Below are 72089 nucleotides of genomic sequence, written 5' to 3'. Positions count from 1 at the left end.
TGAGATGCGTTCATGGATGCTCAACAATGTGTCAGAAACATTGCAGAAAAACTACCAAAACCCATTGCTATCAAAACCTGAGAGATAAGTACACTACATATTCATATCTCTGGGGTTATGCAAATATCCCATGTATAATTATATAAAACAAATTTACAAATGTGCATGCACGTGTATGTGTGTGCGCGCGCGCAGAGACAGCTCTAAGGGTAAGGCACCACATGACAATAGCAGAACAGCAAGGGAAAAAACATATCACACTATAGTTGGAGTTATCACAGAAGGGAAAAATCCATCTGTGACAGTTGTAATATATGAATACAAGTCCCTGCATGGCTGCAGAAGGGCAGGTCATTCATAGCCTTTGATCTTCAAGAACTTTTCATTTTATAATTTGAGGAGACAAGACAAAACTGGAAAACTACAAATAACAATTTGGAACAGTACAACATTCAGAGTGCAATGAATGTTAAAACCTTTTAAATGTCATAGCAATTGATAGAAAAGGAGACCCCTGTCTGATTATAAAGACTTAAGACAGGAAATAAGACTTTATTTTGAGTTGAGTAAACTACAGCTGAGGATAATCAGGCCAATAGCTATGTATAGAATTATGAGGTCTCAGTTCCTGGCCATTGGGGCAAATGGCTTGTTTTTATTTACAATCCAATTGATTTCATATTATTAAAACCACAAATAGTACCACTGGCTTAACTATCTAATAGGAGGTATGTTCTAGGTATCAGCTAATGAATCCAAGATTTGTAATGGCAGGAGTCTTTTATAAATGATGCAAACTGCAGAGATGGCATGCCATGTGTATGTAATAAGCTTAATGTGTTTAGGAAAATATTATTGAATTAGAAACCAGACATTTTTAATTTAATAGCTACATTAGAAACACTCGTAAATGACTCACCCAATTGCCTCTTCATGGTACAATGTTCATTTAACACCAATACAAAAATAGTAAAATATCAAAGAAAGAGTTCAACCTAAGTGTTTTGCCAATGAGCATTAAGTTTTAAAGATGATATGGGGGCACACTCACTGAAAAGTTATGTGAGGCTTTGGAGAAATGTCAGAGTAAGACAAGAGAAGTGAATTAAAACTGAGATGCATGCGATTAAATAGCATGGTGCCCATTTGTGCCTATGAACTTCAATCAGCTGCAGGTCCCTCTCCATCTGGGTTTTAATAAGCTTTGAGTTATTGCCAATAAAATACCAACGGAGCCTCTTCCGGTGTTCATGGGCATCTGCCCACATGGTTCAAACTAGCAGCTGATGGGTTACAATTGCAGTTGAGGGCATGATAAGGAAGGAGGCTAATATTTCAAAGTGGACAGGGGCTCACAATCTCTGCCTAGCTACAGCTTTTGGATGCTTCTAGCAACTACTAAAACCAATTTCTTAGTTACCTTTTAAAATAATTTTAAAGAACTCTGAATCCACACTCATATATTGAAATTGGTATGTTGATGTTTAACTCATCATCCTGTTAAAATAGCACAGAAGAAATTCTACTGTGAAGAAAATGCTGATATTTGAAATATTAGATGCATCCTAACCTCCACATTTCATATCTATTTGCCTACCACAGTGATACACATGTGTAGTTCCAGACATTGGGAAGTGTGCACAGGGAGATCTCCAGTTTGAGGCTGTTGTGGGAATACATTGTTAGTTATTATGCGGCACTGTTTACTGCACCAGAAAAGCCACCAGGCACCACAAGACCCACAATAAGAGTTTATTAGGGGAAAGAGAACGGGAGTGGGGGAGAGGAGGGGGGAGTACTTAGGCCTATGAGAAACAGTCGTGCAGAGAGAGAGGGTGGGAGGGGTTGTGACCCACTTTTTATGGATTTCCCTACACATGCACATATGGGCTTACATAGCTATGCCACACATGCACATAGAGTAAGTGATCACGCAGCACATGGATTATGTAGGAAGTAAAGCCCTGGAATGACTAAACATCTTGCTTGGCTACTGGACAGCGCATGTGGGGTCATGTAGCTGGAGGAGTGGCCAGGAATTCCAACATACATGGCCAGGTCTTCTTTTTATCATATCTGTGTGTATTTGTTCTGTGTGTAATATAAATTTCAAAATTATTTGACAGGCACCATAATAGAAGTATTATATGAACTAACTTTCCTTGTTTTTCAAAATAAGCTTGTAACTTTTATCACCTGACAGTACTTAGGACTGAACTTGGTATCTTGTACATGGCTTCGTATGTGGATGTGGTGACCCAGACTCTAGTCCTTATTGTAAAGCAAACATTCTTAATTACTGCACCACCTCTCCAGCACCCATGAACCAGCTTTTCAATATCCCAAAGTAAAATACAAATTTTTCCTCCTTAAAATCATCTTTCCACTCAACTTCCCCAGAAGAATTTTATTCTAAAATTCAACCCCTTTCCTCCTTGTTTCACTTCAGCCTTTGTGGTGGCTACATCCGGTGAACTTGAGAGTTGGTGTTACATCTGGTGAACTTGTGTACTGATGTTTCGTAGCTTCCCTGAATTGGGTAGTTTTCATTATTTTTTTAATTTAGTAAATTGCTATTTTTTTATATTTTGTTTTCTATCTCTGTGATAAAAAATATTGACCTGAACCAACTTGAGGAAGAAAGGATTTATTGAGGAAGAAAAGGTTTATCACAGTTTAGAGCTTACAGTCCATCATGAAGGGAACTTGGCAGGAGCTTAAGGTGAGAACCTGGAGGCAGAACTGAAGCAGAAGCCATGAAGAAATGCTGTTTGCTGGCTTCAATTTAGGCTCATGTTCAGATACCGTGTGTGTGTGTGTGTGTGTGTGTGTGTGTGTGAGAGAGAGAGAGAGAGAGAGAGAGAGAGAGAGAGAGAGAGAGAGAGAGAGAGAGAAAGACGTAGTAAGTTCATCCAATGTACATGTGTTTTAGGGTTGATCATTTAGGATTGGATCACTTCTCAGGGTGCTTCAAAGCATACAGCATTCACTTGGATTCATCCTGTTGTCAGTACAACCGTGGTACTGATACAGCAGGCTTAAGTTTTGATTCTAGATTTGTCACTAATTAACTTGTTTGTGCTTCAAGTTTGTTCATCTGAAAAAAATGAAGCAGCAAGGGTTCCAGAATCATTCATGAGTAGCAAGCAGATACAAGAGCCCAATATAATGTGAACCAAGGCCCCTTTCCTCTAATAACATTTAATGATTTTGCAAATCATACAGTCTGGAATATTTGTTATACTAATATATTCTCTCACTAGCATCATGTGTAAAATTACTCCAGGTATTATTTTAATCATTGTTTCTCACTTAATGTGTAAAATTTGTGGGATCCACATTACATGAGTACACAAAAACACTTTTAAAGGACACTGATTGGGTCAGAAACTACCAGATAGAGAATTTAACATGTAGTGTTGGTTTAAAGAGAAGGGAAGCAGAAAAAGAAACAGATATCATCAAATGTGTGAGGGCTGTGCTTGTATTAACACACACAAGTAGATTAGACTTACTTTTCCTGATGAAGTTGTGCCTCTGAAGACCGAGGATCTATCTCAGTGCGTGGGGGATTGTGGAGGGATGCAGGGAGCCCTGGGTTCTATCCTCAGCACATAAAAGCAGGTATGATGCTGCCTACCTATAATCCCAGCACTCACGGGATAGAGACAGGAAGGACTGATGTTCATTGTCACTCTGAGCAACGTGGAAATTTGGAGCAGAGCCTGTGCTGCATGATGCCTCTCTCAAACAACAGTTGTCTCTATAAAGACAATAAAATTCATTTCTGTGGATTGGATTTTATGAAAATAAGTATTTTAACAAGTTTTTCCAACCATATACTTTCTTTCTTGGAAGATTTTAAAGAAAATGATAAGAGAGTAGAAAGTAAGTTGCTGTGTCTATGAAATCAGTTAAAGACGTTATTGGAATGTGAGTTATATTAAAGTCTAAAGACTGTTTCAGCATAAGTACTTCTAATTAAACTCACAAGTGTCTAAAAACATCACATTTCTCAAAAAAAAAAATCAGGCTAATTTCCTCTAACATAGTAGTCCCTAAAAAAACAGGTGGCATATTTATCTTATTGACTACTTCCCTTTATTGTATTAAGCATACATTAATGACATGGGCAGAATGATTGCATAATGGTCCCAACAGGTGGTCAACACAGAGGGTCCACTCACTCAAAAATAGAATTAAAAACCCATGGCATTTGACTTGACAGAGGCCAATGGGAAACAATGACATGCATAAACTTATGGAAAATCATCTCAATTCAGATATGAAATTTTAATATATTATCAGTTAATGAAGACATGCTTAGTTAATTTGGTACCTTAAAAAGAGTCCTGGGTAGGAATGTGTTGTGAGTTGGATTTTGTCTCCAACCAAATTCACATTTAAATCCTAACATCCTATAGTTCAATGTGCTTTTGCAGAGATAGTCAAGTTAACATGCAGACACTGAAGGGAGTACTAATCCCAAATGACTGGTGTCCTAGTAAAAGGAGAAAACATGGGCACAGAAATCTGCACAGGGGGAAGCCAATAGGAAGGGTTATAAATATGACTATCCAGCCAAGGAAGAAAATCAGGGATCCCGATAGCATTGGTTTCAGACTATGGTCTCCAAAGTGGAACTGGGAGGTGGAAATGTCTCTTTTGGCATCCTGTTTATGACATTTGGTTGTCCTAATCTTAGGAAACTAATCCAGAATGACATCAGGCTCTTAGGACTAGCTGCTAAGTTAGAATTATCTCAGAAATAAACCCATTGATATGTCCACTCACGGCATATGTCCACTCACTGAGTGTTCCTTGTCAAATTCTCACTGAATCATGACTTCAGTCAAAAAATACCAAGTTTGGTTGGTCACTTATCTTAAATCTGAACCAATAACACAGAAAAGTTAAGAATGGGGATAGCTGGTCAATGGCATGTGGAAATTTTAATTCTTAATGTTGTTTGAAAGTGCTACCACAAAGGGTTTACAGACTAGAGCCTGGAGCATTTTTAAGAGGTTAATTGGAGAGACCTTAACTCAATATTCTGTGCTGTTTTCTACTGGCTTATCTACATGGCCCATGGTATGTCCATGGTAATGAGACAACTTCCCTACCACTGTAAATCTGTGTTGTGGATAAGGGCACATTGAAAGTTCATTGGGGGATTCCTGCAAAACTAAGGTAAAATAATAGCCATGATTATTTGCCAAAGAAATCAATGATATAATAGCAGATGCTAATAACAATTAGCAGAGTGAAATAGCAAGGAAAACATAATCATCGGAATAAAAGACTAAAGGTAGTCTATTCTCAAGCAGACACTTTATTAGATTCATTTTATTTTTATTCATATTTATGCATATTTCTGCATGTGTCTGTGCATGTGTGAGTGAGTACCTGCACAGGCCAGAAGAAAGTGCCAAACAACTGGAGTTGGGGTTGCAGATAGTTGTGAGCTCTCTGATATGGGTACTGGAAACCAAATCCCAGTCCTCTGAATAAATGGCAAGTGCTCTTAACTACCAGTCCATCTCTATGGCCTCTCTAGTAGTCATATTCAAAGAGCAAATAAGAAAATCCGAGTATTTACCTTCCGTCAATGTGCTAGAGTATTGTCAAATGGTTAGATCACTTGCCTAGGAAGCCAAGCTCTGAGTTCAGTCTCCAGTACCACATAGAAGCCAGAAGTGGTGGTATTTGCCTTAATACAAGCACTTGTGAGGTAGAAGAAGAAAGATCAGAAACTCAAGGTCGTTCTCAATTACGTAGTTTGAGACTAGCTTGGGCTTTTATAAGATCTGATTTAAACTGGGAAAAATGGAATACAATCATTTAAGACACAGGAGAAAATCAAAGTAGATAGATAAGAGATGGATGGATAGATGCATGATTGGTAGATGATGGCTAGATGAATAAATAGTGTCTTAGGGTTTCTATTGCTGTCATAAAACACTACAACCAAAATCAACTTGAGGAGGAATTGGGTTTATTTCAACTTACACTGGCATTCGATCATTCAGTGAAATTGGGGCAAGAACTCAAGGCAGAACCCTGGAGGCAAGAACTGAAGAAGAAACCATGTAGCAACACTACCTACTGGCTTGCTCTCCATGACGTGCTCAACCCACCTTCTTATACAACCCAGTAGCATCTACCCAGGGATGGCACTGCCAGTAGTGGTCACATTAATCACTAACCAAAACAATTTCCCACAGACTTTCCCACATGCCATTCTTAAGGGGCATGTCTCACCTGGCAGGCCCTCTTCCCCAATGACTCTAGCTTGTGTCACGTTGAAAAAAACTAACCAGCACAGATAGATATTAGATGTTAGATAAATGAATAGATGAGTAGACAGGTATTAGAACTGTATAGAATATAATAGAGAGAAACAAATTTCAAAGATAATTGCTAGAAATTGCCAATAGCAAATTTTGAGGACTGCAACAATACCTAATAGATTCCAAGAGCTTTGAGCAGATTAAATCAGAAATGTTTACCAGATTTGGCAAGCGGGTTATTAGTTTTGAAACCTAGTGGAAATGGGACATTTAAAGTATTAAAATAGATGAGAAATTATACAAAAAGCACCCTACTGGTAGTAGTAGTAGTAGTAGTAGTAGTAGTAGTAGTAGTAGTAGTAGTTTTTAGAATAAAAATCAAACTTAAGTTGTTCTAAATGCTAGTGTCTTGGATTTGCATACTTAACTTGGCTAATGGTAGAGAGCCTTTACTTCACATGGTACCACATGGTGTGTTTTGAAAAAGTATGAAGCTGTTAAGTCCCACGGAGCCCAGCACATTATCAGCAAGAATGACCTATGTATACTGCACATACTCAGGTGTCTAGGACAATAGATTTGTCTGAAGAAAATGTTTACTGAAAACTTTTTCTCATCATTCCTTTTCTCTACTCTACCTCAATTATATAACAGAGGGAATTTAAACAGCTACTGGCCATGAACTCTGTGTAATAAAACAACCCTGAACTTTTGTTCCAAGCTGTCTTCATTCATGACTGTAATTTACGACTGGAGTCACCATCACCAGAAAGATTTTGAGATTTATATGTTGCAATTTACATCATATTCATTCTATTTTCCTTCATTTTTTTTTTCATAAAAAAGAAGCAAAACAAGAGAAAGAGTAGAATTTTAACAGGAAATCTGGGTCAACTCAAAATCCCTAACTGACCTTCCAAAACCAAAAGTATGGTTTTGGAGTTTACATGTGTGGGACTTCAATTTAACTTAAATCTTTGCATAGATTAGGAACCCGATTACTTTATTTCTATGTAAAATTGTGGTAGAGTCATCTATTTTCCATGTTTTTCTTTTTCTTTTAAAGGCTACTCACCTAGATATTCTGTAGTTATATGGGAAAGATAAAGGATCAAAGCTCTTGTTCAAGTTTAAATTACAAAACATAAAAAGAGCAGCTAAAACTGAAATGCTAGCAATTATAATTTTGAAAGAAAGCTTTACATAAATAAACTTATTTCTTTTTAATATGAAAGACTCCTATCTGAGAAAAATATAGTGTCCATTGAACTTTTGTAGCTTTATTTTTTTTCAATTAAAAATTAACTAAGTAAGGAAAGTAAAAGAAGGGGAAAATCAGTGCCTTAGAGGAAACTAAAGTAGACACTGTGAGATGCAGGACTTTATTTGTATCACTAAACATGTGAATTTTGAGCAGGTACTAAATCTGAAGAAAGCAATTTTAGTAACAGCCACAAGATGCTTTGAACAGATTAACCATATATTAACTGCTTTCAATTGCAGTCTCCTCAACTGGGGTGGCTAGTAACTACGTCTAGAAGAGAGGAGCGCTGGGCTCTGGGGTAGTACCCCATATAAACTGCTGTTTATGCATCCCCTACATCATTTTTAAAGGTTTATTTACTTAATTGTATGTGTGTGAGTGTTGGTCCTGCATGTGTGTATGTGCAGCATATGTGTTCCTGAGGGAAGAGGTCAGAAAAGGACATTAGATCCTCTGGGGTCGGAGTTGTATAAGGTTGTGAGCCATCATGCGGGTACTGAGAGTTGAACCCAGGTCTTCTGCAAGAGCAAGAAGTACTCTTAACTGTCCATCCATCTCTCCTATCTTATCACCTGAGCCCCTGAATCTTTATTCCTCTTTAGGAGCATTATTCTCTGAACCGGATGCTCAGCGGGCTGAAGATTGCATAACTGCCATCTTTTGAATATTGTAAGAAGTACCTGACAGGATTTACAGCAAGTATTAAGCAGTTCTGTCAGATAAATCTTTATTTATATGCTAATAAGGGGGGGTGAGCACCTCAGTTGGAGATATGGTGGGGTTATGAGTGAAGATGGATGTGTATAGAGACCTGTATTTGAATGCACATCTTTTCATCTTTTGAGAAATGACTTTTTATCTAAGTGAATCCGTACTTGAGCCTTGTACATGGGGGAAATTCAGCAGATTCCAAGCACATAATGAATGCAGTGGTGAATGTGTGGGAGCCTCACCCACATGCTGGCATTCTACAGACACAGCGCCCTCCACAGTCTTCAACACTTCTGCCAGAGAAGAGCACATTCCAGGTCCTTCCCTGAGATGCAATTTTGTGTCTCCTGAGTTCTGTACTGCGTCAAAGCTCTAGCAAATTGCACACACTGAACTGTCAACTTGGGCCACATCCAGTATTTTAGAGACACAATCATGTTTCAGAGAGAGGGGGAGACTTCAAGTGTTTCACAGAGATGCTTCATAAGAAGAACTGACATGTCAGTTACCTCATCAGCCTCCCTTTAGAGACTGTGAGAACAATGGGCGGTTGGTAAAAATGGTGTCCTCTATCAGGAGTACCAAGGTTACACTACTTTAATTGTGATTTCCCAATTCATTATTTGGTACATATTTCTAACAGTTACATAATTTTGAAAGTTATTGATACTTTGAATTTCTAAGTATCTAAATCTAGATAAAACAAGAAGAAAGTTTTTTTGTTTTTTAATTTTTATTTCCAGTGCTAGAGACTGAGCCCAGGACCATGTATATGTCAGAAAAATACTCTGTCACAGAACTATACCCCTAACACTTAGATTTTCATCATTTATACTTTCAAATAATTAGACAAGAAATGCTAAGTTCCTAATAGTTTATGAAATAAATTACTTTCTGACAGTTTTATAAAATAAATTTCATAAAATTTAAAATTTAAATATATATTAAAATTTTATCTTTGTTAAAACAATAGGTTTCAATTGTGATATCTACTATTTATACTTTGAAATTCACTGTGTGTGTATGTGTGCGTGTGTGCGTGTGTGTGTGTGTGTGTGTGTGTGTGTATGTATTACTGTGTGTGCGTGTGTGTTCCTCTGTGTATATGTACAATTTATGTGTATATTGTTGTATGTGTATGTGCATGCATGACCAAATAGAGGGCATCCTTGGGTGTCATTACAAAGGACAACTATCCATCTTATTTACAAGACAGTTCTCTCATCTGACTGTCTGTGTGTGGGGAAGAGGGGAATCTCTGAGACCACCAAAGCCAAAAGAGTGTTAATCCATGTAAGGCAAGAAGGAAGTCTTGTCCAACATGACTCAGTAGCTGATGTTGATTCAAACTTCAAGAGTCTAACACCAGGCAGTTTATATTAGGCACATTAAAGTACAGTACAATTTGGAAAAGTTTCCTGGTGATAATTAACTCAATCCTGTGTGCACATTAAAGCTTAAGGTATAACCACATTAAAACTCTTGTAAAGTACATGTGACCACTTCCATAAAGCTGGTTTATATAGATTGTGATATCTTAGGTGTCTGAGAGAGTATTTGGAGGACCAGTCACACAGTGCAAAGGTCACCAGGCTATATAGTCCATCCCTGTTCCTAAATGGTAAGAGAATGGGGAAGCCAGATGTGGTCTGGCCATACAAATAGTACAGAGGTCACTAGTGTATAAATCACATCCGGTCCTAGCATTCTGGGTGGAAAACATTATATACCCCTGTTTTTGAAGAGACAACACTACATTGTAGCTAGAGTTTTCCTGCCTGGCCCACAGTCAGGACAAATCTCTGTCACCCGCCAGTCCCACAGCCGCTCAGACCCAACCAAGTAAACACAATGCAGCTTAATGTGCCACTTGCAGAGGCCTCATTCCCGCCATACAGCAGGTCGAGCACGCACGCTAGGAACCCACAAGTAGCAGAAACCAGCAGCTGCCGCTCATTTGAGAGAGACAATTAGAAACTGTTTTTAGCTCCGTTTTAGAATCTTTTTTCTCAGTTTTTAGGTGGAAACTCTTGCCACCATGTTGGACGCTATTTGTAGCTAGAGTTTTCCTGCCTGGCCCACAGTCAGGACAAATCTCTGTCACCCCTTTTTTTTTTTTTTTTTTTTTTTTTTTGCTTACAAACTGTATGGCCTTTTTGAAAAAAAAAAAAGGGGGAAGTGCTGTGGGATGTTCTGTATGGCAAATGTGTTGCTAATTAGTCAATAAATAAAACACTGATTGGCCATTGGCTAGGCAGGAAGTGTAGGCAGGACAAGGAGGAGAATATAGCTGGGAAGTAGAAGGCTGAGTCAGAGAGACACTGCCAGCCACCACGATGAGAAACAGCATGTGAAGATGCTGGTAAGCCACCAGCCATGTGGCAAGGTATAGATTAATAGAAATGGATTAATTTAAGCTGTAAGAACAGTTAGCAAGAAGCCTGCCACTGCCATACAGTTTGCAACCAATATAAGTCTCTATGTTTACTTGGTTGAGTTTGAGCGGCTGTGGGACTGGCAGGTGAGAGAGATTTGCCCTGACTGTGGGCCAGGCAGGAAAACTCTAGCTACACTACATGTTTAATATTTCTGGTTTCCCAAGCACTTATTTGTGAGCACAAGGACTTCTTGTGCTCTACATCTCTGCTTCTTCAGTGCTGGGATTATAAATATATGCCACCATGCCTGGCTACTTTGTGTAAGTTCTGAGGTTCCAACTCAGGTCCTTGTGCTTGTAAGGCAAGTACTTTATGATCTGAACCAGCTCCCCAGCTCTTGCATTTTACCTTTGAATGTGAATAAGTACTGTCATAGTTTGAGTTTTTATGACCATGGCAACTCTTACGAAGAAAATATTTAATTGAAATGATGACTTATAGTTTCAGAGGTTCATGACATGGAGCAGGCAGATGTGGTGCTGGCTACATCTTGACCAGAAGGCAGCAGGAGGTTGACTGACTGTCACACTGAGGGAAGCTTGAGAGAGACTTCAAAGCACTCCCCCGCAGTGACACACTTCCTCCAACAAGGCCACACCTCTTAATAGTGCCAGTCCCTTTGGGGGCCATTTTCTTTCAGACAAGTACCTTTGAAGCTGGGAAATATGACTTATGTCAATAATCCCAGCACTAGGAAGGGTGAGGCAGGACTATCCCCAAGACCTCTTGTTTAGCTTGTGCATGTAGTGAGTTCTTAGACTAAAACCTAAGAACCTGTCTCAAAAATAATCATTGAATATTTTAAAAGAAAAAAAATTAACTTTGTAAGTAGAAAACAAATATCATTTTTATTCAGATTTATTTGGTATTATGCTAACAAAAAGTTACTGATTTGTTACTGAAAAAGTCTTTAAATGGTAAATAGATTAAATAAAATGACAGTTTCGTGTACTTTAGCTACATTTATATTCAATGCTAAAGCTTTAACTCATGTCTATCAATAGTGTATTATTTAGGTACACAAATTGGCTTAGTAGAAATAGTAAGAATAACTATTAGTAACATATACAGTTGTTTCTAAATTACATATAGTCTATTTCATTATTCATTTAGACTTACAACAATGAACAGAATGCTAGGCTCAGTGACAAGTGATTCACTCAAATTGGCTTCTTGCCAGTTTTCAGTCAGATAAAAGCCAAATCGTAGAACATATCTTTCAATTTTTTAATTATGAAAATATCTATATCAAGAATAGGAGACAGAACAGGTTTTATTTTAACAGTGTGTTAGCATGATAATGTAACATTTGTTTGACAAACAGTATGTGGGCCTCCTTTTCATCTCTGGCTCCAGGCTCTGTAAATAAGTCTGGCATTGAAGGTTTAAAGAATATGGTTAAGGAGAAATGCTCAGAAATGTACAAGCTCTTTCTGTAACTATCTTGGGTGACCAAGAAATGGTACGGCAAGTTCATTTTTCCACAGACTCATGAAATAATATGTTCTGAAGTTTTTGCCAACTTAATGCTTGCCAAATTACAAAAGGTCTTCAAATACATTTGAAAATATAGGAAAACGCAGAATTTCCAAAGAAAATAAAAATGCAAATTTCCAGGATTCTCTTTGAGACACACTGTTTACCCTTAGGGGTTTATCACTGTCATTTCTCCCACTCTCTTTTTCAGGAGAGAGCAGACACATAGAGATTGCTTCAATGGATGGTCTTGCTCTCTGCCTTTTCATAGAACTTGATCTTTGGCGGGAAAATCATCAGTAGCTGACAGCACTGGACAACTGAGTTCCAAGCACTCATTTCCCTTAGTCTGCACTGGTGCGTTTCTGCCATTTGGCTGCGTACCTTCAGAGAAGACTGCATTATCCTCATCGTTCCTATGGCCCCCCATTTCTCTCTCTGACTGCTTAGCTATGTTTATAAATGCTAATTGCCAGGGAATGCTGTCTATCCCTTGATACACTTTTCTGAAATCTCTGTGAGTCTCTCTCCATTTTTTCTAAAATCTTTATAACTTGATCATCATGGGCCAACTCTGTCCACCAGCTCTGTGATTAATACACTTTCTACTAAGAAGAACATGATCTTCCTCATCATCCTTTAGTGCCTATGCTGAAATCAATCTTTTTGAAACAGAAGCCTTCTACAGATGCTTAATTGAAGAAATGGATAGTAGGTTCTTGGTAGTGTGTGGAGCTTTTGTACTCGGTAAGGTTGTTTTCTTTGGGGATTACCTCCAGTCCTGAGAACATTATATGTTCATTAAGGGTAATTAAGTAATTATTGAACACATGTTGAATCAATAGTCAAGAAAAGATGAGGCCTCTGAGGTCCAAGGGTACAAGCTGCTTCCTTCCCTAAATAGGTTCCCTTTTTTATTAATTGTCTCCATGGCACTTCTGCCCATGTATAGTGCTTAAGAAGAAAAGAAACTAGTGGAAGGGAAATACAGTTAGCTGAAGGGGGATATTCCAAACATGTGAGCTTAAGCATTTAAGAAAGCATGTCTTCAAGAGATGAGAATATGAATATTGACTGACTCACATACAATGGGGGCATAGAAAGGGAGCACATTAATCTTTATTGGTATTCATACAACTTCAGTTAAAATTAACACAGGACTGATTTCCTTAGAGAAAAAAATGAATCTGGTACCTGACTCTTTTTTTTTAATCTATTGATTTACTGTCACTTTTTCATTTCTCAAACTTAACACCGTTGAATGTTTTTAATGAGACAATTACACAATTTATATTTTTCTATAAAATGATTCTGCACAGTCATGATTTCAAATTAAATTATATAAATACCCTTGTATGCTTTAAAACAAATTTTACCAGAATCATAATCATCACTCATGTTCCTAAAATTTTATATTTTTGCCTAAATAATAAAGGTATAGTAACATTGAAAATAAATGAGTTTCCTTTAGATCATTTTCTATGTCACCTCTTCTATCATTTTCTGGTTTGTTATTTATGAATTTGTTCTCCAATATTTCCCTTCTTGTTTTATTTCTAGTTACTTTGGGCACATTCTTTTGTCTTGTTTTCATATGTTCTAACAACTGAAGTTAATGCTGAATTTTATTGTTCACTCTAACTCAAAGTATCATAATTGCTGCTAATTATTAAGTAGTCTGCAACCACAGATTTAATTTTCTCAAAGATCCAGGAATTATTTTCAAGTAATTTTTAATTCCAAAGAGCTTAAGGAATACACTGTAAACTGTGATAACTTTATAAATGCAGTACATGTTCATCAGAAAACACTGATTACATGTCTGTAATAGAGAACATATTGACATTTCCCTGTTGTTGTTGTTTTTTTTTTTTTTTACTGTGTTCAATTGATAAAATTCCTTAGATTTGGTCAAAGCTAGTATATTGAGTTTAAACTTATTGAGTTTAAAAATATTCATTTATTATTTACTCTTTGCAGGACTAGAGAATGAACCTAGAGCCCTGTGTATGCCAGGTCTGTGCTGTATAACTATGGCACATCCTCACATCTATTTTACTTCTAATTTTGGGACAAGGCCTTCCTCAAATGTCCAGGGTGGCCTTGAATTCACTCTGTAACCCAGGCTGACTTTGAACTTCTAATCCTCTTACCTGATTGTTCTGAGTGGCTGGAATTCAGACCTGGCTTCAAGAGCATATGTCATTTAGATTGACTCTTTCTATCCAAGGCTGCACGTGTTCATATAATTATTGAATCATTTCTGTTTTTGTGCATTGTATCTCTTCACCTGTGACTAAAGCCTTTCCAGTGAGACATGCTTTGATGCTCACTGCCACAACTTCGGGCACATCCAATCGTATTTTACATTGCTTGATTTCCTCCTTAGCATTTCTCTCAAATAACAGTAGAAACTCTCATATTGATATTTATTTTCTATGTTCTGTTACAAGAAAAACAGAACTTTGTTTTTGTGACTAATTCTGTGCAGTTGGTAGAGTACAGTGAGTGCTCATATGTATTCATATTCCTTTCTGTTCTTTGTTTATTGCAAGCCAACTCATTATTCAGCCTATAAAGTCAAGTAACTATATTTAAGACTTCAGCTGGTAGTATTCTGAATACAGCAGGAACTACTCACCTAATCTCTCATTACAAACTCTCTTTACATTGTAAAATGCCTACTAGTAACCTTTTTTTACACAGCACTCATATTCAATCAAGTATAGAGAGTTATTTGCCCTTATTTTTTCATTATATATCTTCCAAATATCTTCAACCTTTTAAGTTGCCAGATCTATAAAAATTTAAAACTTTTTGACCCCTGTCTCTTGTCTTGTACATATACTATGTCAATATTTCACTATTGAGGGAAGATAGTTGTTTGCTTGCTTTATAACCTGGCAAAAGTCATTTCTCCATTCTTTTGATACTATCTCTATTGGTGAAATTATTAAGGCCACACTACGTAGTTAAAAGGGAGGTTTATTTTGTGGGGTAACTTACAAGTGAAGGGATAGGTTGCAGGGTCTTGGAAAGGTGTAGCGCAGTCCGGCAGTGTTCTCTGGAGAACTCTGCTCGGTCTACCTTCAGCATCCTAGGTCCAGGAACCAAGAGAGCCTGCGCATCAGGATCTCTGGTCTTCAGCATCCTCTCTCAGCCCTACCTTGTAGGTGTGAACGTTAAGGAAGCCTCAATGGGGGTTGGAACTTCCAGGTCAAAGCTGGAATGGCTACCCACTACATCTCTCCATTTTACAGTTTTCAATACATGCAGCTAGATGGGAACAGGCTTTGCTTCCTAGAGCCCTGAATTTATAGTAGGACACAATTTAATCAGACTTTGTTAATTAGGATATTACAAATCATTATCTTAACGAATTGGCCAAACAATAGACATGTGACCCCAGGTTGAAATTAGGCACAATGAAAATTAGGCACAATGAAAATTAGGCACAAATAACTGGAAACTATTAGGGATGTGATAGTGTTTTTCTTCTATGGTTGCGAAAGACACAGTAATTCTGATATAGATGAGATGTACTTTCTACTGTCTTGTGAAGAATGAAGACAATGTGAAACAAACCAAAGTTTGAAAAAGGACATCTACAGTTCTTTATCTAGGATGGAGACCCATGAGATTGCCCCTTCCATGTAAACATGGCTAATGGTGTCGTCTTCCTTTCATCTTATTTAGGCAGCCTTACTGAGATTTTGTGGGTATTGCATCCCTAACATTCCTAAGAGGCACAATCTCACAACAGACTTCCTGTTCCTCTGACACTTACATTTTTCCACTTCTTCCAAAATAACTATAGGTAACTAAGGACAGTTGGGAGTGGGAGAAAGAGTCTGCCTCAGGGGAGAACAACCCAATTTGTCAGTCAATACTAAATGGTCAATCCTGAAAATCACGTACTCATATACATACAAGTAACATGACATGACTAAGCAGGTTATATTTATATGTTTAAGTGTGTGTGTGTGTGTGTGTGTGTGTGTGTGTGAACAATTAAAGATATGTGTTACGAAAGTTTAAGAAATAAAGGCCATAAATATGAGAAAGATCATTGGGGGATGAGTATGGGAGGGGGTGGAGGGAAGAAAGGGATAGGGGAAGTGATTTAATTATGTTTTAATTTCAAAAAAATATTTTAAAATAATAAGATTACCCTTTGATGAACCAAATAGAGCTATCCATAACCTAAGCTAGATTATTACTGAGAGACTGAACTGACATTTCCTTTTTACTTAAGCCATAAGCAATAGCAATGACAATAGTGAGACTACACTTTGGAGTTTGCCATGACTTTAACCCCTCTGGAGATCTTGAGATTTACTCATTTCCTCCCCTTGCTAGCAAATACAATCAGCCCCAGCCCCAGCCCCAGTTCTGAATTATCAAATCAAGGCTTTCAAGTGCTAGGCAAACACTCCACCACTGAATTGCCTCTCTTTTTGTCTCTGTAGCCACCATACTTACTAGCAAGTAACTTTCACTTAGGGAAGCTCTCCCAATTCGTTACAATTTCTGTGGAGACGGACTATAGAGAACTCCAATTGTCCTTTACATTTGTTCAGTCTGCAAATGTGGGAGTCAGTTCTCTATAGGAAAAAAAATACAATGCAAGCCCTACACTTAGGACTCCAGGAACATCACAAAAGAGAGAGCGGAATGATTATGAGAGCCAGAGGACCAGGACATCTATTACGAGATAGTGTTTTCAAAATAAAAGTACAGGAAGTGCAGTAAATTGAGAGGTTTAGGAGTGAATCTGGGAGAAGAGTTGGGGCAGAATGGGGCCTGAAAATATCAAATACATCATATTCCCAAATTCCCAAAGATTAATAAAATACATTATTATTTAAATAATAATTACTTAAATAACAATCCCATAATGCATCTTGTAGGCTGTCTCAAAATATTTCCTTGGGATCAAGTATCAGATATCCATAGGAATGGTTAATTAATTTCTCAATTCAAAGTTATTTTAAGAATTTTTCTTTTGAGCTGGAAATATGGCTCTGTGGTTAAGTGTGCTTGCTTCTCTCACAGAGGACTGAGTTTAGTTCCCATCACTCATATGGCAGATTACAAATTTCTGTACCTCAAGTTCCAGGGGATCTGATGTTTCTTTCTGGTCTCCATGGGCACTGCACACACACATGGCATACCCACAGAAAGCCACACCAGTATATACATTAAGAAATGTAAAAATAAATCTTTAAAAATGAAAGAAGTCTTCTTTTACTCTTTCTGGTCTCCTTATTCCTGAATGACCAAACAGATTGCATCTCAAAAGCCCTTAGGTTGAGTTTAGCTTTGGAGATAATTAAAGATTTCTGGACATTGGCAGCAGTGGTCTCAGAAAGGAGACTTTCATGATTAGATTCTGGAATTGTGCCACTTACTTCTCAGAAGACACTAAACACCCAACTGCTGGTCTTGAACAGAAGAGAACATTCTAGCTGGCATTCCATCATAACATACACCTAAAGTTTGATGCTGTCCTATTTCTGGCATAATAAATTACCATAATTTAGCTTAAACTAAAACATAAAAGCAATAAGGAAACAACCTTCTAAGGTTCTGCAGATCAGAAGTCCACCAGAGAGCTAGTTAAGTTAAAACCAAAGAATCAGAAAGACTGTGGTTCTTTCTAGAGTAAAGATGACTTCTCTTATTTGAGTACTCAACTAGGACAAGAAAGAGACCCATTTTCTTCAGTGTTATACGGGGAGGAGCAATCCCAGCTATTAGAGTTTCCTACATTCCTTGGTTCATGGTTCTTTTCCTTCATCACCAGAGCCATGTCAATCTTCTCTGACCCTCCAGATTCTTCATCAAATCTCCCTCTGATCACATCTAGAGGATCCCCATCTATTTCTGGACTCACAGGTTTAAGCTAGGCTTCAGGACTATCTCTAAAGCACCCCCCCTTTTTTTTGGTTTTAATCACACCAGCTAAGTCCCTCTTTAGGGCATGTTGTTATGCTCTCAGTGCAGGTTTTTCCTCAGGAATATGTGCTTGAATGCTTGATCCCTAACTGGTGCTGAGATGTTACAGCACCTTTAAGACTGGGACCTATATAGCAAAAGTTGGTTCCTAGGAGTAGGCCCTGCAGGGAATATCAGTTTCTAGTTGCAAACAAAACACTCTGCCTCCTGATCCTCCAATAGGGAAGCAAACGATGCTACAAGCTCCCGTTCCCAACATTTATGAGTCTGCCCTATCATAGTGGCCTGTAACCTCTCAGTTGTGAGCCAAAGAACTTCCCTTCTGTGAAGTTATTTTTGTAAGGTATTTGTTACAGGGATGAGGAAAGTCTCTAATATGGATGCTTGTATCTTTTCAAGACTCCTTATTCTACTGATTGTAAGCACGAATACTGGCATGAGTAATACATGATTCGAAATGGAAGGTCCACAGTAGGGGCAAACCATGCAGCCAGCACTAAGTGTGGGACTAATAGACTTCAACACTATAAAGACAATTATAACTTTAGAGAGCATTGAGCTTTTAAAAACATAAATAAGCAGCTAAATTCAGGTCCAGGACTGAATTGTGAGGAACAGTAAGTAGTTCCATCACCACAGACTCATCAAGTCCTCTGAGTTAAAGTCAGATCCATGAGTGGAAAAAAAGTAGGGCTGAAACCTGTGATGAAGACATTTGGTTGTAAAAGTGAGTCATGAACCCCCGTATTCTCTTAAACTCTCCCAGACATTTAAAACAATCTTCTCTCTTTTTACAGATGAGAGGAAAAACTCCTTACATAGAGACCATGCAAAGATTTCCTCTGAAGTAGAATCCTTGTAAGGTCATGCTGCCTTCCAAGAGACCCTTCCTTCTTCATCTGCTCCCTCTGGTAATTAGAGATAGGTTTCAGCTCAGATCAACGAAGTAAATACAATTCCTAGCCTGTGAAGAAAACAGTATTCAACAAAATTGTATCATAATTTGGCTGATATGCACTCACTTGATGCAGAGGAACACACACACCAAGGTCGGTTTTCAAGATATCAGAGGGAGACACACAGAATATGAGACTGGACAAGTTATGACTTTCTAGTATCAGATCATTCTGCCAAGAATTCCAGACAAACATTTTGGCAAATATACCTGACATGATAGGAAGTCTCAGTTAGGCTGTCTCCACAAACTGAAACCTTGGAGGTAAATGACATAGAAGTAGTAGCACATATTTGGCAGAAAAAAAGGATAAAAAACTGGGTGTATTAAAATGTATTTGCTACATGAAAGAAGAGAATCCACTGCCTAATGATGTCTCCTGGGATAGCCCAAAGACCATCCTATTTGCTGAGGCAATAGAGACTTCAAGTAGAGAACCCTACCATTTAGAAATGGAATGGATGCCCTCTTTTTAAGTATTTTAGCCACTAAAAAGTGATCAGGACCCAGCTTTGTTCCAGGTGGGGTTGAAAAATCTAGTTGAAGGGAAGTGATGTAACCAGCTCAATGGGCAATGAGACTACCGTGACTTGTTCTACCATAAAAGCAAATAGAGTCAATGTTATCACTACCCTCAAAGGCTTAAATGAAGCAGGGTTATATCCTGCTACTGTATGCTAGCTCATATAAAGATGGAGAAACACAAAATTAACCCAATAGGACATTCAGTTGTCACTCTATGAGGGTTGGGATGTATTCCTTGGACTAGACACTTGGAATACAGCTAAGGACTTGTTAAGGTTTTATTTTTTCTTTCTGAATTCCCATAGTGACTCTGATCTTTACATCATCCTCCACGACAGTCTGCTGAGTGCCAGCCAATTGCCTTGACAATGGCATACCCAGGTGATCTAATTAACTTCAGGTGATACATAGATTCCATAAAGCCACATATATTGAATCATGGGACCCATAAAACATCCAAGGAAAATATTCCTTTGCCTGAATATCTGAACCATGCCTCTCCCTTGTACATTAAAGAGCAAACTGTTATTTTGCCACTAAAAACAGGAGACATGAATCTGTGTGCTTAAGTATGCATATAAAATTAGATAAATTTGAGAACAGTAACTAAAATTTTAACAATGGTTATTCTTGTCCATATCAATATTATATTTATTTGGTATATAAAGTCTATTACAGTCATAGAAATATATTTGTGTATGAGATAGTAAAATAGGAAAGGAAAAGTCCTGGTTCTTTACACCCCCAAATATATCCCATCATTAAAAATAAAAATTACCAAAATTTAACCTATTACAAAGTGATTTAATATTTGAATAATATCATCTACCATTTCCTCCACTGTCCTTAACTGCAATCCATATTCATTGTTTCTTGTGTGTAACTCTGTGTGAGCATAATGGTCAATCTTGACTGTCAACTTGATACTTTGTGAAACACTCGTTAGATGAGTCAATGGCCCCTTTGGGTGTTGTATTAAGTGGGAGTTTTGACATCAGATGTATAACAGTGAGGACGTGGCTGCTAGCTATGGTTGAGGAATATTTTAGATATGAGGGAAAGTACAGCTAGAGGCATCTGGAAGATTCCAGAGAAGGGAGAGAGGTAGTAGACCAAGCATGGATGGCCGGTAGAATAAACCAGGTCATGAGAGAAGTGGGATGGGGGAGAGAAAAGAAGAGAAGTGGGAAAGAGCAAAGAGGAGACAGGACCAAGAAAAACACAAGACCCAGAGGCCGGAGACACAGAAGAATAAAAGGAGTAAAAATTAGGAAGCTGATAGCACTGAATACTCTATTTCCTGGCCATCACGGATTGTGTGGATAATCACAGTGGATCAAAAGCACTGGAACCTTGAACTATAATAAACTTGTCCTCCCTTAGATTGGCGTTTTCATTACTTCCTACAGTGGCAAAAGTCTAAGTGGCACAGTGTTCATAACCTGATTAGACAGTTTTTGGCAAATTGTTAATTCCAGGCATGGGACTACCATTTTTGTATGCTCAGCCCCACACATTTTTTTCATTTGATATAGTGTCTTTATCCTACATTTTCTTTCTTTCTTTTCTTCCTCTTCCCTCCCTCCCTCCTTCTTTCCTTCCTTCTTCCTTCTTTTCTTTCTTTATTGAAAATAGATTATTTTCTCATACAATACGTTCTGATCACAGTTTCCTCTCCTTCCACTCTTCCCAGTTCCCCCACCTCCCCTCTCCCCTAGATCTACTCCCCCTCCATTTTCCATCAGAAAAGAGCAGGCCTTTAGGAGATAAGAACCAAGCACAACAAAACCAGATAAAATAGGACAAGGCAAAAGCCCTCACACTGAGGCTGAACAAAGCAACTCAATGGGAGGAAAACAGTCTGATGTGCAGGCAAATAGAGTCAGAGTCAGAGATACACCTGTTCCTACTGTTAGAAGTGCCATAAAACACCATGCTAGCAACTAAAATAACATATATGCAGAAGATCTGTTGCAGACCCTTGCAGGCCCCGTGCAAAAAAAAAAAAAAAAAAAAAAAAAAAAATGACTGAAGGATGATTTGTCACAGACCATAATTGTGCTTAATGGTTGTCTAAATGATCACTTTAGTTATTTAATAATGCTGATGAATTGTGTGTGTTCAAAGGTTTCCATACTGGTGAGAAAATTTGCAAGAGTTCTTGCAGCAGTCCACACAAATTATTCCTACTATTCCTGTTAATGAGGTGTGAACCTCTTATGTATGTAGAACACTGTTGTTCTGATCTTTATCCTATTTAAGCCACAGTTAGAAAACTCAGTCTAATTTCCTCCCTTCAAAAGGGCCTGTTGTTGTTGTTTCAAATTTTAGCCAATTTCCTTTATTTATACTGCCTTTGTCATGTGTCGATAATGTTGACCAACTTTAGGATATTTACAGATTCAAAGCAGCTGCAAACTTATAATTAGATCTTATCAACCTTGGCCATATGCTTGTGAACATAACTCTTTTCCCTCTGCCACCAAGGAGCTAAAAACACTTAGGAATTTGGCAACATTACAAACTTCCGTATTCTTGCTCTTCCTACTGGGATCCTAGATCTTCTTGAGCTTCCTCAGCTCGATCTGTGTAAAATGCTCTGCCTAGACTTCAGGAACTCATTTGTGCACTGACTATGCAGAGCGTGATGGTGATTTCCTCTGTGTAAGACACTACAACAGTGTTCCTGGTAGTGAACACAGTAGGACCTCTAAGTCCTTCAGCAATTATCTGCCTCCTAGGAAAGAAGTAATTTGTAACAAACTATTCAGGCCTACCCATCCTTAGGGCAAAGGACTCAATGTTGCAAGTTAAATAGATATATATTGGGATCTTTCCTCTTACTGATAATTATCTCTGAAATTTTAATTTAATTCTCATCAGACATGAAGTATACATGTATGTAGTATGTATGTATGAATGAATGAATGTACATATGTATGTTTGTCCAGTTTTTAAGACTTCTCTGACTTGACTACTGTTTACGTTATAGCCCAAGCTGGCTTTGAATTTGTAGTAATCCTCTGCCCTCTCTGTCTTACAGGAAGGTGTCACCACACTTGGCTCAAATCAAGCAAAGTTTTAATAACATGGATGCTTGTAGCATGCTTCAAGGACAACAGGTTTTTTTTATAATAATTATATATTTAAACACATTTATTAGTGTAATTTCTGTTTTCCTACCTAAGCTTCCTACTAGTAGAAGGCAACTCTGATTCTTTTTTTTAAACATTCTTTTAATTTATCCTTTGTCTTTCAAACCATGCATCTTGAGCCCATTCATTTACCTGTCCCTTCATATCTACCCTCTGCATTTGCAACCCACCTCCAAATAAAATAAAATTTAAGGGAAAAAAAGAAAAAAGAAAAAAAAAAAAGGAAAATCTCATCATGGAAACTATAGTGTGACACAGTCATGCAGTAAAATCCTTTTGTCCATACATCTTTAATTACAAGTGTTCATTGCAAAGAGTCGTTGGTCTGGTCCAAGGCCTCTGGTTTCTGCTACACTTTTGATGCTGGGCAAGAGCCTCCTCATGGATATCCTGCTTTTGCCCAGTGTCAGGAAGATCTTGCAGCTTTGGGTCTGCAGGACTGGCCCCTTCCCATGCTCCTGCAGATCATATAGATTGGGTGAATGTTGGGGTTGGCCAACTCACAATCAACTCACAACCCTGTTTCTGGGCCTGGGTAGTTGCATGGTTGGTCAGCTGGCCAGCCACCCCACCCCCACCCCCAGCACCATCCTCATCATCAAGATGAACTCTCCAGCATTGTCCCAGCCAGCTCACATCTTGCAGCAATGAGCAAGAGGTGGGGCCAGTTTCCAACTTTCACATTCTCAGGGTCAGTTCTCTCATACCTGAACCAGTAGGGCTGAACCAATAGTTCTGGAGCTGGTGAGGGACAAGGCTAGCTCTCCCACCTGCCACAAGAAGCAAAGGGGGGGAGGGATAATCTCTCCCCCACCCACACCACCATATGGCAGCTGAGGGGCGGAGCCAGACCTTGCATGCTCCAGTTCACAGCTGGTTTACCTACACCGCTATCAATAGGGTCTGCTCTAGTGTGGTGCCCAGGCGAGGTGTAGAGCCCGCTTTCTCTGGCGCTTCAGTTGGTAAGGGGAAGGGTCAGCTTCCTCACCACCATAGGTGCCACAGCTGGCAGGGGCAAGAAGGCGGGGGAGGGCATCTTTCCCTAGCCTTTTGCACCACAGAGAGCCGCTATCTTACTCTTACACCCTCAGGGCCAGCCCACACTTGCCTCCAACAGGGTCAGCTCTACTGTGCTGCCCAGGCGCGCAACTCTGCTTCTAATTCAATTACCTTGCTGGGGAAAAGAAAAAAAAAGGTACAGTACCTTCCTTGAACTGTTGAATTTTTTTTTCTTTTTCATTTAAATACCATCTTCTAGCAAGACGGAGCCAGTGATGAACTGCCTTAGGAGGACTAATAAATGAATTTTATCCCTGTTACTTGTAGCAAAGCAAACTGCAGAAGTAATGGAAATTAAGTGTAAAATTACATAAGGCACAGGAAAGCAATTTCAGTAGCAGAGTTCAGCTAGAATTAAAATTTAAAGTTCTAGGTCAGAAAAGTCTTAGTAAAACAACTCAAAATAAATGCATTGGGATGGGCTGAAATTGTACAGTACATTGAGACTTGTATAGTGAACGTCAGAGGAAGAAGACATGCTCAGCAAGGAGGAGTGGAGAAAACACAGGAGGCAGTGTCATTGAGGCACTTATCTGGGAACCACAGCAATGACAATGTAGATTGTAAATCCCTTGCTTTACTTGGGACAGGCTAGAGACCCAGGGTTTTTAAGGAGTTCCAGGGAGTTTTCTGGTCAAAAAGGCAAGCCTCATACAATTACTACTCAGTGGCGATGTCAATCAAATAAAGATCTAGTACCTTCTAGCTTAAAGCAGGAATATAGTCATGTTGTCCTCCTTTCTTCCTGGGGGGGGGCGTGGGTGGGATGCACGATGGGGAGAAGGGGTGAGACGCTAGGTGGAGGCACATTTGAACAAGGCTGAATTTAGCTTGTATTTTAATTCATTTGTGTGGGTGCTCCTCTTCCCAGAAGACAGAATCCAAATGATCTTCTGGGGAAATTTTAACCATGATGAAGGCAAGGAAACTTCTAGAAATACCAGAAAAGACAAGCACCTGGACTTTGGATTTTCGATGCCAGCAGCCTGTTTGCAAGTAAACAGTTGGATAGGATGGTGTTCTTTGTCTGTACTTTTTCCTTTTCCTGTGTGATCCCAATGTTAGCACCTCCTAATCAGACTTTCTTTAGTCTCATCCAACACAGGTTTCTTTAGAGAAGTAATCACTTAAACACTGACAAGCTTCTGCTCTTAACTTTTGTGCAAATAATAGAATGACACCTTAGTTTTCTGGAGGTATTTCCAGCACTTGTGACAGAAAAGCTCCCTCTGCAAATTCAAAACAGAATAACAGAAGGCAAACAGCAAGCTTTAAGCGGAAAATTCTGAGGGCTGAGGAGACAGCTCAGTAGGTTAAGAGTACTTGCTGCACAGGCTTGAGGACCTGAGTTCTAGTCCCCAGTACTCATGTAAAAATCTGGGTGTGGCCATGAACCCCTGCAACCCTTCTGTTGTGTAGGGTGGAAAGTAGGGTAGCTAGGGCTCACTGGCTGCCAGCCTGCTTTTGGACTCAGTCAGAGACCTCGTCACTAAGGAACAAAGTGAAGAATGATAGAGAAGGATGGTAAAATCCTCCTCTGACCTCCACAAAGTAGGCCTGTGTGCCTGCATCTGCACCCACATATGGACCACATCATGTGCTGAACTTGTAAAAAGTTGGCATGGGACAGTATCCTCTTCTGACTCAACACCTCTAGAAGTCATGGATTCCAGGTGACAGAGTTGCAAGTTGGGGACAGCCTGTTCTGTGCTCCTGTTGCAGAGAAAATGCCCAGGAGAGTAGCCAGATCCCAAACAGCTTTACATAATTGAGAAATAAATAGTTGTGTGTTAAACCACTGATTTTCTGTGGTTAGTACATTATCGCAGCATGACTAAATACTTCATGATTTATTCAAAGCATAACTGTACAATTATAAAGCTGACAAACTCAAAATTCAGCCTGTAAACAATTATATGATACTAGATATGAAAATTGAACTAAAGCATTTTTATTTGTCAGGGAACATCTTTTTGAAAGATCACATTGTATATACCCCTATATGATTAGGTTTGGTAAAATGATTCTCCCCTTCATTGCTATTGAGACTCAATGTAGTACAAAGGTTTTTGTACATTTCCCCCCCCTCTGGGAGGGTTTAGTTCTAATTCAAAACACAATAAAAAACAAAAGCAAACAAAAAATTGACATAAAATAAATGTATTTGGGATAAATGATTGCAACAATTAGCATGAAATTGTCTTAAATATGAAGTAGAGATTATTTAAGTAAACTATAATAATTGTGCCCATGTTTTGTACTAATTATTAAAATAGTATTTCTAAAAGCCATGTATTATATAATATATATAATTATATTATATATATATATATATAATTTATTGTTTTCCATTTCTAAGTAACGGTAACTGAAGGGTTGTATTCTGGGAATATGTTTATAATAAATCAAGTTAAAATACTCTGAGCAGGAAAGGAGAAAGAGATGGAGATATGGATAATTGCTAGAAAGAAGGCAACAGATAACCTAAGTACTGCCTGAGGGTCAGAGATAAGTTCTGGACAGCAAGGAGAACAAAGTTGTAACAGAAAATCTGTAGCATTTGAAAAGGGAGCACTATTCAATGCTTCTTTGTTAACAAAGCAAACTACATATCTCAGTCTTGCATTCTTACATGAAAATGAGCTATACTAGCAGCAATGTAGTTTAGGTGTAGAATGTCTCCCTAGGTCCACAGCCTAAAGTCTTGGTCCCTGGCTACCACTATTAGGAGGTAATGGCACCTTTAGCATGTGAGCCCTTGTGGAATGTGCTTAGGCCACCTAGAGGGTAGCCTTTGAAAGGATTCAGGAGACTCTAATTTACCTACTCATTTTTCTTTTTCTTTTATTATTTCTCCTTCTCTTCCTTCTGCTTCCCTCCCTTCCCTTTCCCTTCCCTTCCGTCCTCTTCCAGTTCCCTTCTCTTCCACTCCTCCTCCCTTCACTCTCCCTCCACACCCCTTCCCTTCCCTTCCCTTCCCTCCCCTTCCCTTCCCTTTCTTTTTCAATATCAGGGAATGAACCATGAACTCATGTATACAAACCAAGCCCTTTAGCATTTGATGTAAGCGGCTTTCCTGTTCTGCTGTTTGTCATATTGCCACCCATCTAGTATGCCCACTGGAGGCCTAGAGCAACAGTTCTACCCAGTATTGAGCTGGACCTTCCATAACTAAGCTAGAATAAGCTTTTAACTCCTCTGTAGGCGTAAATTATCTCAGGTAATTTGCTCTAGTGAGGGAGAGCTGACTGTGCAGGGAGGGATGCCTAGTCTGACCTTCAGTTCACACAAAGATGAAAACAGAAGCATCAACCTGTTGAACCTGACTAACCTTGTAGATGAAAAATCAGGTTGAATACAAATGATAACATAATAGAGACACAGCAGAACTCTTCGGAGATGAAAGATCAGTTTACTGCCCAAAGTTGAAGTATCTCCCTTCTTCCTCCTAAAGAAATAAACTGTCCTAATGGGGACACAATGTGCAGGTTTGGAAATCAGATATGTGTAATCCTTCCAACAGAAATATAAAAATCAGGTGATACTGCAAAGGACATATAAGTACTGAAGGCCTTAATGCTGAGAGTGGATGAGAGTGACCACATATCTATACTGAAGATTGAATGAAATCACTGAAGAGAAAATAATCTTAAGTAAGAGTTCTCCTGGATGTAAGTTGAATGAAAGTATATAGACCCGTGACAGCAGGAGCCCTCTGCAATGACTTTAACAAACTTTTCATTTCCTGTTACATTGTGTGAAAAGTAGCAGGGACACACTGCTTGATTGGTTGGAAGGTTATAAACAGCTGTTTTATATATATATATATATATATATATATATATATATATATATACTTCTATATTTTATATTTTAGAAATATTCTCTAGCATCCAATACATAATTTGAAAATGGGATATAATTTCAACACTCAAGGCTGAGGGAGCAGGAGTACAGAACAAAAAGGAAAATAAAGAATCTAAGAGTAGTGATCTGAGTTGGCAGCAGTAGAAATAAACATATTCATCTTTACCGATTTCATATAAAATTTGTCTGCAAAATTTCCCAGCTTCTAATCTCAGTTGACCTCATCTGACTTTTGCCCTTAGTATAGCCTATGTAAGCATTTACAAAAACAACTTGAAATGACAGCCCACTAAAATATATTTTAGTTGGATGTAAAACAAGACAGTGTGGATAAAGTTCAGAGACCACCAATGAAGGGGAGGGTATGAAGACATTCATGTCCTTATAGTCACTGCTACAGTTCATTTTCTATACACGTCTCTTTTCCATGGGGAAGCCTCTCCCTGGTGATGCTGTACTGGGTAATCTTGTCATAATGCCAGGGACTTTTGAACCATCTTGATCTATGATCTCTGCATGATGTTTTCTATTGGAACTGGCAGTCTGAATTATTATTGAGAGCTGGATTATATAATGAACATGAAGAAGGAAGAAAAATAAAGATTTGAATAAGGGAGGAGGGAAGATTTATTGGCTTGGGGTCAAGAGTAGACACAGTTTCCCCAAAAGAACATTGTGATATTTCTAGTCTATGTGATTTTGTGGGGACCAACTCTATCACTACCACTGAGTTCTTCTATTAACATTTCATCTATATTTTCTCAGATTGATTAAAATTATTCTATATCAGTTGAAAGCTGAAATTTAGTAAACTATGATAAGAGAGCAAAGGGTTTCTTTCTTTCAGAAGATAAATAGACAAAGGATAATATAATGCTAACTTCTCCAGAAGACCCAAACTTAGACAAAAATGGAGTAAAATCTACAGTACTCTTCAAAACTAGAGTGAATCAAACACATAATAAACTTATGATATATGTATTTGTTGACTGCTACAAAATTATGGTTCAAGTTTCCAAAAACTTATTTAATATATAACCTATTAAGCAAACAACAGACCAAATCCTCTCTATTGATATTTGACAGGCATCTGTGGGGTTTATTTCTATCTTTGATAGTATTTTATCTCATGATTGTCTACCATAATTGCATTCTAATTTTTTCAAATCACATATTATTCAAACATCTTAAAATAGGAATGGGGAGATGGAAATAAACATACATAATAAATTTATAAAATGAATAAAAAGGGGTTCTCTTTGTGTTGTATGCAAGAAAATGTCTTAATACAGGAGAATGAATAAACCAGAAGGTGCCCAAGTGTCTAAGATTTTCAGGAAAAAGCATCTTTCTACTGAAACATCATTGCTTACAGAGATGCTAGTTATCAAATGAAGGACTCATTATTCCAGGATCAAAGTATGATTTGAGCACCATTTTCTTTTTTCTTCTCTCTGTAAAAATGCCCTTTCACATTCTCTGCTGCTTGTGGGGGAAAAACTTTTTTCCTTAAGAAAAATTGAGAAGGAAATAGGAAAAAAATATCCAGTTTAATTCAAATTGAATTCATCCAGTATTTCTTCTATTTTTAGTCATAGATCATAAAAGAAAATAGAATTTTCCAATTTCCTATTCTACTAAGAATAGTCTGATAAAGTGTCAAGACTATAAAATAATGTACAATAAGATCATAATGTCAAAGTAAATGGGAACTATTTTATAAAAATTTTTAAAAATATCTACTTTTATCTTGTTAAAATATCTTTCACAAATGATCTTACTTTAATATAAGTATATATAAATTCATTTTTTTATTTATATATGGGTCTGTCTGTCTGTCTGTATGGATGTATGTATGTATGTATGCTACTTTGGTATCGATGTCTACAGAAGTCTGAGGGAGGCTTCGAGTATATTAGAACTGTAGTTACAGGTAAATACATGCCACCTGACGTGGGTATTGGGAACCAAACTCAGGTCTTCTGTATGAACAAGACAAAGGGATCTCTCTTAAAATTGTTTTATAAATTTAGTTCCCCATTTTTTCTAGATCTTTCCATTCAGTATCTATTGACCCTGGTTCTTGAAAATTATTTGCTTTGTTGGTGGAGTTATTTCATACACTAGCATGCATGAGTGTATTCTTCCACCTGTAATGCATTATGATTGTCATTAAGTACCTTGGGTTTGATTTTCTGTTCCTCTTTGACTAACCTAGGGCAAATTATTTTACTGGCTTCTTCTTATTCAACTGGAAAATGGTGAAACTAATAAAATAATTCACTAGTTGTAGTGGAAGTAAAATAAGTAAATGCCAAAGTAGCAATGTGCAAAGAGAGAAAAATACATAACAGCAAAGCTAACTCAATTCAGTTAGCACTTACTAGGCATAGACAATGATGAGAAACAGCCAATGCTATCATTTAGAAATAGAAAATGAGTCAGTCAGGGTCATAGCAGAAAAACACATAAATGGAAGATAGCTTAAAACTGACTGTTTAAAGGGTTAGATACCTTCACTCAGAGGATAAGAGCATTTTCTGCTCTTGCAGAGAATTTAAGTTCAATTCTCAGCATCCACATCTGGAAGTTCACATCTGCCTATAACTCCAGCTCCAGGAAATTTGACACCATATTCTGGCCTCTTATGGCACATACATACATACATACATACATACATACATACTAATAAATTAAATAAAAATTGATACACACAGACAGACACAGAGAGATTGGACTGGGTGATAGCTTAACTAGTAAAGTGCATGACTTACAAACAGGAAGAACTGAGTTCAGTCCCCAGCACTCACATAAAAAGCTGGTTATGTCTTTCTGAGTCTGGGTTACCTCACTCAGGATGATTTTTTTTCTAGATCCATCCATTTGCCTGCAAACCTCATGATGTCATTGTTTTTCTCTGCTGAGTAGTATTCCATTGTATATATGTACCACATTTTATTTATCCATTCTTCAGCTGAAGGGCATCTAGGTTGTTTCCATGTTCTGGCTATTACAAACAATGCTGATATGAACATAGCTGAACAAGTACCCTTGTGGTATGATTGAGCATTCATTGGGTATATGTCCAAGAGTGGTGGTATAGCTGGATCTTGGGGGAGATTGATTCCCAATTTTCTAAGAAAGTGCCGTATTGATTTCCAAAGTGGTTGTACAAGCTTGCATTCCCACCAGCAGTGGAGGAGCGTTTCCCTAGCTCCACATCCTCTCCAGCATAAGTGTTTTTGATCTTAGCCATTCTGACAGGCATAAGGTGGTATCTCAGAGTTGTTTTGATTTGCATTTCCCTGATAATTAGGGATGTTGAGCAATTCCTTAAATGTCTTTCAGCCATTTGAGTTTCCTCTGTTAAGAATTCTCTGTTTAGTTCTATAGCCCATTTCTTTATTGGACTGTTGGGCATTTTGATGTCTAATTTCTTGAGTTCCTCATATATTCTGGATACCAGTCCTCTGTCAGATGTGGGGTTGGTGAAGACCTTTTCCCATACTGTAGGCTATCACTTTGCCTTGTTGACCATATCCTTTGCTCTACAAAAGCTTCTCAGTTTCAAGAGGTCCCATTGATTGATTGTTGTTTCTCTCAGTGTCTGAGCTACTGGTGTTATATTTAGGAAGTGATCTCCTATGCCAATGTGTTCAAGACTACTTCCTACTTTCTCTTCTAGCAGGTTCAGAGTAGCTGGATTTATGTTGAGGTCTTTGATCCACTTGTACTCACTCATAGGAGGATACTAGATGTGGAACAAGGATGACTGGACTGCTACTTACATCACCAGGGAGGCTACTTGGAAAACAGGACCCCAAGAAAGACACAGGGATTGCCCAATGACGGAGAAATGGATGAGATCTACATGAACAGCCTGGACATGAGTGGGGGTAATGAAGGGCAAGGGTCAAGGGAAAGAGAGCTTGGGGGAGTGGGAGATCCCAGATGGATCAAGAAGAGAGAGGGAGAACAAGGAATAGGAGACCATGGTAAATGAAGACCACATGAGAATAGAAAGAAGCAAAGTGCTAGAGAGGCCCACAGAAATACACAAAGATACCCCCACAATAGACTGCTGGCGATGGTCGAGATATAATCCGAACTGACCTACTCTGGTGATAGGATGGCCAAATACCCTAAATGTCGTGCTAGAAACCCCATCCAATGACTGAGGGAACCGGATGCAGAGATCCACGACTAGGCCCCGGGTGGAGCTCTGGGAGTCCAATTAGCAAGAAAGAGGAGGGTTTATATGAATGAGAATTGTTGAGACCAAAGTTGGATAAAGCACAGGGACAAATAGCCAAACTAATGAAAACACATGAACTATGAACCAATGGCTGAGGGGCCCCCAACTAGATCAGGCCCTCTGAATAGGTGAGACAGTTGATTAGCTTGATCTGTTTGGGAGGCATCCAGGCAGTGGGACCGGGTCCTGTGCTCAGTGCATGAGTTGGCTGTTTGAAACCTAGGGCTTATGCTGGAATGCTTGGCTCAGCCTGGGAGGAGGGAACTGGACCTGCCTGGACTGAGTCTACCAGGTTGATCTCAGTCCTCGGAGGAGGCTTTGCCCTGGAGGAAGTGGGAATGGACAGTGGGCTGGGGGAAGGAAAGGGGGGCGGGAGGGGGGAGAACAAGGGAATCCGTGGCTGATATGTAGAACTAAATTATATTGTAAAATAAAAAAAAAGAACTAAAAAAAAGCTGGGTATGGTTATCTAATATTATATTCTCAGTGCTGGAGAAGCAGAAACAGGCAGATCCCCGGTGACTGTTGATTTCAACCACACTAGCTTACTTGGTAAGCTCCAGGATAATGAAATACCTTGTCTCAATAACTGTTGTTCAAATCTAAGATTGTCTTTTAATAAAAAAACCCAGAGCCAGATATCAGGGTGAAAGCTGAAAGATCAGAGAAGCAGAACAGCCAGCCACTAGTTCTTACCTCTATGAAATCCTCAGTCTAAAGAGAGTGAGTTCCTGTTTCCTCATAACTTATATACCTTTATTTGCCCAGACATCACTTCCTGGAATTAAAGGCATGTGTGCTTCCCAGCACTGGGATTAAAGGTATGTGCCACCACTGCCTGTCTCTGTTTACAGTGTGGCCTTGAACTCACAGAGATCCAGACAGATCTCTGCCTCCTAAGTAATAGGATTAAGGATGTGTGCCACCACTGCCTGACCTCTATGTCTAATCTAGTGGCTGGCTCTGTCCTCTGATCTTCAGGCAAGTTTATTAGGGTATACAATATATTACCACATTTCCTCTTTTTTTGTCTAAAATAATAAAAGGTTATAACCTATATAAGAAAAACTATATACAATAAGTATAACAAGTATATATAATATATACAGTCAAGAATTATATTAAAAATGTCTAGTCCATTAACATTTGACAGATTGAGAGAAAATACTCCATTATTTATCCTATTTTGGTGAGTCCAAAACGTTGTACCTGCCGGGCGGTGGTGGCGCACGCCTTTAATCCCAGCACTCGGGAGGCAGAGCCAGGCGGATCTCTGTGAATTCAAGGCCTACCAAGTGAGTTCCAGGAGAGGCGCGAAGCTATACAGAGAAACCCTGTCTCGAAAAACCAAAAAAAAAAAAAAAAATACGTTGTACCTAATACACTTTCTATCCTAACTTATATTACCAACCTAAAACTATCTTCTCATGTCTTTCAAACTTATACACTTTATACCTCTTTAGGAATTTCTTTTTTTTCCCACCACCTCGTACTTTAAATTTTTTTAGTAAGAAAATATAAAATTTATTTTTTCCAGGACATAATACAGAATTTTTTATATATGTCTGTTATGGGCTATTATAAAAGATATTCTGCTATTTATGACATCATATACAAAATTAGAGGACATTATTCTTCTTATTTTCTTTTTTTTTAATTTTATAATTTAATTTAATTTTACATATCAGCCAAGGATTTCCTTGTTTTCCCTCCTCCTGTGCCCCCCCACTTCCCCCAGCCCACCCCCCATTCCCATCTCCTCCAGGGCAAAGACTCCACTGGAGATTGAGTTCAATCTGGTAGATTCAGTCCAGGCAGGTCCAGTCCCCTCCTCCCAGGCTGAGCCAAGTGTTCCTGTATAAGCCCCAGGTTCCAAACAGCCAGCTCATGCACTGAGGGCAGGTCCAGGTCCCAGTGCCTGGATGCCTCCCAAACAGATCAAGCTAATCAACTGTCTCACTTATCCAGAGGGTCTGATCCAGTTGGGGGCTCCTCAGCTATTGGTTCATAGTTCATATGTTTCCATTAGTTTGGCTATTTGTCCCTGTGCTTTTTCCAATCTTGGTCTCAACAATTCTTGCTCATACAAACCCTCCTCTTTGTTGCCAACTGGACTCCTGGAACTCCACCTGGGGCCTGGCCTTGGATCTCTGCATCCGGTTCCCTCAGTCATTGTAAGAGGTTTATAGCATGACAGTTAGGGTGTTTGGCCATCTGGAAACAACCTAGATGTCCTTCAACTGAAGAATGAATAAATAAGCCGGGCGGTGGTGGCACACGCCTTTAATCCCAGCAATCGGGAGGCAGCCCAGGTGGATCTCTGTGAGTTCGAGGCTAGCCTGGGCTACCAAGTGAGTTCCAGGAAAGGCACAAAGCTACACAGAGAAACCCTGTCTCGAAAAACCAAAAAAAAAAAAAAAAAAAAAAGAATGGATAAATAAAATGTGGTACACATACACAATGGAATACTACGCAGCAGAGCAAAACAATGACATCATGAGATTTGCAGGCAAATGGATAGATCTAGAAAAAAATCATCCTGAGTGAGGTAATCCAGACTCAGAAAGACAAACATGGTATGTACTCACTCATAAGAGGATACTAGATGTAAAACAAAGATGACTAGACTCCTACTCACAACTCCAGGGAGGCTACCTAGAAAGAAAACAGGACCCCAAGAAAGACACAGGGATCACCCAATGACAGAGAAATGGATGAGATCTACATGAGTTTCTTTTCTGAATTTGTTGACAAAGAAAACTATAACTATAACTATCTAATCTTCAACTCCCTCAGAGTCCCAAGAAGGAAACACTATTACCTAAGTTAGCAGGAAGTGCAAATAAGTGACTTCCAAAAAATGTGAGAAATGACAGAAACAGCTGGCTGCCTGGATAGTCACCTAAGATTCCTCTGCAATGTTGGGGCATCCATCTTTGGCCTATGGGCCTAGCATATTTGACAGACTCATCTGTGAAGCAGGATTTTCTAAAGGGCCTTCCTTCCTTGTCTTAGCAAGGTTGGGCAGTCCTTTCTTTTGTGTCCTGCTTATCCACTTTGGACAGCATACTATCAGTAGTCTAGGCAAGTGCATTTTCTTGCCCAGTGGCTGACTTTTGCCACAAAGAAAGTAAACTACATATGGAGTTTCTTTGATGTCCATCATCTTCTATGAAGTATATTGGTGCTGACAGGAGCAGACATGTCTCATTGTCATTAAAAAAAGAGAGAGAGAGAGAGAATCTATGTTATTAAAATATCTTTAATGCCATATTCTATAGATCTCTGAAGTGTTTGAAGATGACCTGTATATCTAACATATATCTCTGTTTGACCTTGAAAACATAGCTAACATGACTACAAGTTTGATTGCAATAGGTGACTACTAACTTACATTTCTTTATATCCTAATGAGTTGGTAATAATAGCTTTCAAGGACTCGTAATTTGCATTACATTGTCAAATGAGCTCTATAGGTACAATAACTTAAAAAAATTAGAAATATATGTACAGTATTTTCTAACAAAATCAATCTCAAATTTGAATCAGTATACATAATTTGTATACAATATATAAAAATCTAATCAAATATAAAATATTTAAAATTAGCAGTTGCTTTCTAAAAGTAGACTCAATAATCTACCTTTTTATCTTATATCCATATTCTTTCTGTTTTCTTTTCAGGGTAGATTTAATAACTTACCTTATATCCATCATTTCTATATCTTATTTTCAGAGTAAATTCAATAATCTAACTTTTGTCTTATCATATCTATATCCTCTTTTTTCTTTTCAGAGTAGATTCAATAAGCTACCCTTTTATCCTATTATTTCTATCTCTTTTTTTTCAGAGTCGATTCAATAACCTACCTCCTATCTATATCCTCTTTTCTTTTCCTCTTTTTTTTCAAACAAGAACCATGAATCTAATCTCCTTGTTTAGCTTTTTTTCTGACCATTATCAGTTAACAACTTGTAACCAACAATCCTAAACAACGACAATTATTGATAACTCATTGAAAAGCCAAAAACCACTCACCCCACCTCTTGGGAATGTGAGTGTTGTGTTCTTAAAATTACTTCCTGCTGTCTGGGGGTGAAATCAACTTTAGAGGATCCTGAAAAGAAAAATTTGGGGTTAATTGTCAAGTACTGGGAGAAGTAGCTGTATCATTTGTTGTGCAGTCTCTGCGTAAGGGAAAGTGCAGGGCTTGTCTCAAGTCATTGCTCAAGTAGTCTGTGAGGCTGGATCATCTCAGATAGTCACCTCGAAATTTCTCTTTAAATTTTTGTTTTATTTTCTAAAGCTGTTCTATCATCCAGAGCAGTATGGTTTCTTACAATAGGCATTAGGTTATTTAGTTGCTCTGAGAAGGAGTTTTTTCCACAATGACAGGAAAAGACTAAGCAGAATTTGACAGGGAGGCCTGTGAGAGGTCCCTCAGGGTGTTTCCTGACAGCAAAGACAAGGAATTACTTTGTCTGTCCCTTGTTGATCTACTTTTGTTAGTCCAGTGTCTGCTTTTGCCACACCTTCTGCATAATTCAGAAGGGAGGGGCATTCTGTTGGGATTATTCCTTGAGGAAACATTATTTCTAAGAATGCCCTGTTTACAGTCCCTTTCTAAGTTACCTTGTTTACCACATTTGAAACATCTGACATTACTATTTTTCTTCAAACCTCTGGAAATCACCTCTCCTATCCAAGTATCACCATGGTCACAAGATTCAATACTCACTGTATCTCAGATCCATTCCTCCAAGGGTGCTGATCTTACCTTTAATGGCCTAATTACCCTTTGTGTTTTGCATTAGCATTTTCAAAAGCCAGAGATTCAGTCATTATCTGTCTAGCTTCTGAATTTGGTATTATTCTATTTACTGCTAAAGACAGCCTTTATAAGAAATCAGTCAAGGTTTCTTTTGGGTCCTGTATATCTTCTGTAAATGACTCAATTTTCTTTCTTACTTCTTCAATTCTGTCCTAAGCATTCAAGGCTGCCATTCATCATAAAGCCAAGGTGTGGTCATCATATAGAGATTCCCTTTCTACATTAGCATAATCTCGCTCTCCAAGAAGCTGATCTTGGGAGATTTCCATAACTCTAGCTCTACTTCATTGTTCAATAGTCTTAGCCTCATCCTCCTACCAGGTCTTCCATTGTAATTGTCGACCAGCTTCTAAGACAGCTGTAATCAAATCTCTCCAGTCTTGAGGGATAATTCTATTACAAGTTGACCACAAATTTAACATCTGCTTTACAAATGGGGAATGCATACCATATGACACTATAGCTTCTTTGAATCTCCTCAAATCTAACATTTGAATAGGAGTCCAATCAGCTCATACACAGCCTTAAGCATTTGGCAGTTCCTGTAAAGTTGCTGGAGAGAGTAAGGTTGGCTATTTGAAAACTTTAAGCTGTTTTTCTGTAACCCTATGTTGCAATGCTGAGATTGGTTCACCTTTAAATTCCTCTGTCTGGGGCTGAATTTTTCTATGATCAGTTTTAACAAGTTTTTCTAAAATTTTTATCATGGCACTCATATTAACCAAATTTTTAATGATAAAACAAAAATGATCAAACAAATAACATTTATAATTTACATTACATAAATCCCATCTACATTAATTATCCTCTCATTTAATTGTTCCATTTTCAGATCATTTAATGTATAGTCAAACAGAGACCAAATGTCTTCCATTGTAAAAATGTTTCCCATTATTTAATGTCGAAAAATACTTTCCTTTAATTAATTCCCCCCTTTAAGAAATCTTAATTGACTCACCAAATCTGCTGACAACAATGATTTAGATGACGGTGTGGCAGCAGACTGAGGACAGGGCCCAGAGAAAGCCAAAGGGAAGAAACTAGAGAGCCAGATGTTTGTATGGGGAATGTGTGAAAGCAGCTAATTCTGGTGTGTTTGGAGCCAGGGCCTGGGGAGTTTGCTGCAAAGAGGCTACAACAGAAACTTAGCCAACAGGGTAATGACTCCAGCCCAGTCAGGGTGAAGATACTGGCTGCTTGCAGCTCGGGCCTGAGCTGGGGCCTACAAGGTCACAGGCAAATAGCTTGTGTGTGGGTTTGTGCCCCATAAGTTGGATGCCAAGTGTTGTTTGAATCTAAATAATCTTTTAATAATAATAATAAAAAATACCATGGGAAACCTTGCCTTGGAGGGGGTGGGAATGGGGGGTTTGTTAGGGGGGAAGCTGGGGGTAGAAGGAGTAAGGGCAGGGGAATCTGAGGTTGATATGTAAAATGAATAGAAAATCTCTTAATTAAAAAAAAAAAAAAACAGAGCCAGATATCAGGGTGAAAGCTGAAAGATCAGAGAAGCAGAATAGCCAGCCACTAGTTCTTACCTCTATGAAATCCTCAGTCTAAAGAGAGTGAGTTGCTGTTTCCTCACACCTTACATACCTTTCTCTGCCCAGATATCACTTCCTGGGATTAAAGGTATGTGTGCTTCCTAGTAATGGGATTAAAGGTGTGTGCCACCACTGCCTGACCTGTATGTCTAATCTAGTGGCTGGCTCTGTCCTCTGATCTTCAGGCAAGTTTATTAGGGTACACAATATGTCACCACAAAAAACTGAGAAAAACAACTGATGATGTTATCTAACCTCCATAAGCAGATGTACACACATGCACCTACAAACATAAACATACATCCACACACAAACACACATACAAGATGAACAGAAAGTTTAAGAGAAATAAAACTGTAAAACACGTGCTTCCAGCCAGAGCACAAATCAAAATGTTAGAGTGGTTATGGAGAACTGTGGACAGGATTGATTGACAAGAGCTGTGGCCTTTTGAAAGGGATGTCAACTACTGTTATGCCACAGCTCAGTGGTCACACTACATAGTGAATTAGCAGCTGACATCACTCGTGTACCTTACTGTAAGCTCAGGTGTCAAATTTGCATGGAAGGCAGAGAGCTATGAATTTTTTTTGATGAGCATTACCTGTACCACCCTCTCAGTACACTACCAGGTTTTAAACTGCAAATAAAGGACCTTCAGGTCCCATACAGAGCTCTCCAGCCCATTTACTACTGATAATTTCCCTTCCTGTTTTCCCAGTGAAGGGCATGTAGCTTCAACATGGAGAACTCACCAAGTCCATTAAAAAATTGTGACTGCAATGGCTAACTTTATATGTCTACTTAGCTCTGTAATAGACACATATGTAGAGGGTAGGGTAATGTCTGGCTATATTTAAGAATGTGTGTGCAGAAAAGATTAGCATATGAACTGTTGCAGAGAACAAAGAACATAATAGTCCTCAAGGTACTTGGGCATCCTTTGATCTTTTAAGAATCTAAGTTAGAATTAGATGGGGGATGAAGAATTCATTATTTCTGCTTGAGTGAGAGCATCAACCAATCTTGTCCTACCCTAAGATACCACAACACTAGGTTCTGAGGCCTTGGTTTTGGTGGACTCAGACCTAACCTTTCATCATGAGCCCCAATTCTCATATCTTAGGTTTAAGACTGAATAGAACTCAGTTATCAGCAGATTGTGGGTCTTCTTAAGCTCTATAATCACAAGAAAGAATGTTAATCAATGAACAAGCATGGTCAACTATAAACTTTCAGTAAATAGAAACTTTACTAACTAAATAATTCCAAAATGAAAGGCGATGAAAACCATTTATATACCTTTTTGAATTGTGAACCAAAGGGGTATATATAAGAATATATATCAATTTATTATGGGTGTTATAGGAATACAGACTCATGGGTATAGGATAAGGTAGATACAGTTACAGAGTCCTTCTGCTTTGTCCAGGAAAGATGGGAATCAACACACCATGTTTCATACTACTTGATTCGGTCTCCACAACCCAAGAGAGAATACATGACCCCTCTCTCTCTTCTCTTTTAAGAGGTAATTTAGGCAAACAAGTTGTACTGCCTCTCTCCAGCCAAGTTGCCCACAGTCACCAGTGGAGCAAATACCCACTACACTTCCCCCTTTTTTTTGTCTAAATAAGAAGGTTCTAAACTAAATACAAAACTCTATACAACAAGAAAGATTATCAGGTATTGTCCAGGAGAAAGAAAGGGTAATAACATAAACAAAAATGGAAATACAACCAACAAGAACAACATCGAACAAGAAACATAAGCTAAGTGTCCAGACCATATGTAAATGGCAAAATACAGAGATCACTCCAATAGTTCTCCCATCCTGATATGTTCTTAGCTAAGATATGAGAGGATTATAACTGTAACCACCTAGTCTTCAACCCTACCCTGAAAGGGAAAATAATATTACCTGAGTAAGTAGGAAGTGCAAATGAGCAACTTCCAAAACATACAAGCAGTGACAGAAACAGCTAGCTGCCTGGACAGTCACTCAATGTTTCTTTTTCAGCTACAGGTCTAGAATATCTGACAGATCATTTTCAGAAGCAGGAAAATTTTGAAAGACTGTCCTACCCTATCATTGATTATTGGTTCACAAACATCCTTTAAAACACTCAGGTTGCTCATGTTTTCTTTTTACAGTTATGGGTACTGACTGCCTGCATGAGTTTCATATCTTAGATTACTAGACTTTTTCTCAGGTTACTTGCCTTTAAAATTTATGTTTCAGTATTTTACAAAGGAAAATTTTATTTTTTAAAATAATGATATTTTTAACCTTGAACCAACAGTTCTCATTGCCATTCATGTCTGTTTGGATAAGTTAACCTTTTAAATGTTATGTCCTCATCTATAAATTGTAGAGGATCTTAGTTTCTCACAGTCATTATCTGGATTATTATTATACTAAATTCATTCATTGTAGCATGTGATGATTAGAGCTAATAGGTAAATATTATATAAACCTTAGCACATAGTGAGCCCTTAATCTAATTATATGTAATAATTTCTGTCTCATCAGTTTCCCTTTTTACCTTGTCCCTGAGTTCCAAATAGCTTGTTTTCTTAAATATAACAAAATCTATTTTCTCTGAAAAAAAAAGAAAGAATGTTAATAACAAACCTCTGACATCTATGTTCATATCTATGCCTATATTTCAACATACCTGCAACACATATATCCATATCCACATGTCTTACTGGTCCGGTTTGACTGAAGAGCCCTGGCAAACACAAAGGGTGATGTTCTATTAGATATAATTTCATCAAAATTTAAGGTTTAGTAATTTCCAGTGTTATCTATACGACAAGTTGAAGTTAAAAATGAAGGGGAAAAACACTCTGTTAGAGATCCCATCTCTATGTAAAGTTTAGACCTAGTATAAACAGTGTTTCCAGCTTCTCTCCTTACAGTCTGGTTTGTGGATTTCCCACTTCATCCTAATGTGAAAATGTATCCATTTGTCTGAGGAGATTGGCTTATGATGGGACTTTATAATTACTATGGCATGGTTAACTCTTTTGATTCACCATCATCACCCATGTAGACTGACCATGTATGTAAAATGATTACAACATATATACTAACACTCTTCACAAAGTGTATGTTTATAGCATTGTAATACTAGAGACACTGTTTCAGGCAGAAAAGGCATACCTTTGAGGTGATAATTTTAGTCATTGTACAAACAGATTACAAAGTCTATTTCAGGAAAAAAATGTATGTACAATACTTGCAACTCCATAGGTCTTAGAATATATACATATGTGTGTATACATATATAGGATTATATAGGATTATAATTCTATAATATTATATAATAAAGGAAATATATTTAGGGTTGCTTCTATTGGCAAATCATTTTCCATCTTAGACTCCCATTATAAAACAACTGCTCTAACATACAGGTTGCAAAGTCATTTTCAAGTAAGCACTTTTTGTATATCATGCTTAAAGTTGTATTATCTGTCCTTCTTCTGACATCGCCTGCATGTAAGACACCATCAGTGAATCTGTGTTGAAAACAGAAGCAAGATGGGTGTATAAGAATGGCAGGAAACAGCAGGGAACATCATAGGGGGTTACTCAACGATTCTCAACTGAAAATACATCTGTCAAGGACTAAATAATTTTACCTGCTTAGCCAAACCAGATGCATTTTGATCAAAGGCCCAGGAATTTACATAAATATGATTGCATAGCCATGTGGCAGATTCCTTCAAGTAGAGTGATTGCATGAAAGTTGCATCACAATTTAAACCTTAATGTTCTCAGAAAAGGTGAAAACAAACTTATAGGGTTAAATAAGGTTTATCACACCTATTGCACACAAATGATGTTGGATAATGAGAATATTAATCCTATCTTTATTACTAACAGCAAATACCTACTGTATATTTATTATGTCCCAGAAGCTATGATAAGTCATAGATAAATAATACTTAATCAAACAGCAACAGTGACAAATTCTACAGAATTACTTTAGACCTAGGGTAAGAGCATAGTGTCTTTATCATTATACTCAATTTAAAAAATGGGTGTACAATTAACTACTCTGGGTCTTTCTATCTGAAATATGCTCTTCCCTAAATATCTGGACTTTTCTGAGCCATCCCTTAAATTGGGAATTGCAGACGTTTACAAGGATCCATTGCCTTCTGGTTTTCAGTGTAACCAGAAAGACTCTAAGGACACTGGAAAAATAGAAGAAAGGACCTTTGGGAAAAGGAAGGGGAAATGGAGGAAAATTAGGTTAGCACTAGTTGTCGTTTCCCTGGAGAGTGGCATACACCTTTAAGCTATTTCCTCTCCCTGTCCCTGGAGCTGAGGCTGAACCAGGTCAGATCTATCACTGGAAGGGAGCCTCCTGTCATCAGCTGGAGCTTCACATTCGACTGCATGGATGTTTTTGTTTTTCTGTTGAGAGAACACAAAAGTACTCTGTGACTTCTGATGTAAGACAATTATAAGCTTAGAGCACCATTAGCTAGGCAGAGAAGGCAAGCTCCTTTCCTGGCAGAAATGGAGGCTGCACAATGATGTTTATTGCCAGCCTTCTGCCTCTGTAATGAGGAGCTCCAGGCAGCTCTGCTCTGCAATTGAGATAGAGTGCACAAGATGCCCAATTAGGAGCAAATGACTGCAGTCTTTAGCAGAAGTGATGAACTGGAATTCTCAGATGTAAACAGAAACGAGAGATTGATTGTAATGTTTGAAAAGGACTTTTGTACAGCAGTATTATAGGTTTCAAAGCAAATGTTTTCAATAAAAATGCTGCCTATTAGCTCCAAGGACTGTAAATTCACTTATGCAGAAATAATAAATCTAAGAATCACGCTACATTGTGTTTCAGAAATTTCCTTAAGTTGTAATCCAGTTCTCATAAAATGTAAATTATATAAATAATGTGGTGTCATGTATGTAAGACTTCATATAACATTAATTTCAAAGTTAGGGAAAAGTCAAGGAATCTAATTATAGCTTCAATCATAAACAATAAAATAATGCTAAAAATGGCTATAGTGCTCTTATGGGGATTCCCCAAAGCAATTTAAACATTTAGTAAATATTTATTGAGCATACATCATATTGAGTACTGTTCCAAATATTTAGAATACATCAGTGAACACGTGTGTTCCTTGTTCTGAATAAACTCATATTCTAATAAGGGCAAACACCAAATAAGTAAATTACTTCACATATTGGGGAGGAGTAACGCAGAGTAGATGGAGACTGGGAGAGAAAACAGAAGAGCTTAGTTATTTATAGTAGTAGATCTCTTTCAAAGAAGATACTATCAGGAAAGAGATTTAAGACAGAAAGTTAAACATGTAAATAGATGAAGGAAGAGAGTTCCTGGTGGAAAACAGTCAGTGTAAAGGCATAAGGGGAAGACATATTCCAGATGTTTGAGATCCAGAATGGAAACCAAACTGTTGGAAATTATGAAAGGAAGAGTCTACTGAGATGGACAGTGTCGATGTAACCAACCTTCTTATTAAATAAGAAACACAGAACCAATGCAAAGAAGAAAGCCAAGAGGTCAGAGCTAAAAGCTAAAACCTTACCCTTCCTCCTGCAGTGGTCCTACCTCTCCGAACCAGAACTACCCCTGTGTTAAAGTCTTTATATAGTGTTCCTGTTCTGCCTTCTCATTGGTTGTAAACCCAACCACATGACCGCCTCGTCATGGCCTGTCTATGTAGGCCTCCAGGTTTTCCATGCTTGGAATTGAGATTAAAGGCATGTGTATCCAATAATGGCTGTATCCCTGAACACACAGAGACTTACCCAGCTCTGCCTACCAAGTGCTGGGATTACAAGCGTATGCCACTACTGCCTGCTTTCCTATGGCTTGCTAATAGCTCTGACCCCCGGGTAACTTTATTTATTAACATACAAATAACATTTTAATACAAATAAAATTTCACCATATTTCCCCTTTTCTATTTTAATAAAAAGGAAAAAAAAGAAAAAGCTTATAACTAACATAAGAAAAACTATATACAAAAGTACAATAACTATATACAATATATACAAGTAATAAATACCTAAACAATGTCTAGTTCATTTGTATTTGACAAATTCAGAGAAAATAATTCCATTATCTATTCTATTGTATCTAATTCACTTTCTATCCTAATTAATCTTCAACTATAACTAACTAACCTTCAACTCCCTCAGAGACCCAAGAAGGGAATAATATTAGCTAACAAAAAAATAAAAACAGGAAGTATATGCAAGCAACTTCCAAAAAATTGTGAGTTGACAGAAACAGCCAGCTGCCTGGACAATCATCTGAGGCTTCTCCGCAGTGTTGGGGCATCATCTTCAGCCTATAGGCTTAGCGTATCTGACAGACTCATTTGTGAAGTAGGATGTACACAAGGTCAACAGTTCAACCTCACATTGGGTGAGAGCAGTCTATATACCAGAAACACCTGAATTCCACTAGTGTCATATCATGATTCAGGATTTTAAATTCTGGAAATTGTTGATTTTTTTTAATTTAGCTGTCCATTCTTCTTGGTTATGTGTGTATGTGGCTTCATTTCAGCATCCCATTCTTCTCCACATCCCTCTATTAAGTGCCATTCTACTGTTGAGAGGTGTGAGCTTAATTACTCTTCAAGAATAACTGTTTCAACTACCTTCCCATTGCACTTCAGAAGCCATCGGCCCACTGCCTGTTAAGCTGCCTTCGAAGAAAAGGGCACTGTACCTTTCCCAGATTGCGAAGGCCACTTCAGGGATGGTGCCATATTGTCCTGGCCTCAGAAGATGCCTTTTGATAAAGCCATAACCACACTTGTTTTGACAAGAATCAGTAGTCCTTTGTTTCATGTCCTGTCTGTCCTGTTTGTCAGCAGTTGATTTGAGGATACTTTGTTGTCCAGTGGCTAACTTTTGCCACAATGAAAGTTAACTCCAATTGCAGTTTTTTCAATGCCCATATTTTCTCTGAAGTAGATTGGTACTGTCAGGAACCGACATGTCTCATAGTCATAACAAAAAAGAAAAATTTTCTAAGTTATTAAAACATTTTAAATGCTATATTCTGTAGATCTCTGAAGGGTTTGAAGATAACCTGTCTATCTAAAATATATCTACTCAATCTTGAAAACATACCTAATATAAATACAAGTTCTATTATAATGTCTAACTACTAACTTTCATTTCTTTATATTCTAATAGTTGGTAATAACAACATTCAAGGATCAGAAAATTGCATTACATTGTTAAATGAACGGTACAATTAGAAATATACATATAGCATTTTCTAACAATATCAATTTCAATATATACAATTTGTATACAATATAAAACAATCCAATCCAATGTAAAGTATTTACATTTTTCTTTTCTTTTCTTTCTTTCTTTTTTTTTAAAAAAATAAGAACCTTAAATCTAATCTCCTTTGCTTAGCCCTTTTCCTATCCCTTGACAACAACTTGTAACCAACCCCCCTAATCGATGAAAATTATCCCAGACCCAAAACCCATTAAAAGACCAAAAAAACCACCTGCCCCACACCACCTCTTTGGGAATGTGGGCGTCGTATTCTTGAAATTGCTTCCTGCTGGGTATGGGCGAAGGTATCTTTATCCTGAAAAGAAAAATTTTAGGTTAACTGTCAAATTCTAGGAAAGGTAACTATATCTTTCATTATCCAGTCTGCATATAATGCCAAAGTTCAGGGTTTATCTCAAATCCTTATTCAAGTAGTCTTTAAGACTGGATCATCTCAGCTAGCTCTCTCAAAATTGCTCTGAGCACTTTGTAGTTCAAAGCTGATCTGTAGATGATGTTTGTCAGCTTAGTGATGTTATTATTGTCCACGTGGAATTGTTGTTGTTGTGGGACCCCATCTTCTTCCTGGAGACTTCAGTTGATGTTAGGCCTGACCGTGATTTCCTGCAAAAAACTGATAAGAGACTCGAACACAAAGACTATAGGACAGAATTGAGGAATGGAAATAGGACCTAGTCACAAGAGCTCTCAAAGGTTTGGGGAAGGACTACTTTTATACAGAAACAAACACTCTTATCAGAACAGTGGGATTTGAGTTATAGCTTTAAATGATTCCACTGATTGTAATGCTGTGAATAGATCTCACTGAAGAGGCTGAGCAGAAGCAAGTACAATGTTGGAAGATACCAAAGGAAAGCCAGCCAGTGATGAAGGTGGTCCAGTCCAAGGCAGTGATGGTCAAGACTGAAATAAAGAGCTAGAAATCCCTATGCTATGCTACACAGCTCAGCTCTCCACCACGGCCATTTTAAGGAAGTTGGTGACAAACAACACCCTGGTCCTATTTACCTTCCTCAGAAAGAAAGGGACAATGTGCAAGTCATGAGGAGACATTCTTGGAGAGTAGAATTCTTTCTTGCAGAGTCTAGTTTAATCCAGAATTCAATCAAAGTAGATGAATTTCAGTGTCCTCATTATTTTACAATTTTATAATTAGCAGGTTTTTAAAATTCTCAAAAAAAAAATCTCTCAATCTAGAATGGTCTGGTACTAGAACCTTGAAAATAATAGTTTAACCCTTACCTATATTTTGGCTGCACCTATATTTTTCCTTTCTTTGTGTATGTTGTGTCTCTGTGTGTGAGATCACATGTGTGCACGAGAGTGCATGCACACACATGCTGCTCTGCATATCTGTGTGCATAAATTTGAAGGCCACGGGAAGATGGCAGTCACCCTGCTCTATCACTTTCCATCTCATTTACCGAGACGGTCTCTCACTGAATCTGGGACTTGGCTGGTAGGCAGTGATTATACTGTCTCTATCTAGCAGTGTTGAGGTTACTAGTGTGTAAGGCTATGCCTAGTAGTCGACTGCTGGGGATTCAAATTTATGTCCTTACAATTACACAGCAAGTGCTCATCTCTTACCTACCCAGTCATATTTCCAGGCACCCAGGTACTTTTTTTCTGTCATTTTTCACTATTTTCTTTAATTTCTTTTGCATTCCTTTTACAGTACCACCAACTTTTCATTATTATTTACTCATTAGAGATAAACTAATTACTTTACTAAAAACATAGTGTGATACATCTTCAGTCAATATTGTACATTTTCAGTAAACAATAATAAACATGTATGACAGATATTATCTCTAATCTTTTTTTGTTACTATACTAGGAACACTTATCTGAAACTTTCAAGTAGATAACACTAGCTACCACATGGTAAAATGTGACCTAAAGGAAGATTTTCAGAGTTGAAATATATATATATATATATATATATAAAATTTTACCCTGACAATGTTTACCAAATGAATCACCCAAGGCTAATTATTATAATTTCTATTCTGGAAAAAAAAAGCTATGTGTAAGCACTTTTATGAAACAGTGATTTTTTTTCTGGGAAAATATGAAGAAATTTGATTCATCTGAATAACTCAAGGACAGATCTCCAAACTTAATGACTTTTCCAGAAGGCCAAAATGATGACATTGTTCCCCCTTAAATTCAAGTTGACTTATTAATTAATTCATTTATTCCTTCAACAACAATTACATGCTGAAGGTCTATTATTATTTTTAGAAACTCTGACAATGCCATAACAACTAAATATGTTTGAGAAACACCAGAATCATTTTTAATGTTGGAAGAAAATACTTGCAGAAGAAGGAGGAGGAGGAGAAGGAGGAGGAGGAGGAGGAGGAGGAGGAGGAGGAGGAGGAGGAGGAGAAGGAGAAGAAGAAGAAGAAGAAGAAGAAGAAGAAGAAGAAGAAGAAGAAGAAGAAGAAGAAGAAGAAGAAGAAGAAGAAGAAGTTGTTTTATGGAAATGTATTTCACAAAATGTAAGAGAAATTAATTAAATATTTGTGTATGTATTCTTTCCAAATGTAATTTGGTTGTTTGGATTAATTTATAATTAAACAGAAAATGATTTAAAAATTGCAATTATGTTCTAATTCTGATGATCATTTGGAAATATTTCCTTAAATTGACCTTCCATGCAAATATAGTGGTATATATTACTACTAAGAAGACACTCAGACAAAAGGAAAGTTACCTTTCATTTGCAGTTATGTCTATTCTATTTTGAGGTCACCTTACTCTTTACTAGTTTTCATGACCATTTGCTAAATTCTCGTCCCCAGAAACCATCAACACTCCATCAGACTTCTGTTTTTATTTTTCCAAATAGAAAAAAAATCTGTAAATTAAAATGTGCTCTCTCCTGCTCCAAATGTCCTTAGAAAGTCAAATTCTACTGTCCTTGATTTATTTTCCATGTGGTATGTTGAGCTATTCCCTACAAATAAAAAAAAATGACATAAAGTATAGAAGCAGACATCTCAGGTCTCAAAAAAGAAAAGTCATCCTATACATTTACATCAAGGAAGAAGTTGGTAAGAAATTGAACTGCAGTGTTTCTCACTCCAAACCTCAGCTAAGCTTTGTCTTCAGCCTCATAGCTTCATAAGGAAATTATCTTTGATTAACTCTCCATTCTGTTTCAGGAAAGAGAATGATGTAGTCTGCTATGATTAAAAACACATGATTAAGAATAACAGGGCTGGGGAAATGGGTCAGTGGGTAAGGCATTTGTCATGCAAGTGCAAACACTTCAATTCGAAACTCCAGGATCAATATAAATCTATCTGGATACAATAATGTTCCTGTGGGGGGCGGGGTGTGTGCAGAAGGTAGAGATAGAAATCCCCAGCAGCTTGAAAACAACAATGAAACCCTGTCTTGAAAAAGGTGAAAGAGTACAACTACACCCAAAGATGTCCTCATACTTCCAGTGCATACACACACACACACACACACACACACACACACACACACTAGCGTGCATGCGCAAGCAAGCATGCTCACATGCACAGCTGATCCTCTTTTGATTTTATGTTTCTTTGATAAACACCATGACCAAAATCAACTTGGGGAAGCAAGGGTTTATTTGATTTACACTTCAAAGTCACAATTATCACTGAGGAAATTTAGGACAGGAACTGAAGCAGGGCCTATAGAGCAATTCTGCTGCTTACTGGCTTTCTTTTGTGCTCACAGTCAGCTAATTTTCTTAAACACCCTAGGTCCACATAACTAGAGATGGTGGCACTGCCAACAGTGGGCTGGTCCCACCTTACATCAATTAGAGATCAAGAAAACACCCTACAGCTATTCCCCTCCCCTTGCCTGTGCTGTCCTCCTTTGGGAAAACTCCTTCACTTTTATGGTGTACAAACTGTCCTTCCTTACAGCTTTTGTATTTGATTCCTCCCAAATCAAGAAATCATCACAGGTCAAAATGCATGTCTCGGTAACAATGCAAGGTCTCTGAGAGAATATGATTAGCTAGGCCTTGCTCTGGGATACACCTCAATATAGTAACTTGCATCTGGGAAATGTAAGAAGTAGCTTTTCCCTAATTTCTAGAATCAATTCTTAACAAGGGGCAGGGTCCAGAGAGATTTTAAAAAGTGACAGATGGTAGAATAAAAAAAAAAACCATGAAATTGGGCATGGTATAGCTTAGCAAGCAGGAGTTTAAAATCACAGCCTATTTATTTTGTGTGTATGCACATACATGTGCTCTGTGGTAAAGGACACTGGCAAGAGCTTGTTATTTCCTTCCATGACGTGGGTCCTGGGGATTAATTTCAGGCTCAGATATAAACATCTTTATCCACTGAGCAATCTTATCAGCCCAAAGGGCCAGTTTTAAAGGATACAAAGTAACAATGCATACAAGTGTACTGCCTACAATGAAATGGTGAGACAGCAATTAAGGGTTTTCTGGCAATTCCTGTATGAACTAGACCAAATGAAAAACAAAACAAGAACTCAAAGAGAGAGAAAAGTAAAATCAAGATACTGTTTGTAAGTCTTACACATGAAGCAAGGCAGGGAGGGAAAATGAACTTCAAAAGACAGAGGAGAAACTGGAGTGGGGGTGTTGTTAAGTGTGAAATAAGCAAAGACCTTTATGGAAGCAAAAGGGAAGGTGTGGTTAATTGTAGTGTGTTTCTGTGTTCTGCCTGTAGCTGAAAGTTTTCTTATGTTCTGCCCGGTCCGCAGTCACTCAGACCCAAGTAAACACACAAGGGATTACATTAATTAAAACTGCTTAGCTCAGGCCTACCACTGAGCTCTTACACTTAAACTCCGCCCATTTCTGTTAATCTATATGTTGCCACGTGTTCTGTGGCTTTACCTGTGTGCCATTACATGCTGCTCCCTGGATGGCAGGCTGGCATCTCCTGACTCAGCCTTCCTCTTCCCAGAATTCTCCTTGTCTGCTTATTCTGCCTATACTTCCTGCCTGGCTACTGGCCAATTAGCGTTTTATTAAACCAGTGTACAAAAGCAGTATCCCACAGCAACTGCCAACTCCCAAATAATGACACAGAGACTTATTAATTATGAAAGCTTGACCTGAGCTTAGGCTTGTTCCACTAGCTCTTATAACTTAAACTAACCTGTTTATATTCATCTATGTTTTGTCTCATGGCTTTCTATCTTTTTAAATTCTGTATATCTGACTCCCTCCATGTCTCTTTGGTGTCTCCCTGAATCTTGATTATTTCCTCCTCCTTCCTCTCTCTATGCCTGGAAGTCTCACCTATACCTCCTGCCTAGCTATTGGACATCCAGCTTTTTATTACACCAATCACAGTAATACATTTTCACAGAGTGTACAAATATCCCACAACAGTTAACATTATAGAACAAGTCACTGTTACACAGTTTAGACTGGAACTGTGTAATGCAAACAGAATTGAAGGAAGATAACCAGTGGAAACTGTACTATTAATACCATAGGCAATCTGGCAACAATGAAGTAGTGCTTATTGTGTCCACAGCCTACATATTGGAAAAATCAGGGCATAAGTTTTTATATATATATATATATATATATATATATATAATTTTATAATTAACTTGATTTTACATATCAGCCACGGATTCCTCCATCCTCCCTCCTCCCACCCCCCAGCCCCCCAATCCACCCCCCATCCCCACCTCCTCCAAGGCAAGGTCTCCCCTGGGGAGTCAGCCCAGCCTGGTAGACTCAGCAGAGGCAAGTCCAGTCCCCTCCTCCCTACACCAAGGCTGAGCAAAGTGTCCCAGCATAGGCCCCAGGCTCCAAAAAGCCAGCCCATGCACCAAGGACAGGTTCTTGCTCCACTGCCTGGGGGCCTCCCAAACAGTTCAAGCTAATCAACTGTCCCACTTATCCAGAAGGCCGGTCCAGTTCCATGGGGGCTCCTAAGCCATTGGTTCACAGTTCGTGTGTTTCTACTAGTTTGGCTATTTGTCCCTGTGCTTTTTCCAAGCATGCTCTCAATATCTCTCACTCACACAATCCCTCCTCTCTGTTGCCATTTGGGCTCCCAGAGCTCCACCTGGGGCTTGGGTGTGGATCTCTGCATCCACTTCCATCAGACACTGGATGAGAATTCTATCATGACAGCCAGGGTGTTTGGCCCTCCGATCACCAGAGTAGGTCAGCTCAGGCACTCTCTCAATCACTGCCAGCAGTTTACCGTGAAGGTATCTTTGTGGATTTCTGAGGACCTCTCTAGCACTCTGCTTCTTCCTATTTCCCTGGGGTCTTTATTCATCATGGTATCTTCCTCCATGTTCTCCCTCTCTGCTCCTGATCCAGCTGGTACCTCCTACTCCCCTAAGCTCTCTTTCCCCTGACCCTTGCCCTCCATTACTCCCCCACCCCCAGTTTGCTCATGTAGATCTCATCCATTTCTCTGTTGTTGGGTGATCCCTGTGTCTTTCTCGGGGTCCTCTTTACTAGGTAGCCTCCCTGGGGTTGTGAGTTGCAGTCTGTTTATCCTTTGCTTTACATCTAGTATCCACTTATGAGTGAGTACATACCATGTTTGTCTTTCTGAATCTAGGTTACCTCACTCAGAATAATTTTTTCCAGTTCCATCCATTTGCCTGCAAACCTCATGATGTCATTGTTTTTCTCTGCTGAGTAGTACTCCATTGTGTATATGTACCACTTTTTCTTTATCTGTTCTTCAGTTGAAGGGCATCTAGGTTGTTTCCAGGTTCTGGCTATTACAAATAATGCTGCTATGAACATAGTTGAGCACATTGAAAACTATAGTGCAAGTAGGAGTTGAAGGTGTGTTTGTGAAGGTCTGTTATGGCACAGTTAAGTATAATCATAAAAATGTAAGTTCTTAAATCTGAATTTAAACAAAATAGAATACTTTATATATATGACATGACAACATCACTAAGACTCTCAAGCTTTCAAATAGAAGTCATGGGACTTTTACTCTGAAAAAAAAAAACACTAAGGAAGAATAAAAAAGAAGAAAGGCAGAGCACCTGTGTGCTACTGTGTGCTAAACCCTCTATAAGCAGAATTTGTCTCTTTGGCTAAGCCAGGGTTAGTGGATGTATAATTATGGCAAGTTTACATACAATTAAGAGAATCAGTCTATCAGCTGTTTACTCTAAATATACATGTCTCAAGATGCTGAAAATTCATATGAGTTCACAACCTTGGGCTATAGATTTTTGTGCTTATTGTATTTTTTCCCCACAATATTTTTGGAAGCTGTTGAAAGGAAGAGTTTGTGTAACATTGTTCAACTCTTCAAAAAGGTATGTTCAGAAAGAAAATTCAAAACTCCTTAACATGTATTTATATACATATTTTCTAATGCTGTGAAGAGACACCATGACTATATCAACTCTTATAAAGGAAGAGCATTTAATTGGGGTGGCTCATATTTTCAGAAGTTTAGTCCATTATCATCATAGTGCAACATGGTGGCCTACAGGCAGACATGGTACTAGAGAAGTAGCTTAGAGTCCTACATCTTGACTCAGAGGCAACAGGAAACGGTCTCTCACTGGGTATGGTTTGAGCATATATGAGACCTCAAAGCCTACCTCCACCATGACAAACTTCCTCCAACAAGACCATACCTACTCCAACAAGGCCACAACTTCTAATAATGCCACTCTTCTTGGAGGCAATTTTCTTTCAAACAACCACAATGGCTTACAGTTTCAGAGATTTAGTCTATTATCATCATCATGTGACATAGCAGACATGGCAGTGTGCAGGAAGACAAGGTGCTGGAGAAGGAGCTGAGAGTCCTACATTTTGATCCACAGGCAACAGGAAGTGAACTGAGACACTTGGTGTAGCTTGAGCATAAGAAACCTCAAACCCTACATTCATAATGACATACTTCCTATCTCAAGGTCATACTTACTCCAACAAAGCCACACTTCCTAATAGTGCCACTCTCTATGAGCTTATGGGGGCCAATTGCATTCAAACCACCACATTTCACTCTCTGGCTCCCATACATTATATTGTTACAATATCATAGTGCAAATTGCATTTAGTTAAACTTCAAAAGTCCTCATAGTCTATCACAGTTTCAACAATGTTTTAAAGTCCAAAGTTCAAAGTCTCTTCTAAGATTTATGTAATTTCTTAACTATAATCCCCCATAAAATTAAAAAAAAATAGATAATATACTTCCAACATATAATGGTACAGTATACATATTACCATTCCAAATCATAGGGAAGGGAGCATAGTGAGGAAATACTAGACCAAAACAAGACTGAAAACCAGGTGGCAAACTCCAAACTCTGCATCTCCACGTCTGATGTCAAAATATGCTTCAGATATTCAACTCCTTTCAGCTTTATTGACTGCAATATATTTCTTTCTCTTGGGCTAGTTCCACTCCATGTTAGCAACTCTCCTTGGCAGGAATCCCACAGCTCTGGCATATCCAACATCTTGGGGTCTCTAAGCAATCCAGGCTTCACCTTCACAGCTTCACTCAATGACCTCTCTAGCCTTCCATTCAGAGACACCTCTGACACATGCCTGGCCTCAGCAGCTTTTCCTAGTCATGGAGAAATATTCCATAACATCTTTCTTATATCCTTAAAGCCACAACTACATGGCCAACATTGGCAAGTTCTACTGCTTCCTGGAACTGGAACATGGTCCCTTCATTCAAATAGATCTTCACTAATTTTTGTTCTTAATGGTTTTTTTCACTGCCTAAGCTTAGCTGACTTGAAACTTGCTCCTCAAACTCAGTGGTCTGTCAGCCTCTGCCTAAGGAGTGCTAAGATTAAAGATGTATACTACCACACCTAGCTTTAAGCTTTTCTTTATTTCCTTTTCACAGGTTGAAAACTTAGCTGCGTAGAGTCTTGCCCTGAGGTCACCATTCCCTTTATTCTGTTTCTTAATTTGTTTATCTTCTTAAACATAGGACATAAGTCCATTCTACTTCCTGGTGCTCCTCAAATTGTACATTTTGTATTTTTCCTTTCTAAGCTTGCTCCTTTCCATTATAAATCTTCATTAGAGTTAACACTAATAACTACATGACAAAGTCAATACTAGGCTCTTTTGGAAGTTCCCTTGCTGACGGAATTAACCCAAAATTCTTCACTTTAGCCTTAGTGTGGAGACTCACAGAGACTTCCTAGTGAGAATTTATTCAGGGTCCCAGAATCTGAGCTTGCTTTACTCAGCAGGGCTGCATAAGGAGATGATTTGATCACAGGCATATTTACCAGGTGTTTGGAAAAGTCTACACTTGGTTGTGAGGTGTGCTTTGATCTTGCAAGGGGGGAGTCTTTTGCCTTACCCCTTGGCATTGTTATAAAAAGCCCTTTTGAATAAACAGAAAAGGCTGCTGTGTATTAATCCAGGCCCTCACAAAGCTATCCTGTGTTTCTGTCTTTCTTCTCATCACTTACTCTCTTTCTATCTAATATTTTCTTATCCCTCTTTACTTCTCATAAGAATGCTTGAAAAGGTGGGTGCTGGCCTTCCACACCTCAGGCAGACTTTGGAGCAAAGGGCAAAGAGCAGCCACATTCTTCACCAAAATATTACAAAAATGATTTATAGGCAACATACTAAAATTTTTCTTTGTAACCCTTTGAGCCAGGCCTCCACAATTCATCAGATCACATTCAACACCATCTTCCATGCTCCTACTAGTATGTCCCATTAAGCAGCACTTAAAGCATTCAACTGCTTTTCTAATCCACTGTCCCTAGGTCCATATTCTTCCAAACAAAACCATGGTCAGGCCTATCACAGCAATAACCCAATTCCTGGTACCAACTTTTGTCTTAGTTGGGGTTTCTATTGATGTAAGGAGACAGTTTGACCACAAAACTTTTATAAAGGAAAAAATTCAATGGGTGGCTTAAAGTTTTAGTAGTTTAGTCCAGTATCATCATGGTGGGACATGGTGGTGTGCAGGCAGACATGGTGCTGGAGAAAAAACTGAGAGTCCTAAATCTTGATCTGATGTACTGAGACACTGAGTATAGCTTGAGCATAGAAGACTTCAACCCCTCACCCCTAGTGACACGCTTCCTCCAATAAGGCCATACCTATTCCAACAAAGCTACATCTCCTATTGGTACCACACCTCATGAGCTTATATGGGACAATTACATTCAAACTACCACATATATGCATACATATAATATGCACACAAAGTATATGTAAGTGTATGATACATAAACATGTGTATACTTTTGTTTGCATATATGCACATACATTTTCACAAATATATAATATATACAGATATTATATATAATGCATATATTCTATATACACAGCATGTATATTATATATATATATACACAACACATGCAAATATGTAGGTGTACACATATACATGAATGACACTTCTGTAATATTATTACTGTAGTTTGCAACTTGTTCTATTACATGTAAATTACTCTAAACTCAGGACTTTCCATCACATAATACTACTCTTTTGCAGTATTCAATGACACCTGAAACATCTACCCAAAACATATATGTATATCTTGTGCAACCCTCTTCAGTGAAACTATTCTTTATCACTCTACTTTGTCCTCTGGAGAGAGGAGTCCAGATTGTAACCCTTCTTGTAAGGTTTCCCAACTGTCACAACTCACTCATCTTTCTTCTAATCAATACATAGCATCTGTTTCAATATCCTCTGCCTTTTCATTAATGTGAAAAGCCTGGTCCAAAGACATGCTTTTATCTCCCTCCATCATTTTAGTAACTGCCTCCTACGTTTTCTTCTTTCTCAAATTCTTTTTGTCACAGGCAATGACCTCTGAGTCATGATGATGAACTATAACTGAAATTCCTCAACTCAGGTCCATCTTGAAAGCTTTATTTTTTTTTTTAGTGCAATACAGGACAGTAGTAAAAGCTCAGACTAGAGTGCCAGATTATCATTTAAAATTTATTGTATTTGTTACTACTTAATCCAGGTCATCCTTTCCTCAAGAGTTAAATGGGTTACTATAACCACAGGATCCCTCTGAGAACTAAACAGACTATGCATGCATAGACAATGTTTATATTGTGTTATACCTATATTAAAACATACATACATACATATATTATAACTTATAACACATATGTATACATCTCTAAGTTTGAGTCACAGTCCCCTGGGTATCCCTGAGTGTCCTTCTTAAGATCTAACATATCATAATAGTTTTGTAAAGTTTCTAAATACTATTTGGTCTTTCACAGATTGATGAGTTTGTTTCCATGCTAGGTATTGTTATTTATTGTTAGTATAAAATAAGAGAGAAATACTAATCTGTGCTAGGATCTGTTGCATTCTGATAATCATGTACACACATATAATTTAAATACATCTACAAATCAACTCCTAGACCTAATACTCAAATATTGTACAATAGGGGGATATAAAGATTGAGAATCAAAAGACCAGGACATCTGCTCTAAGAAAGGGCCTTTTACACAAGTCAGAAAAACTGTATCTATGAAATCTCAACAATATAGTCATCTAAAGACCTGAACAATGATAATACCAGTCATCAACAGATTAGAAAAACCTTCCAGGGCTCCATTCCCCAGATGAAGAGCTATAGGCAATTAATAGCAACTCACAGGGTAAGGACCAGTTTTCTCCAGGGACAAGTTTCCTGATAAGTTAACTGACCCCAAGTGGTCATCCATAAATACATAGAGCAACACTAAATGGACTCAATGGATCTTTTTACACACATGCACACACACACACACACACACACACACATATTATACCTATATTACATATATACATATGCATATAAATGTAATATAACTCATTTATTATTTTTGTTATATACAACAATATATATACAGAAATAATAATTAAAGAAAGATTATAAACTTGAGAGAAAGCTGGGGACACCTGGGAAGTGGTCTAGAGGAGACCCAAGAGGTAGAAATCATGTAGATACACTACTCATGCATGAAATTCTTTTTTAAAAAAGGAAACTTTAAAATTTTTAAAATGACATAACAAAGAAGCAAAAGAAAATCTAGTTTCTCTTAGAACACCTGTGAGGAAGGAGTGGAATATGTTGATTATATTAGGTTCTTCCTAGTCAATATATAGATTACATTTATTTTCTGTAATAGGATGGGTCATATCTTCTGCTACCCTCACAAGTACAGTATCTGCCTTCTGCTTATAGAACTGTTTTGAGTGCAAGCCAAACAGATTCCTATTCTTGAGAGAATACTATTTTTACTTAAGAGAAAACTGACAGACAAGAACAGTTATTCAGAGTTCAGTTTTTGGCAGAAATTTGGTTGAAAATGAACAAAGTGAACTTGTCAGTTCAAGGAATGAAGCTGACAGGATTTTCTACTGGTGATAAACTTTAAGCTTTCAGGAAAAAATTAGAATTGGAAAGTCTTACATTAGCTTAGTTAAATTTGCTATATAGTCAGGGCATTTGTTGAGTTTGAGAGTAATATTAATAGAGTATTTTAAATTATGAATGAAATATGTCATTATCATTCAATACATATTTCACTGTGTAGATATTTTCTAAGTGACCAATGCATAAATGATATTAAGTTATGCAAGAAAAGGGGTGGATATACATTTGTGTATCCTGTTTATACCATGGAAAGATTTTCTTTTTCCTTCAACCATGTAGAAATTTTGTTGTATACCAAAGTCTAGCTTGGCATCTATGTCTTTAGAACTTGAATTGTATTCCTCCAAACTCATCTGGCTTTTAAAGTTCCCATGGAGAAACCAGACAGTTGTCTTATAGGTATTTCCTTATGTATGACTTGTGAATTTTTTCTTGCAACCTTCAGTTTCCTCTCTTTGTTCGACATATTTATTATTTAACTATAATATACTATGAGAAGCTTTTTCCCCTGGGTGGCCTGTGTGGAGTTCCATGTGCTCCTTGAAGCTATGTATTTAAATATTTTCTTAAATTTAGAAAATTGTCTTCCATGATTCTGTTGAAGATCATGTCTGTGACATTGACCTTGGTTTCTTCTCCTCCATTTCTGCTTATAATTTGAATACTTGGTCATTTCATGGTGTTCTACAGTTCCTACATGTCCCTATCTTATGTTTTTTCCATATTCTTTGCTTCCGTGGCCTAATTCATCTACTTTGTCTTCAAGACCTGATGTTCTACTTAATACTTGATCTACTTTTCTTATAAGACATTGCCTTGATAGAGTATCCAGTCCCAAGTGGTCATCTTTTAACATGTATACATGTAGAAATAGACTCATTGGGTTGTATATAATGTGTATGTCACAATAAAATTAATGAAGAAGGGGCCATAGATTTGAGAAGTAAGGGGGAAATTGAGGAGAGGGGAAAATATTAGGTGGAAATTATGTAAATATAATATTCATTTATGAAATTCTCAAAAGAAATGTTTAAGAAAAATCAAAGCTTAAAGATATATAGGATTTATTCAAAGTACAGGATACAAATGACTTACATTATAGGAGACTAAGCTTATTTTCATAGAGTTTTAGAAACTGTCATAAAAATAACAGACAATTCTCCAATATTGGTCCACTGTAAAAAAAATCATAATTATCTCTAAATACATTAAAAAATGGTCTTCATTTTTCCAGTTCACCTCCAACACTACCTGTTGTGGAATAGAATATTTATTTAACTATGTAAAGATGTGTTGCATTTGCTTATGCTTCTTTTGTTTAATTATGTAAAGCTGTGTTGCTTTCATTTATTCTGCATTTGTTTAACTATGTAAAGATGTGTTGCTGTTTCACCTTGCCTGCCTAGAGCATCTGATTGGTCTAAGAAAGAGCTGAACTGCCAATAGCTAGACAAAACAGGGATAGGCAGGGCTGGCAGGCAGAGAGAAAAGGGGAACCAGCCATCCAGCCAGCTGGAGGCCAGTCACTGAGGAAACAGGAAAGCAGGATGTACAGTACATAGGTGAGTTAAATGAGCCTCAGGGCAGCACATGGATTAACAGAAATGAGTTAATTTAAGTTAAAAAAAAGCTGGCTAGAAACAAGCCTAAGCTAAGGTCAAGAATTCATAATTAATAATAAGTCTCTATGTCATGATTTGGGGGCTGATGGTTCAAACAAAAGCCTGCTACAGTTACTATTGTTTTTCCATTGTCAGACACACATCAGTGTAGTTTTCTTCCTATAAGTCTCCTAGAATTTTTACAGTAGATTTAGGGCAGACACCAAAAATGAGAAATGAAATTTTATCAATAAGTCAGGCACTAAACATAACACACAAAACAAGCAATCTGAGTTTCTTTTCTCCAGTTTTCATTGAGATAACATATTTTTTCCCACAAGACATGTAATAGTTATATGAAATGTTTTTTTTTTTAATCTTACTGGCTTGTGCAACATTTTGATCATTTAGGAAGTAATGAAGGACAGATAATTAATTACAAGAAGTGCGAAATTCATCAGATATTTTGAAACCTTTTTGATGCTTTGAAGAGGAAAGAAAAAAGATGTTGGGTTCAAATCAGTAAGTTCTTCAAAGATGTTCTACTTCCTGCCACAGATGAGTATTCTAAGCTGAAGACAAGGCCAAGAATGTCAATGTCGAAGAATAACATTCAGAAGTCTATAGCCAGAGTCTAGTGCATTCATCTCCATCAAGGCTAGGCTCCTGAAGAAAAGAGACCCTGCAACTGGGAACAGAGCTGCCTGCATGAATGTCTTCAAAGTCACCTCATCCTCAGACAAGCACTGTCTCTTTGAAATTGGAAAACATCAACCTCATAAAGGATTAGTAGAACATTGGCTGCCAGAGACAAGAAGATAAGAGAGAGAGGGAGTTTCTGGTCACTGGGTTCAGGATGTTAATAAAACTGCATGCATAAAATCAAAGAAAAAATGTTGTCTAGTTATTATAGATCGGTCTGCTGTATTTACATTTTTGAGGGTAAGTATTTCAAGTGTTATCAAATACACACAATAGTAACTGGGGTTTTGGAGCACTGGTCCATTGCTGGTGGGCGTACAGACAAACAGCCACTATGAAAATCAGTGTGGAGCTTCCTCAGGGGATAGAAATTGATCTATCTCAAGATCCATCTAAAGGACTCTTGTCACATACTCACAAGATACTTTATCATACCACAGAGAAGCTTAATCATGTGCAATGCCTCACTATTCATAATAGCCAAAAATTGGAAACAACCTAAATGACCCTCAAGATGAATGGATAAATAAAAGGCGGTATTTTTACACAGTGAAATATTACTCAGATATTAAAAATGAAATTTGCAGGTAAATGGAAGGAAAAATAATTATCCTGAGTGAGGTATCCCAGATCCAGAAAGAGAAAAATGGTATATATTTGCTTCTATGTCTATATTAGTTATTAAGTCAATTATAAACAAGTTACAATCCATATTTCCACAGTGGTTAGGTATAAAGTAAGGGACTATGGTGGGACAGATATATCTCCCTTGGAAAATGAAATAGAATAGGTATTTATGGAAGGATAGGGGGACTGAAATGGGAGGATCAAGTGGCAATTAGGTAAGAAGAAGGAGACGCGGGGGGGGGGGAGGGAAGCGGGGGGGAAAACAGCTAAAATAGATTTCCATTTGAGAAGTGGTATGGAAACATAATACAGTACAAGCTTACTAAAACATACACATATGAATGCCATCTAAATGAAACTGTCAAGTAACGGAAAACATGGGATTGGGTTACATCTAATTGATTCGTTTGTAGCATGAATCTTAAAAGTTCTTATTAATTAAATTAAACCTGAGCCAGGTATTGGGGTGAACTGGAAGATCAGAGAACCAGAACAAGCCACAGCTACCTCACCTCGCTGGATCCTCAGCTGATCCTGTTTCCTCAGACTGGAAGCCTCTGAGTTCTCATCCAGAATGAATCTCAGCTGAACTGTGCTGCTCGAAAGCCTGAAAGCTTAACCAGCCAAATGCTGCTAGTTTCTGGTCCTCAGGCCTTGTATACCTTTCTGCTTTCTACCACCACTCTGTGGGATTAAAGGCGTGAGTCACCATGGTTGGCTGTATCCTTGAACAGATGGATTTCTGCCTCTGGAATGCTAGGATTAAAGGTGTGCGCTACCACTGCCTATCCTAAGTATCTAGTGGCTTTTCTGTTCTCTGACCCCAGATAAGTTTATTAGGGTACACAATATTTTGGAGAACACAATTCCACCATATTTGTTGGTCAAAGTGGTCCCATGCTATGCCCTCAACCATCTGTAATTCTAGTTCTAGGGGGATCTCATGACCTCTTCTTGTCTCTGTGGGCATTGAATGCACAGACCTATAGGTAGGCAAAACTTTCATGTGTGTGGGTGGGGGGTGAGGGTGTGTGTACATATGAGACAATTAGAAATATTCTTTTAAAAATCATTTTAGTGTTATGGAAATTGTTTCAAATCCTTTCCTTTTACTATTCACCTCTACTCTAATGATTCAGAAATGAAGATAGTTGTCTTTAACCAGGTGTGTTGATACGTGACTAATACCAGCACTCAGGTAACAGAAACAGGTGGATGTCTGTTACTTTGGGGCTAGTAATGTCAATATACCTAATGTTCCAGGCATCCAGGGTTCTATCTTTTGAATTTATCTAAAAATTAATTTATTTTGAATATGCAGGTTCCTTTAGAAGCATGTTTCTCTTTATTCCATCTAATTCTTCTTGGTAGTTTTTTTTGGGGGGTGGGGTTAAAACAAGCATTTGTACTTTGCAGGAATTTTTACATCATATCAAAAAACTTAATATCAAGTTAGCTTTAACTGTCATCTTCCCACACCCTAGAGTCATCTAAGAAGGGAATCTCAATTGAGGGTTTTCCTGAATCAGATGGGCCTTTGAACAATTGGTCTGTGTATGTGTGTGTGGGTGTGTGTGTGTCATGATTGTGAAATGATTTAGGAAGGCTCCGCCTACTTAGAACATCACCATTCTCTGTGCAGGTGGTCCTGGGCTTTATAAGAAAGCTAGTTAAAAGTAAGTCCATTAGTGAGTCAATAAGTAGCATTCCTCCAGGGTTTCTGTTTTCCTCAAGTTCTTGCTCAGCTTTCAATGATACACTGTAACCAGGAAATGTAAGCCTTATAAACCTTTTCCTACCCTAAGTTGCATTGGTCAACATGTTTAAGCATCACTATATAAATATGACTACATTTGAATCCTTATTAAATTTTAAAAAAAAATTTTAAAAAGCAATATTTTGGGTCAGAAATATTTTTCAGTGGATAAAGGTAACTCTCACCAAGCCTGACAGTCTGAGTTTGAACCCTGAACCACACATAGTGAAGACAGAACCAACTCCTCAATTGCCCTCTGACCTTCACATGCAAGTGTGGCAGGTGCACATTCATATACATACACACAAAATATAAACAAATCAATATGTAATTTGAAAAAAAGACATTAAAAGATTGCTGCTTAAGAAAACTACACAATAGCCTAACAAAATTTTCCACAAGGATCTCCATTTTATAATAACTTTTGCTCAAATAAAATGTTTGCTCTCTGAGAGCACTAAGAAATAAACAAAGGCTTTTTATCAAGATATTTAACACAGTATAATTAAGTATTATGGGTTCCTGGCAGTAGAGACAGATGTGAGGGTGGCCATTTGTAAATCTACAGTCATTATCACTAGTCATTACCTCTTCATCTTACTATTGCAATTACCAGTGGGAGTTTCACAATCATAACTCTCTGTTATTTTATTTGCATTTTTACCTTTATTATTTTCTTTTTATTTCCCTCCTGATATATTTTTATTAATATTCTTACTGAGTTCACTTAAATTCTCCCCTTTCCCTATTTCCCCATGCCATTTATTAATTGGCCTGAATACTTATCTGATTGCATCTCTGATTAACTGGATACTGGACAAATCCTTGCACCTGCTGCCAGCTCTCTCTTTAATGATCTGACTGCATTTCATTAATGATGCTTTTAATGGTTATTAAGGAAACCAGAATTTACAGCCTCCTAAAGTAAGACTTGCTTATTTGTCTTACTGCTTCCTCCAAAATGTTTTCATTTGTTTTGTTTGCTTGGTGGAGAATAGGAAATGGTTAGACTTAGAAGTCATTTAATCAGCCAAGGAAAACCAATCGTCTTCGTGCTTAGAAACTAACTCCCCTGTACTATAAAGGAATAAAACCTTTCAGTCTACAGAGCATCCAACTAAATGACGCTTACTGGCCATGCAAAATGGTCTATGTCATGAAAACACACTCAAATGTTAATTTACTCACACATCACTTAAATAAATGATAAAATAAAAATATATGAACCTTTTGATCTAAGGCCACATTTGTGTTGTCAAATACACTCACCAAATATATGAAAGATATTGGAGGACTCTTAGCCTTATATTCTAAGATAATATTTGTGTTGCCAAAATTAAGAGTAATGTCAATGGCAAATTGTAAAGGAGAATAGTCAATATTTGCTACTCATTCAGAGCCAGGGGCTATGGTAAACATTCTATACATGTAATGCCATATATTGTTTTGCAAACATATTAAGCACATTCTATCTTTTTTTTTCTTCCAGCATCCAGAGCCTTTTCAGACTGTTGTCTTACACTTTGAACATATCCTAAACTCACATCCAGCCAATGACCGACATAGTAAGAAAACACATTAATTTTTATGCCACAGCCCATTTGACTCTCCTCAAGGTCATCTTATAAATCAGAAGCTTCCAATGTCTCACAATAGGCAGAGAGAGGTTTGAACAGAATTAGAGTGTTGTGAAGAACTTGTGGAGTATAGCTGTTGTGAGTGCTATATTGGAGCACTCCATTTGGAGTGCAGGGAATGAAGAGTAGTCTATTCTTGGATTGTGTACATACATAATGAAGACACTAAGAACTTTGTGAGTCATAATAGAAAAAGAGAAAGACCATTGGCAGGATGGTAGAATTGTAAAGTGATGAAAAGGAGAGTATTTGGAAGGTTGTCAGGTAACAGCCATGAAAAGTGCTGCAGCTAGTATAATCTTGTACTTTCTAAGATGTTTGGGAACAAAAAGAAAAGATACATGGGGACAGCTTTCAGGAACAAAGCATCCAATAAGGCAAATTAAATTGTAATTGTACTTATACATGGACAGGGAAAAAACCTCTGTCCAAGAAGCATGTAGGAAAAACAGTGTCTTGCAGAGAAACTAGGATGTAAGCTTCTCTTGAGTGTGGAACCCAAGAGAGCAATAGTAGCATCATGGGCAAACTTGATGAAAATTAAAATTATAGATCCCTATCCAAAACATACTTGCTGATTCATGCACCTGAGGACAGGAAAGTAGATTTGTGCTTTAATATTTCTTCCGATGACTTTTGAGACACCTTTTGAAAGTATTTATACTAAAACACAGCATAGACAGGGTGTGTAGGGAAGGACTTGACATACTGGAGTTTATATTGATGACAGCCCAAGAGGCCAGAGATCAGAGGGTGAGAAATTGCAGGTACTGGGGGCTGGAGAAATAGAACAAATTCAAGTAGTGAAGATTGTCATGAGTCTGAAACTTCTTCTGGTGCTTGGGGTTAATGTCTCATCTTTATGGATACTCCAAAGATGATAGCAAATCAATCACTCAGTTTTAATGCAAACAAGAAAATATCCTATGTGTTTATTTATTGAAATAGCATCTCACGGTGTAGCCTAGACTGTACTGGAAATAGGATCTTTCTACTTCAGTCTATTGAGTCCTAGAGTCACAGGCAAATGCTCTCATCCTTGAAGGAGAATCCATATTGTGAGAACAATGTGGAGTCCGTATACCACCACCAAATTTGATAAATTTTGTGATTCCTAACTAGTAGCAGAAGTAGAATTAGTAATGAGAAGGGAACACTGAGGAGAGAACCAGAGCTTTTAAACCCAAATGCCCCCTTTTATTGTAGGGCTCTACTCACTAATAACATCTTTACCTAGTTCAGACACCTTAAGGATATAATAGTTACCATATCATAACATTCACCAAATACATTATAAGCTGTGCAGATTAAAATAGAATAAATTAATAAATCAAATTTCCTCTTATGAATAATAAGAAGAAATGACATTACAAAATCAGATTATGGAACCCAGCCCCTAATTGAAACCAAGATTAATATTAATTAGAATATTACATACACTGATTCTATGATCCAACCTCCTTAGTAACTGATTCCCTGCACCTGCGTAGGAGTGTGATTCCTTCAGAGTGACTGCATCAGAGCAGCACTTATTGGCCCTGACAGGTCTACAAGCCTATGTTGCATGCTTCACTATGCACCGTGATGCCACCACCATTGATTCACATTCAAGTTAATGCTGTTCATCCAGGATTTCCCAGCAGTCCTTCCATTCTGTACTAAGACAAGAACTAGGTTAAGGCAACACTATCATCATTAAAGCTGAAGACACTGCAATAGCTCCCAGTTTCCATCCATTACCACGTACATCTTAGGACAGCCATTATGCTCCCATCTGTCAAAACAGGTATTCACTGACCTGTCTCAAAGTAAACTCCCCTTTGGATTCCAAGCTGGAAAGGTTTGATGTTTGGATGCAAGTACACATGGAATGCCATCTTTGCCTTTTTCCTTGATTTTTATAGGGACATATGTGTTCACATCTGCATGTGGACACATGGTCATGTACAATTTTGTTCACCATCAATATTGAAAAGTTCTCAAGCTGTGTTTAAACACACAGGTTACATCAATGTACCAGAGACATTGCAGCTGAAATATGTCTCCCAGGTGACCTTAAACCCCTGATCTTCCTGCCCCTACCTTTCAAGATCAGGAATTAGAGATGTATATCACCACATTCAACTTTCATTTATTTTTGTTTCTCCTTAAATCAGATACTAGATCATTAATTTCTACAGAAAATTCATACAGTATTGTTCCAAGGGGCTACTTCCTTGTAACAAGTTTAAAATAAAAGCAAAGGAAAAAAAGAGCTCCAAATTTTTGTTTAATTTGACCACAGTTGAACAGCTAATGGACAGTCAACTAGCAATCCACACTCTGCCACACTATGCAATGCCCATATAAGACATATAGGCCCAAGAAAGCACCAACTATATCTGTCCGAGTAAAATCTACCAAAACTTCAATCTAATCTAGGCCAGTGGTTTAAATGCCTAATATGGACTAATTCTCTTAAACCCCATTAAGATGAAACCTAAATGCATTATGCTTCATATGACAAAATGAGGCCTGGAGAAACAATTTGTCCAAGATTACATATGTAGTCAACATGACAGTAAAACCATGAGCTGAACAAGGATTTCATCAGTGAACATGCCAAATTGGATGGGAAAAGGCCCGCAAAACCTCAACCCTACTTAAAGAACTACAGACAACCAAGGAAAGCTGAAAATGAGAGAAAGTCCTCCTTAAGGTAGAACACACCAATGGGCTGTGCAGTGCCTAGCGGTCAGTCCTGGAAACATGCATACAAGTACTTGCATATAGACCCAGCAGGTTATATTTATGAATATATGTATATACAAATACATTTATGCATTAAATTACAATTGGTGAAGGAAAAAAAAAAAGGCCATGAATTTGAAGGCAAAAGAGGAAGGGTATACGGGAGTGTTTGGAGGGAGGAAAGAGAAGAGAGAAATGTAGTTAAATTATAATCTGAACAAACAAACAAAAAGACAGCAGTCAAAGCATTTGAATAAGAAAGTGTTACTTTCTACAGCCTTGTATTCAGAGGACCTCTAAATAAAGGATGCTACATAACAATTTCCTCATCTATAGAAGTAGGCATAGCAATGTGTTAATGGGGAATGTTTAGAACAATGGCTAGTTCATACAAGTGCTTGTACATAGATTGGTAGTGGGTATTGTTGTTCCTGTTGATATCTTAAAGCCCAATGGCCGGGCATATGTCATTAGTAGCAATTTTGATCCCTACATGCAACAGTCACAACTTTTCAGAAATGTCCTTAACAAAATGACATGCCGAATTATACTTGGGTCTATCCCTGCCCAGAGGAAGCTTGTTCTACCTTCAAGACTTACTCTCAGATTTTATTTTCACTGTTGTAAAAATACTTTCAATACCTCTTTTCTACCCATCTGCTGCTGTTTCTGGGATTTATTGTCTTGTACAATCTCTCTATTCCTGACATCTTGGGCCAGTTCATTTTTCATTGAGGATGGCATTTACCTGAGTGTTGGAGGAGATTTATCAGTATACCTGGCCTCTATCAATTGGATACCAAAAGCTCAAATCCCTTCCATCATGGTAAAATAAAAAGGGACTCTAGACATTGCCAATGACCCCCATACTTTTGAGGATTTTGTACACAAACCTGTGTCTCTTCCATGCTTAAGAACCCTAGTCAGCTCCAGTAGGTTTGTCAGAATCATCTACCAAGTCACCACAGTATCAAATTTAACACACCATACGGTCTACCTCAGTCTGTGGCATACAATAGGTATCAAGTAGGCACTGGTCATTAAATTTTGGAATTACGTTCATTGCACATCAGAATAAAAGTGACCATTTTGATGTTAAACTGGAGACAGTATCATTATGTGCCACACAGGAGCTTTTGGTATCAAAGCACAGGCTACTCATAGCTAGCAGAGGATACTCATGGCTAGCACAGGCTATTCACAACCAGCTGTTAATAGGGGGCACACAAAGATGGTAACAAGAAGGACATAATTCTGGTTGTCACTAGGAAACTTTTTTTTTTTAATCCAGCTTCAGTTACTTACAAAGAAGTCATCTTCTTGCCCACAATTCTGGGAAATGAACTCAGTTATAGTCATAAACTATAATGCCATGCCCCATAATGAGAGAGAGGAAAGCAGCTGTCCACTTGAACAGCTGTTCTGTTGTCACTCCTGGGCAGAACTGTAGAGGAGAGAAGGGGAGGGAGGGAAGTTGGCTTAACTCTTTGTCACATGCATGTGTATCTCCCTAGAGGCTAGAGTTCAGAGAACAAACTGCAGTGGTTTAATTCAATTCTATGATATGTTTCCATTTATCTGCTTTTACCAACTGGTAAACAGGAATAAATTGTTGGGTATCTATGCCCATATATACTAGAAGAATGAACACAATTCTCCCCCATTCTTGCAGAGCTGGTTAAAATATAAAGAACGGAGCTAAATCTTCCCTCCCATGGTGACACTTTTGACGAGTCAGAAAATGACTGAGAATATGATCAGATTTTAAAGAAGCAGGGGGAGGAAAAGGTGGTGGGTTTGCTCTCATGAGTCACTCTTGATGTCACCTCCGCTCTTCTTCAACAGTTAAGAAATTAGAACAGATCTCTTTTATAAAGAAGACAAGTTGAAGCATTCACTGCTCTTGAAAGGTAATTTAGCATTGTCAAGCTTACGACTTGTCAGAATTCAGCACAGGAATCGTGTTTACTTAATACAAAGATCAGAGAGTCAAACACATTTTGGTGAAATAATAACAGGAAGAGTCCCTGTCTCAGAAAAGAGATCTGGCAGGCTTCGAAGAAGTAATTTACATAAACATTGTAAGCAGCCTGTGTGAAAAGTCCTCTCTCTACAAAGCAAGCTTTCATAGGACTTAATCATGAAAATATTTGTGGGAAAGCGGAACTTGAACTAAAAAGTCAGGTAAGTGACGTTGGGAGGCATGAAAACACACTTGAGGAATCTTTAGTATTTGTAAGTATAACGAAAAATTTACTTTCAATTGCTTCTAAGCAGGCTAGAAAGAAAATAAGAGCTTAGTAAATTGTGTGAGTCATCTGATGCCAGAACTCAGTGTTTTCTTAGAAAAGTGTGCATAGTGAATAAAGGATACACACACACACACTTCCACAGAATTCCCTGTAGTAGACTTTGATCAGAAACAAAATTATTTGAACAGATAACCTCTGGTTATTTAGCTATTCATTATTACATGCTCAACCTCACCAACTTGTAGACAAGCATGTGACTTTTAGACTCTGCTTCCTTAGATATTTTTCTGTGACTTTACAGTTGCAAACAGATCAGCACGGACTTGGAGTGCAAGCTGGATTGCCCCGCCATTATGATACTTGATGCTGTAAAAAGGAATTCAAACATCACTGGGAAAGATCAGCTAGACAGACAGCAATCATGTTTTCATACAGTGCTGCTTTCTTATTCTATCCATCAACTCTCACCTCATTCATTTATCTCTATGATTCCTCTCTACCTGACCTCAAGAACCTGTGCATAAGGACCCTACATTCATGTTTTCCAATGAGTCCTTTTTATTTTACATACTTCCCTGCCTCCTCTTCACTGTTCCTCATCCTAGCTATATCCCACTTTTCTCTGACACAGACTCCCACAGCAATGCATTGAATAATAGAATCTAATCTGTGTCTCAGTTGCTTAGGTGACTAAAAATAGAAGCATTTATTAAGTACAATCAGTAATTCAGTAATTCAATTTTTCTCTACTCTGACAATTTTCATACATGTATATGATGTGGTTTTATTGTATACAAGCCTCATTATTCTCTTTTGTGTTCTTCCCATTTCATTTATGCTAAATATCTCCTTCCCAATAGATTGCCATTCCAATTTCACATCTTTTTATTTATTAATTTTTGTGGCTTACTGACCATAATTCTGATTGATTGCATGAGCAAGGAGGAGGGGTTATTTACCAGAAATCAAAAATTAACCAGTGGCTACACTAGTGAGGAAAGTGAGTCTCTCTCTTCACTGTATCCATCAACATCAGTGGCTTCTAAGAGAGAGATGGTGCCACTCAAGTCTGTCCACTCTCTGCAATGGTACGTTGATGGGTCCTGTCTGGTTATAACCACAGCTGATATGAGTTCATGAATGGAACAGCCATGTCATGTCATCTTGTCACAGCTCTCCTGCCCATCCTTTGCCTCTTACCTTGTTTCCCCTGCTCCTTCTTCCACAATGTTGTCTGAGACTTGGAGCAGGAGATGCACATGTCTCATTTAGGACTGAACACTCGCAGTCACTTGTTCTCAACACTGCAACCACTTATGAGTTTCTGCAAGAAAATAAGCTACTCTGATCTAGTCTGACATCTCTTGTCAGTTGTGTAGCTGTTCAATAGTCACGTTGCAGTTTGAGTTTTTTAGAAAGTGATCTTGGAAGCTGGGCAGTGGTGGCGCACACCTTTAATCCCAGCTCTCAGGAGGCAGAGCCAGGTGGCTCTCTGTGAGTTCGAGGCCAGCCTGGTCTACAGAGCGAGTTCTAGGACAGGCACCAAAACTACACAGAAAAAACCCTGTCTCGAAAAACCAAAAAAAAAAAAAAAAGTGATCTTGGAATGTAATTTTGAGTAAGATACATTGTCATAGTCTCAAACACATCAATCATAGTTTAAGCTATGTAGCAGGACAAAGAAAGGAGGGAGGGTTAGACAAAGTGAAAACCAGCTAGGGTGGATGTAGGGCTGCATCCCAGCCAATTCCTCAAGGAGCTATGGAGTAATCTTGGCCAATCTAGCCGCTGTGTATGACATGACAGCAGTTCCCGTGTCATGGCCTGACCACACACAGGACAGCAACCAAAGGGCTTGATGACTGGAGTTCTTGCCAACAGCAAACTCTGTGGCTAGAGAGCAACTCCTTCTTTGAAGGGGTGTGGGTGGTACATGGCCATGTCTACCACAGACTGTTAATGTGCTCATTTGATTTAAAAAAATCTTTTTACCACAAGTCTGAGCAAACACTTGCTCATTTATGTAAGCATGCGGAGAACTGAACAGAAGAGCCTGTGAAGAGTCAACACACGAAGTCTTGGAGCGTTTGATCAAGATAACTACAATTTGCTAGCTTCAAAAATAGGCCGCAATGTTCTCATAACTATTCCAAAGAGATATTCCTAAAATTAACCTCAGATTATAAAGCTCCACAGCTATGCTTTCTAGTAACCAAACCCTACACCCATGCATGTGCAAGGAGCCATATTTAAACTCAATCTCTCTCTCTCTCTCTCTCTCTCTCTCTCTCTCTCTCTCTCTCTCTCTCTCTCTCTCTCTCTCTCTCACACACACACACACACACACACACACACAATGAAGAAATGTGACAGCATGGGAGCTCATTAGGAAGAAAAACATTTTAAACAGCAGAGGGAAAATTCTAAAAGAGGATAACTGGGGGTGAAAACGATCAAGAATTCTTCACATACATGACAGGAAAGTTCTAAGTCGTTAAGAATAAAGAAAAATATTATCCTTCAATTTCTCATTTTGGAAGATGAAAGAAACTCTTATTCATTCTGCATTTAGTAAGTTTCAATGATCTAAATACAGCTAGGTGAGTCTCTTAAGTAATTCTGAGTTACTTGTTTCTGCCTAGAGAACATATATGAGGCTGTGACTTACCTGACTACTTTTGCTGAAATAGCCTGTAATCTAGCTTCATCATGCTTGTCAAAACACAGCAGAACATGTTAGCACTTTA

The sequence above is a fragment of the Peromyscus eremicus genome, chromosome 8a (assembly GCF_949786415.1).
Source record: "Peromyscus eremicus chromosome 8a, PerEre_H2_v1, whole genome shotgun sequence".
Lineage (NCBI taxonomy): Eukaryota > Metazoa > Chordata > Mammalia > Rodentia > Cricetidae > Peromyscus > Peromyscus eremicus.
The sequence above is the reverse complement of the archived record's forward strand: the minus strand, read 5'-3'. Positions refer to the sequence as shown.